Source organism: Larus michahellis, chromosome 19, assembly GCF_964199755.1.
Source record: "Larus michahellis chromosome 19, bLarMic1.1, whole genome shotgun sequence".
NCBI lineage: Eukaryota > Metazoa > Chordata > Aves > Charadriiformes > Laridae > Larus > Larus michahellis.
The window spans coordinates 3,625,977-3,697,608 of record NC_133914.1 but is presented as its reverse complement, the minus strand read 5'-3'; the positions used below and the strand labels follow the sequence as shown (position 1 = coordinate 3,697,608).

General features: G+C 48.3%; 1 protein-coding gene across 2 annotated transcripts; it reads right to left on the bottom strand.

Moving 5' to 3' along the window:
• Positions 1-27,076: 27,076 nt before the first annotated feature.
• On the bottom strand, positions 27,077-54,686 carry CLIC4 (chloride intracellular channel 4). 2 transcript variants are annotated; one of them, XM_074563170.1, is made up of 6 exons: positions 54,520-54,686; positions 36,567-36,676; positions 30,756-30,881; positions 30,233-30,339; positions 28,799-28,980; positions 27,077-28,013 (listed from the first exon to the last, which is right to left on the bottom strand). In XM_074563170.1, exons 1-6 carry the CDS (start codon positions 54,589-54,591, stop codon positions 27,849-27,851), a joined length of 762 nt encoding a protein of 253 aa, XP_074419271.1. In that variant the 5' UTR covers positions 54,592-54,686; the 3' UTR covers positions 27,077-27,848. The 2 variants fall into 2 exon arrangements, with proteins under 2 accessions (XP_074419271.1, XP_074419272.1); XM_074563171.1 differs by lacking the exon at positions 54,520-54,686 and adding an exon at positions 45,360-45,647.
• Between the last annotated feature and the right edge of the window lie 16,946 nt (positions 54,687-71,632).

The following is a 71,632-nucleotide window of genomic DNA, read 5'->3' as shown; positions in this document are numbered from 1 at the left end:
CTCTCCCTCCCGGCTCGGCCAGGCTCAGGCGAGCTCGGTACAATAATGCTCCGGTTGCCAAAACCACAAGGGAAACAAACAGCTGTTTAAAAAAAGAAAAAGGAGGGGAAACAAACCAACAAACAAAAAAAAAGGTCGCAGCGCTGTTCCTTTGGTGGGAGCCAAATCCCAGCCAGTGTCATCCCTGTGCTGGAAACCCACCTCAGGTCTGGACCAAGCAGGAGGAGGAAATTCCAGCCCCCTCCTTCTGTTTGCCACCACAGGGAGATGTTGAAGGTGCCTGGACAGACGTTGGTAAGGAATGTGCCGCGCAGAGGCTCGGCTGAGCAGGAGGGATGCATCCACACTGGGATGGCAGGGATGGCTCCGACCTTTTTGTCCATTTTTTTCTCCCCAAGGCTGCCCAAACGGCAGCCTTGGCCTCACTGGAACACATGGACGAACGCTGACAGGACCTGGACATCTGCGTCTGTCAGCTGGGATGCTGCTGAGGGATGGATGTGGCTCGTGGAGGCCCAAACGACCTTCCAGGAGGAGGAGGAGCATCCAAACCTCCCATGGGAGCGTGAGCAAAGCCGGCAGGGATGCAGAGTCGGGAGCAGGGACCCTCTCTGGACCACGGTGGCTTTGCTGGGGTCCCTTTGACTCCAGGGCCACCAGCCTCGCGGAGAAGCCGTTTCCCAGCGCGCAGAGACCCAGGACAGCTGGCGAGGGAGGGGATTACTCATCTCTGCAGGGTTTGGGGCTCCCGGGGGAGGAAGGCTGGTTTCCCTCCCTGGCCCCAGCCTTCCCTCCCACCAGGGACGGATTTTTGCCTCGCTGAGCCCAGCTGGGACCTGGCTGTGTCAGGCCCGGGGAGGGGACGCAGCCAGTTCCCGTGGCTTTGGCACGGAGGGAGCCGGCAGAGCACCGCTGTCGAAGAGAGCTTTGCTGAGGTGGGCAAGGGCTTGCCACGAGCCCACGGTGGGTCTTTCCCAGTGAGGCAGCACCAGCTTCGCTGAGCCATCGGCAGCTCCAGGCTGACGGGAATATCCACGTCTAAGTGAGGATCCTGACGGCGATGGGAGGCGGGACGAGCCGCTCGGTTGCAGGCACTGAGCTGACGCTGGGGATGCGGAGCCCACCCTGCGCGTCACCGTCCTCGGGGTGCTGCAGGGAGCCCAACATCTCCCCGTCGGTGCCCACCCATCCCCTCCCCGCAAAGGACAAGGACACGGGGCAGAGAGGGAGCACTCCTCGCCCCGCTCCAGCCCAGCAGGGGCAATTAACGGGAGACAAACGAGGCACCTGACTCACCCCTATTTCCCAAGAAGGGCCTAAAGCACTTGGCCACGGGGGCCAGAGAAAGCCCCGTTGCCCCGCAGCTCAGCAAAAGGACCTCGACTGCATCCCACCCACCTCGGGCACCTCTTCAATGGAGGTGACAAGGACGTGGCTTTCCCACCCACTTCAAAAGAGCATCACGGGATTCAATCAGCCCTTGCCTGACCCCTCTGGCGTCTGGAAAAAGCTGGTGGGACCTTCCCGGGATGCGCAGGGCTTGTACCCGCCGGCCCGGCTCCCGGGAGCGCAGGAGATGCTGGCCCCGAGCATCGAGAGCCGTCACGGTGCAGATGAAAGCACCCGAGAGCGTTTCGGAGCGATGGAGAAGACAAAGGGAGAGGATGAGCAGACACAAACCTGCCCCAAGTGCCGGGGTGAGGACGGGGAAGGTGCATGCTCGGAGCCGAGCTCTGCCCCAGATTTATGGAATGACCTCAGGCAACTGCTTTCATCTCGCTCCGTCTCTGCAAAACTGGGTTAAACGCTCCCCTCTTCCCTCCTTGTTTTTTAGACGGCAAAAGGGCTGGAGCACGGGCTGTCGCCCAGGTCCTCGTAGGGCCGGTGCCGAGGCTGAGCTGCTCCAGGTGCCGTTTGACTTGATAGCCACCAGGCTCGGGCATCCCAACACACCACATCCACTCACCCCACAGCTCTGGGAACGGCCCGAAAAAAACCCAGTTTCCTCTAAAAGAAAGAGGGTAGAAATACAGAATTGGTTCTGACCCTGGTTTTCAGGAGTGGGGGGAAATTTTGGCATGAAAGCGGAATTCCTTGTCTCTTTTGCTAACCATCAGCCCCTTCCTCGCCCCATCGCCACGGGACGGAGCATCAGTTGCAGAGTCATCCCCCCACCCGGGCGCGTCAGGGAGCAGGACAGGGAGCTGCGGGCAGCAGCGGTTCCCTTTGGGCCCCAAACCCCGGGGCTGGCACCTGGGGGGGGGTCACACTCACTCCCGGCTCTGCACCGGCCGTGCTTCGCCCATCCCCGTCTCCCGGCGCAGGGACCCATCCCACCCCCCAGCTGTGGATGGAGTGGGCAGAGAGTGGGCTGGACCCGGCTCTCCCCGACACCCCCCTGGGCTTTGCCAGGACAGGGGGAAAGCACAGCCCCTCACACCCCACGTCCCCCCCCGCAGCCTGGGCAGGGGACCCGGCTTATTAGCGCAGACACCGGAGGAGGGGAAAAAAAAAGAAAAAAGGAACTTGAACCAAACCCAGACGCTGCTGGTTTACGGGAATGGTTTGCATTGACCACAGGAAACAACACACGCGCCCGGGCAGCGCTGCCCTGCAGCCTCTGCGGGGCCATGACATGGGGCAGCGGCGCTGGGACGGGCAAGATGGGCAGAAGCCGTGGGGATCACAGCCCAGCCCGCGGCCAAGGACGAGGCACCGGTGGCACCGGTGAGGAAAGACGCAGGGGGAAGGCGGGAGGGATGCGCCGAGCCCAGCCCCACCACTTCGGGGGTGCTCCATGGGACCATCCCCATTCCCCGCTCCGAAAACACGACGGCGGAGCTGCCGAGGTGCTTTGGATTCCCCTCCGCGCGCACCAAAATTCAGCAAGGCTTTTTTGACCTGGAGAAGCCCCTACCCACTCCCAGCGTGGCTCTTTCCCAGCAAAGCCAGCGGGATTTGAGACCCATCGCGGTTTGAGACCCATCGCGGTTTGAGACCCACGGTGCAGCATCGCCTCTGGCTTGGGCAGAGCCGTCGCCAGCTGCCGGGGAGCAGCGTGGTCCCCAGCCGTCCCCGCTCACTGCCATCAGCCACACAGCCCGGCTCAGCCCTACAATCCAGTTTTCCTCTGCCGGACCCACCGTCCATGGGAGTGGGGAGCCGACGTGAGTCACCGAGCGGCTGCACCGTCCCCAAATCGCAGGGAAAGCGGGAGGCGAGAGCCGTGGCCGGCAGCGGGGGAGCGAGGGCCAAACTCCCCGTCCCGGGGCAGCGGGTTGTGCAATAACAGCCCGGTACCAGCCCAGCTTTGAAATGCAAAGGCAGAAAGCTCTGTTACGTTCAGGTAGTGCCGTTGTGGTCTAAGGCAAACAAAGTACACAATATAAATTGGCTGCAATTGCTAATCAACGAGCAGCTTCAGACCAAGAGGCATCTCGCATGTAAATCGGATTTACCGCTAATTAAATGCACAAAGAAGATTTTTCCAGGCATCCAAGGTTGCTTCGGCAGAGTCTGAACACCCACACGCGCACACACCCAGCACCTCTGCAAAATGATGATGACTTTTTTTTTCTTTTTTTTTTCTTTTTTTTTTTTTTTGCGCACAAGGCAGTTCATTTCCATGCGCGTGGATTGGGCAATGGCGCCGTTCACGCGGCCCCTTCCTTGCTCCCGCCACGGCCACGCATGCTCCCGGGCTGCACGGTGGCAGCGCCCCGACCCACCGCCGGCCCTTGGGTCTCCCAGGTTTCATCCCCGTGGCCATGTCGGGGCGTCTGGGTGGGAAACGCAGAGAGATGGGACAATTTCGGCCCCAGGTTTTGGTGGAGCTGGGTGAGGTCTTGAAGGTGGCAGGTTCCTGCAGGTTTGGGGAAAACGGCTGGTTTGAGGGGAGAGACCCAAGAGGTGCCATCTCCCGGAGGGGACACCAAGGTCCGGCCTCTGGCCAGCTGGTTGGCACAGGTACCACAAGGTGCTCGCGCCAACGGCCATAAGAGAAAGTCATCTGCAGGCGTGAGGACACGTCACCGGTGATGCTCCACGAGCCAGACTCTGGGGATCACTCTACGCTGACCCAGTCGGTGTTTGCCACACACCACGGCAAGTGCTGGAGGAGCGTTACGAGATCGGTGCTTTTTTCTTCCCAACTGACTTCAGGGCTGCCATGAGCTGCTGCCGGCCAGGAGCCGACCCAGCCCCAGCACCCTGCTCCCAGCACCCTGCTCCCAGCACGTGGCCGAGCCCCTCCATGCTCCGCACCCGAGGCCGCGTGTGAGCAAACCGGGATGATTTGGCAGAGGAAAGCTTGGGGTCAAGGAGCAATTCCCTGCGGTGTGCCAGCGGGAGGCAGGCAGCCAGCAGGACGGAGCGGCGAGTGCTGCCCTTAATGGGTGGTGAATATAAAACACCTGTTAAACTCACCTGAAACTACGACGACTTCAGCGCAAGGAGGAGGAGGAGATGGTGGTGAAACCAGGCTGGCCTTTTCCTAGATCTTCTCCTGGAGTGGTTTTAGCCACGGAGCCCCAGACTGGACAGGCAGGACGGTGCGGTCGAGCTGGAGAAGGCACGGAGAGACAGCACAACCCGGGACGTCACAGCCGGCTCGCCCCGGCCACACGTGCAGACCATGAACCCCGGTGCTCCCAGCGATGCTGAGCCGCTCGGGGCCACCCACACCCCAAAATCCCGCTGCCCCGGGGGTGCAGACTCCCGTTCCTTCAAGGTCGCCCCCGAGCATCACCCACGCTTGCAAGCAGGGCGTTAATCCCAGCTAGCTGGCGCGCTGCCAGCAGCCACCGCGCAGCAAGGACGTTGTCGTGTGTGTCCCTCATGGAGGCCACGTTCGGGATGCGTTATGGCGGGGGTGTCGGCGACAGGCAGCACAGCGAGGAACGCTTCGGGGCCCAGAGCCGTGGACAGAAATTCCTGCTGCTTCTGGACAGGGCAGAGCCCCATGGATGAGTCCTGTGCAATTAGGGGAACGGAGGAATCAGGAGGATGGAACTCCTGATCGAGAGCAGCGCTAACGCGCCAGAGGCTCCGGCAGCGAGTCTGCAAACCCCTGGACGGGGAGCTTTGCCATGGGGGGCAGTTAAATGGTGAAACCAGCGCCAGGGCTGGGGGTGGGAAGGTTCAGAGCGTGGCCAGGAAAGCTCCTGGGGACGCTGGCGGTGCCCGGGCTGCAGCCAGGGGCTGGCAGCTTCTTGTCCCCGCTGGTGGGGGACGCTGTGGCAAGGGGAGGGCTGAGCTAGACCCGCTGCCTCTCCTGCTCTGCCCTGATGGCCCGCTCTGGCCCCTGCCCGCAGGGGGGATGGCACAGGAGCAGCCCCCAAGCCCTACCGCGGCCTGTCCCCCCGGCACGGCTCACCCACAGCTCCTGCCTCCGCCATGGGGGCAGCCAAGGGGAGATGGCAGCACCTGCAAACCAGTCCCTTCCACCTCCTCCCAAGCGCACCCAGCCCCCGGCCGCTCCATCCCCCAAACCCCTTCGCAACTGCTCGCGGCCTTCCCGTACGGCACGGCCGCGGGATGCACCGGAGCTCCCACGGGCACGGGGGATGCGTGCGGAGGCCGCGGGCGGTTCTGAGGGCAGGCTCTGGAGAAGGGGCAGAGGGAAACGCAGCCCTTGCAGGGGGCTGCTGGCGGGATGGCTGCAGGACCCATCCCACCCCAGGCGGTGACGGCGAGGGGCAAGAGGCACCGTCCGGCAGGGAACAGGCGGGTTTGGGAGCCCACCCCGCCCAGGGGAGATGCCGGGGACGGGCAGGCGGCAGACGCCGCCGTGTTTCACAACTGCAAATGGCTCGCGCTCCCCCCCACCCCCACCCCCCGCCGCCACCCACATTTGGGGTGTGTTTGAAAGATCTAGATGTCGACTTTGTATCTCCTGCTCATCTCCAGTTTAAGCATTCCTTCTTGTTTACTGGTCCTCTCCCAGTCACAGGATCCCAGTCGAGGGAAGGAGCCTTCATTTCCTAGGGACATCTTGCATTCATTAGGACATGTTGTTATTGACTTACAAGGCTGCTAATTCTCAAGGTCCAATTTAGCCCTCAAAACCACTAACATGTGTGCTGGGGAGTTGCTACATCCCCGCGCTCAGCCAAGTGTGGTAGCCAACGCAGCCAAGCTGGGCACAGAGGAAGCCCCGATGTAAAGCCACCCTTCTCCATCACCTTGCGGGGGGTGGAGGTTTGGGTCCTCAGGAGCTTCAGCCCCCCAGGGCAGCTGCGTCTGGTGCGGCGATGGCTCTGCAGGAGACACGGCTGCGGATGAGCTCAGTATTTGCCCTCCGCAAGTGGAAACAAAAGTCAATGAAGAGCAGCTGCGATGCTGGGGGAGATGCCGTGGGGTGACGGGGACACCCGGTCCCCCACACCAGCACGGGAACAGCCCGCGGGGCTGCAGGACAGGGGAGACACGAGCAGCGCCCCCCACCCCAATTAGAAGCAGAGCGTGAAGCTGCGGGGTGGGAGGACAAACCCTGGCTCCCGGGACCCATCCGCCCCCGAGCTCTGCCCCATGAGACGGCCCCGTCAGACGCCGTCTTAAGAGCAAATTCAAGTGGTTTGAGAAGTTGCCTCAGCCACGGCTGAACTGCAACGACTGACCGCAGATGGGCTCCTTGTCTGGGCCCAGCATTAAGTAAAACAGGTTTGCTTAACTCCCCATCTTGGGGTATTTCTCCCGACTCCGGTACCCGGGGAGCCAACGGGGAGGGGCAGGTTCCTGAATTGCCTCCTCGCAGCCCCGCTGACTATATATAGTGAGCCCAAGCTCTTAACTTAAGCCCCTCGGGGCACTGACTCACCAACAGAGGTGGATTAAAGTGGGGTGGCTGGAGCAATTACAGCCCCCAGCTGCCTGCCCCACCCCGGCCGGGAAGCTGCAGCCCCCACAGCGGCCATGGCTGAACCACACATGAAGCAACGCCTGAACCACCGGGTGTTTACAGGCTGGTGAATGAAAGCGGCGCTGGGTTCCTCCGCCGAGCCAGCCCGGGAACCGCGGGATCCACAGGCTCCACGGTGCGATGGCTGGCTGATTGCGCCGGCGGCCGGCGGGGTTTGCAGCCCCCGGGTACCGCCGGCACGGCTGGTGGAGATGCAGCTGATGCACCTGCAGAAGAACCTCTCCTGGAAAAGCGCTCTCGAATGTACAAAGGGTGGTCACAGCCCTGGGATCAATTTTACCTTGGCCAACAAGAAGCCGAGACCCTATACAAAACTAAAGGAAAAAGCCACGAGACTGACCCTACAGCTTCTGGTCCAGCACTCACCACCTTCCCTTCCTTTCCCCAGGTTTTGCAGGTTTGGATGGCACCGTGGGGCAGGAGCCCCCATCTCTGGGTGTCCGTAGCCTGGTGTGGGAGCAGGAGCTGGGGCCTCCCAGCGTGGAGGTATGATGGTGGCTGAAAGCTCTTCAGAGGTGGACGGCAAACCCTCTTCTCCAAGATTGAGGTGCTGCAAAGGTCTCATTTGGGGCCACCCGGAGAAGGAGAGCCAGGAGCTGACCTCCCGAAATATCCCCACCTCTGCGGAGACGGTTTTTGGTCCCAGCTGGAGGAGTCCCCCGGGACTGTGGCTGGTGCGGGGCCAGTGGTAGCATCTCCCGTCATCCTGCTGCCGCTGGCTCCAACAGTCCCCATTTCCAAGCTGAGCCTGTCCCAGCACGCATCAGTCCAGCAAAACCCGTATGATTATCGCCGTCTTTCCAGGCAGTTCCTCGAGCGGAGCAGAGGAGTGATGGCAGCCAGGAATTGCATTAGACCCCCGAGGTGTTTACACAAGGCACGGAAGCAGGAACGCTGCCTGGCCCTGTAAATGTCTTCACACACACACACAGGAGCTGCTCAAGTCACTCGAGCGCAGAGATACCAGCTCCGCCATGGGCCCAGATCGCCACGTTAACGAGAGGAGTCATGGGATTTGCATCCTGAGCCCAAACTGCGATGCAAACTAGCGCTCCATCGGGAAACGAGCAGGATGGAGGCAAGCGCCTACCGGGGAACAGCAGAAGATCATTAGCACCGTTATTAGCGGGGTAACGTGTCCCCAGGGCATGGTGCAGAACCAGGAGGTGCTCTTGGCCTTCAAGAAGTCGAGGAGTTTTCATGTGCTGCTACACCCAAGCTAACCCACCCTTAGCCGTAGGTGATGTGACTCCATCGCTGCCGCAAGCGCTGCTTCAGGCAGCATGTCCGCAGGCAGGACCACCTTGTTCCAAGCACCCTGCGCCCTGGGGACAGGCTCCTTGGACAGCAAGGCTGATGGAAACTGCCGGGGTGCTGAGGTCCCTTTGGAAATCAGACTCCTCAAGGGCTTTGTGAAAGGCCCAGAGCAGCTCTAAGCACCCGTTTCCCAAGTCCTGGGAAAGGCAGCCTTGGGCTCCTTTGAAAAATTGATTCTCAGGACATGGCTAAGAGGGACTTAATTTCATTACCATATATTTAAAAAATGCAGATGGAGAGGAGCCTGGGCAGGACAGATAGACCTCGCTACAGGCAAGCATAAGGCAACCTGTAATTAAAGGGTTCAACTAATCCTTCTCGGGTTCAGGTCATCACCTAGAATGGCTAGAGATGGAAGGGACCTTAAAGCCCACCCAGTGGCACCCCCTGCCCTGGGCAGGGACACCTCCCACCAGCCCAGGTTGCTCCAAGCCCCGTCCAACCTGGCCTTGAACCCTCCAGGGATGGGGCAGCCACAGCTTCTCTGGGCAACCTGGGCCAGGGGCTCACCGCCCTCACAGCCAAGAATTTCTTCCTAAAATCTAACTTAAATTTACCATCTTCCAGTTTAAAACTGTTCCCCCTCATCCTTTCATTAATTTAACTGCCCGTCAGAGGGCCTTGTCCTCGGAAGAAGCTGACCCCGGCCACAGCTCCTGTGATGGCCATCCAGTCACAGGTGACATCGGACACAAACCACCTACTGATTAACGCCAGGAGGGCACATGCCGCCACTGGTGACCTTAGAGGATGGGATTCAGCCAAGTTGAATAACCGAAAAGGTCCATTTAGGCACTAAAAAAACCTACATCTCACGGTTGGAAAAAAAATCCCGGGAGTCTTCTGTGAGCAATATCTGCCTCCAAACGCAGGCGCCCGGCTGCACGCAGAGGCCGAGCTCTTCACGAAGTGATGCGCGTCTTCAGAAGGCCACAAGAGGCGGGAGATGGTCTGAGAGGTGGGAGATGATGGTCTTCCCAACACACAGCCGTCCCTGGAGAAGGACGAACAGCACCAAATTGTTTTAAGGTCTTTAAAACAGCAGCCGAAAAATCCAAGTGGATCGTTTCCTACTGGACGTATTTGGGAATGTATTTATTTTATATCGCGTGAAAAAATTCCAGGATGTAAGTGAGAAGCCAAGGAAGAAAAAAAAGAAAAAAAAAAAAGAAGAGAGGAGGGGGGGAAAGAAAGAAAACAAATTTGAACCGGGAATGTTTTACGTGCAGTATTAAATCTCCAGCACACAATGAATCATGCAGTTCTTGGTCTAACAAGGAGGACTCCAGAAAGTCTGTAGTATGAAGGAGTCACTGGAGACTCTAAGAAATATGGCAAGCTTGGTCCAAAGTGCACAAAAGAAGGGTGTTTGTTTTTTTTTTTTTTAGTAAAGGAAAAAGGAAAGAAAAGAAAAAACTAATGGTAATAAAAAAAAAAAAAAGCTCTGAAATTACAGTCCTACAACAGCTTCATTTGTATAATCCTGCTCGTACCCAGGAGCTGTTTTGCAGCGCTCAAGGAGACTAGAAATAGATGACAAAATGCAACAAAAGCAATGGGTATTTGAACTTTTGTTCCAGATCCAAAACGCGTGTTTACGGTGGGACGAGCGCTTCGGTGAGCGAGGAGCTGCGCACACAAATCGCCGAGAGAGAGAAACAGGGCTGGAGCCCAAGGAGCCGCCGAACCTGTTCCCTCGCCCAGGGCAGGCGGGTGTTTACACAAACATCTGTCTGCAGCGCTTCAACACGTCCTTCACCCCCCGTGGCGGCCGTTCCCCAGCCTGCCCAGGCAGTGGGAGATTTTATTTTTCCTAAAATCTAACCTGAATCTGCAGCTTTTGCTTCCTCTCCCCCCGACCCCGACAGCAGTTCCCCTCTGTCTGCGTGGGGAGACCTCTGCCTCTTCCCCATCCTCGTTCAGGTGATGGACCCTTTCCCTTCGTGCATCCCGCTCCCGCTCTCTCCTCTCTCCTGTGAAATTCCAGAAATAGCCACTTACCTCTGAGGTTTGACCTCGCAGCCTCCAGCCCTGCCTTCCCAGCTCGGGGCCGACGTGCAGAGGAGAGGACGGCACGAGGTGGTGCAGAAACACCCAGAGGAAGCCCCAAGGAAAACCTCGTCTCTCCCGAAGCTCTGCCACAGCCTCTCCCGTCTCTCCCTGTGCCCGGTTGGAGCTGGGCAAGGCAGGAGCCACGTTCCTCTCTTTAGGGCTGGAGATGGTAAGGGGATGGACGTGAAGGAAGATCTGGTATGGTTGTGAGATTGATTTGGGTCTGGAGAGAGGGTACGTGCGCTCAGCCAAAAGCTCCCCAGGGTGTGAGGTGCTTGAGAGCTCCAGCAGCGACTCTGGGTCCAGAGGAGGCCACAAAGATGATTGAAGGGCTGGAGCCCCTCTGCTGTGAGGACAGGCTGAGAGAGCTGGGGGGGGTTCAGCCTGGAGAAGAGAAGGCTCCGGGGAGACCTTCCAGCCACTTCCAGTCCCTGAAGGGGCTCCAGGAAAGCTGGGGAGGGGCTGTTTGCAAGGGCCTGTAGCGACAGGACGAGGGGCAATGGTTTAAACTAGAGCAGGGCAGGTTCAGATCAGACATGAGGAAGAAGTTCTGCACACTGAGGGTGGTGAGACACTGGCCCAGGTTGCCCAGAGAGGGGGTGGAGGCCCCATCCCTGGAGACATTCAAGGCCAGGCTGGATGAGGCTCTGAGCAGCCTGATCTAGTTACAGATGTCCCTGCTGACTGCAGGGGGTTGGACGAGATGGCCTTTAGAGGTCCCTTCCAACCCAACACGTTCTATGACTCTATGACGCTAAGCATGGACGAAGGCAGAGCTGCCTCCAGCACTGGCAAAGCCAGCAGAAGCCAGCCCAGAGGACAGCCCACCATGGCAGCAGCAGACCCAAGACCCTTGACCATGGTTCCACCAAGGCTCCCCACTGTCCTACAGAGATGTTGCTTTCTCCGCTGCCCAAACGCAGCCACTCCTGCCCTACGGCACAGCAACGCTTTCCCATTCCTGAGGCAGAAAGCAAAGAGTCATGTTTATCTGGGGTTAGACTAGATGACCTTTAAGGTCCCTTCCAACCTAAACTATTCCATCATTCTGTGATCTCCAAACCTGCCCAGACCACCGCCACCAAAGGACCTGGCTGTCCCTTTGGTCTCCAGAGCAAAACCATGGGATCTGCAACAGCAAGAGGCAGCCGCGCATCCTGCAGACAGAAATCCCTCCTGCCAGGGACCGCGTCGTGCCCAGGGGGGGCTCAGTCCCCTTCGTGCCCGAGACAAGAGGTGGCCAAACACCCCGAGGAGCTTGCCCACATGCGGACTGGCCGGGGTGAGCTCAAAACCTCTGGCTTCCCTTAGTCAAAAGCAGCAATATGTCAACAGAGGAATGTCTCGCCTTGCCCAGTCACACCGAGCTCCAACTGGAGCGATTAATCTTTATAACATGTGGAAGGAGGAATGCACAAGTCAGCAAGTGCACGGGGCAGGTGGAGGAGGCTCCGGGGAGGAGAAGGGGAGGGGCGGGGGGGCTGCCTTTTCCTTCTTTTTTTTTTTTTTTTTTTTTTTGGTAGAAGAACAAGGCTGCAGGAAGCCCAAGATGAACCTGCCAGCTTGGCTCGGCCCAGCCATCAGCCCGGGACTTCACAAGCGGTGAAACACTTTGTGGTTTCGCTCCATCACCACCGTGGCAGGGCCCTTCTGGGGAGCTCGCTCGCTTCTTGAAGCCACTTTGATGCAGGATGGATCCAATAAAATTAAAAAAAAAAAAAAAAAAAAAAAAACACCAAACCCAAAAAAACCTGGGGGAGGGGCAGAAAGCTTACCCCATGGGCATGCACAAGCACAGCAAACTCGTTCCTTGGCCTTTCATCTGCCTTAATAACACGCTTTCTGTGGCATCTATAGAAACCTGCTAATAGCAAAGAACCTGAGCTCGTCTAAAACGTGAATCCAACTTCTCCGCACATTAATGGCTGTGACGGAGCCCCGGGAGCACAAAGCGAGGACAGTTACCCAGCCGGGGAGCAGCAGCAAGTCTTGGAGCGTCTGCTGGGGTTACCAACAGCGTCGACATCGTTTAAGCTCTCCTTGCTCGATTAGGTGGGAAATGGGAAGAATTATTGCTTTGATAACACCCAAAGTGCCCAGCTCCAGGGAAACTCCTGGATCTTCACCAGGGGAATTTCCTACACAGCCCAGAGGAAAACCCGGTAACCCAAATCATCACCGGGCTTGGAGCGAAGGGCATTGGCAGCAACCTCTGCCGCATCGACCAGCAAGACGAGGACCTTCAACACCATCCTAAACCCAGCTCTTATCCCCCATGATATGGCACCAGAGGGCATCATCAACGTCCAGCATTGAACAACTCAGCAGAAAGGCCCGACAGACTCCTTGGCCTTGGTTTTTACCAAACTTACCACGTCAGATAATTCCGTATTGCCATAGGCAAGGCTCATCCAGCATTAAAAAAAAAAAAAAAAAAAAAGAAAAAAAAGAAAAATGTATTTCTGCATGGCAGAGGCTCCCACATGGCCCTTGTCAGGTGGAGGAGGCAGCAAGGGCTTGTGGTGCAGCACCAGGCACCAACTCCGGAAAGCTGGGTTTAATACCTGTCCCATCTCTTACCAGAAAAACAGGGACATGAGACCTTCAGATCTCACTGTTCCAGCCTTCCTGAAAGGGGTTGACAAGTGCTACGGGAGACATCAAGGAGTGAGATGTACTTTTCTTCTCCATCAGTTCTCCATTGCCCCTGAAGCCTCACTGCGCACCTGCAACGGGGACCTTCTTGGCTTCAGAGCTCCAGCAACCCAATTGCCCATAATGACCACAATCACTGTCATTAGTGACTAAAGCGGCATAAAATCCACATCCCGTGGGCAGGACAGGAGCCCAGCAGCAGAGGTCATTTCAGGAGCCTAAACTCAGCTCTGCTAATTAGCACTGGGCACTGTGCAGACAGCACGCAGCAAGAGGAACCACCCAAGTATCTAACCATGCTTCAGGATCCTCAGTGGGGATCCATCAGGGATGGGCCAAGGAAATGCCTTGTGGGAAAGAGATGGTCTTAAAATGCCGTAATAAGAGGCGCTTGTCCACTGGCCTGCTTGGTAGGATTTGGAGAGAAGCATCATGCAGCTCCCCAGGTCCTTCAAAAACTATCCCACCTCTAGAGCTGTGCTTTGTCCATGCTGCAGAGCTCTCGGAGGGGTTTGTAGCATTCCAAGAGTGGGGATTCCTACAACAGCAAACAAATGCCCATCAATTTCCAGTGCTCTTCACTCGCTGGATGAGGTGGGATCTGAAAAAAAAAAAAAAAACCAACACCAAAAGCACAGAAAAATACCAAGAAGAGTCCTGATAGCCATCTGTGGTCATCTCCGACCTGCACGCTCAGAAACACGAGACACGGGTCAACACATTGGAGATGCGGCACAGATCTTCTTAGGACATGGGGACAAACGTTTCTCTAAGGCAAGCCCGAACACACCCGCACTGTTAAAATGGGGTCAGAACCGAGTGTTCTGGTTGTTTCATTTCTTTCATTCTCTACCCCACAAGAAGTCAAACATTCCTCTCTGCATTCCCCCTCTGGACCATGAAGAAGGAGCAGCGGGATGTCACGGGAGGGTGGAGAGACCCACCAAACCCTGGGTGGGGGGAAAGGTGCAGCCCCATTGATGGCCATTGACCTGGGCAGGGTGTAGAGGGGCAGGAGCTGGGCCACCCTTCTGCTCCGGGGAGATTCCCTGAGCCGAGGCTGACCTCCACAGGCCAGCTGGATCATAACAGCCCTGCGCTGCTCCACCAGACCAGGAGCACCAGGGAAATATTCCCAAACTGTGCAAACAGGCCCCTTTCCCCACCAAAACCAACCCAAAACAGTGGGCACCTCTGGGATCTGGGACCGCCTGCCCATGTCCCAGCAAGGACAGGTCCGTAGGGGAGCTGCCAGCTCAGGACACGGGAGCTCCTGGGCTTGTTTCTCCTTTCCATCATCCCCATTCATCCAGGGCTTCTTCCTGCACATCTCCCTTACTGCTGCCTTCCCTTGTTCCAGAAATTAAGAGGTTATAAGAGACATGGATGCTAAGGACATGGATGCTGCAGAAATGGAAGATTCACAGCAATTCATTAAGCTTTTGGTCTAATGGGGCCTTTTCCAGGGCCCTGAGGACCCCCTTTTGCACCCAGGAGATAAAGCTTCAGGGCCAGGAGTCCCCATTCCCCAAGATCCACCTCATCTGCTCAGAAAACACAACGATAGACAAGGGTCGTTTGCACCTTCGCACTAACGCAATGCCCAGGGGGGGTCCGTCATGTCTCCAGTTAGTCAGTCGGGCAGCAAACACCGAGGATTTGGCTTTCAGCTGAAAAAGAAAAAAAAAAAAAAAACAGATCTCATCGGTGTAGCTGATATTGAGGCTTCTTTTTCCAAGACGGTCTGAGCAAGCAACGCGTACGCCCTGACAAAGAGCAAAGTCATCCCTGGAGGGCAACGGCAGCGCCGAAGCCTCCTGCCTTGCTGAGGTTTTCCCTAACAGCTGCTGATCCGAATTCCTAGACGCAGCGTTTGCCTCCTCAAAGCCTAGGGTTTGTCTGGGCGTTAGCGCCAAATCCAAGAGCTCGCCGGCATCCAAGCGCATATGCTTTGCCCCACCGGCGGCCACCAGCTTCCCCAGGGCACAGCATGTGACGGGAACGGAGAAGCGCGGCCCCGAGGAGCCGTGCGTGGCCGGAGCGGTGGGCAGCTTCCCCCCAGAAGGGCAGTTGTAAGCTGGCGATGCTGGGGAGGACTTCAGAGAGCCTCAGAGACTCATTGTAACGCCTGGAGGAGGAGAGCGAGCAGAGCAAAGCCAACGAAATGGCAGGATGGAGTGGTTCACAGGTCTGAGATGTTCGCACGAGGAAGTTGGCCAGACGTGGCGTGAGCTGCTCCATGTCCCCCCAACCCCCCGCCACTGCTTTCCCTCCCAGACCATCCCACGCCCTGACCAACCCCGTGGGGTCTCGCTGAGCCCCGTCGTCCCGCAGTGACGCCGTGACGTCGTGTCCCACCACAACGACCCAAAGTCGTTTCAGCGAGATGGTAACACCCTTCGGAGGGCTCAGGAGCAGCTGCATCCCCAGCACAACCGCCAGCACACCGAGAGGCAGGTTTTCTCTCGCTGCTATGGGTGGGAACTGCAGGAACAAGCGATACCGATGGGAAAACAGAGGGCAAAGACCTTCTGACCGTTGCGCCACGAGGCCACTGGCCCTCTCATGTGGGTAACTGGACTTTTTGCCCGGCGGACACCTGTCGCTTCTTCCTGGCCTGCTGCTGGAAAGAGGAAACTTGCTAGACTAGTGCTGTGAAGAAGACGTGAGAAAAAAAAAAGCCTCCCATGAAAAGAATCCTTCAGGAAGGCGCCTGGCGGACAATTTGATGTACCGACACATGCTGCAGAGCCAAGTGTTTACACTGAAGTGAACTCTGTACAGATACGCGCTCCAGGCTGGGCAGAGATCAGGATCACAGCAAGGGTGTAAATAAAATTATGAGTGTAACATTGATTCCAGTTTGCCCACTAACAACGTTCCCATTCACTCAAGGAATCATTCCCAGGAATGGCTCCTATTTGCTGTCTGGCAATTCGGGCTGCGTTTTTCTCCTCTGTTGAACCAACGCTGCCGATAAAGTGGGGAGCCTTCCGGCTACCACCTCAACGGGAAGATACAAAGAGACCTCGCCTTTCATCGCCTCTTCCAACCAGACGGCGTGGCCAAAGCAGGGATCCTGAGGAATCGGGACTCCTGGATTCCTTCCTGGCCCTTCCGCAGACTCTGGGGGAGGCACATGCAAAAGCGGGGGGGGGTCCTTCACATGTGCCCCCGCTGCACTGGAACGGGTGCATTTATAAACTCAGCTCCCCGCGGATGTGATAAGATCAACCCTTGGCAGCAGCGTAACCGCAGCAGGACAGCGCTGCAGCTGCGGGGGTTTGAGCCCACATCCAGCCCCCCCAGATAGTGTTTCACCCCTTGGGGTCAGGTCGGAGCTGGGGGATCCCTCCCGGGGCTGCGCTGCCCAGCGCAGACACACGCCGGGTGACTCACACCAGGGCACCCGGAGACCCGGCAGCAGAACCGGCTTCGGCGCCCGAAAGCGAGTAACCTGGAGGGACCCCCAACGAAGCTGTGAAGCTCAGCTATTCTGGGGAACCAAGTCCCAACTTGCCTCGGTTTCAAGGCCTTCTCTTATCTTTTGCAGCAACTTGGGCTCATTGTGAAATCTTACCGCTGGAGATGTTAACAGCCAGGATTTATGGCTTCTGTAGTTTCCCTTTAATAGCTTCAGCTGGGGAAGCGCTGGCGAAGGATGAAAGATGCTGGTACGGGATGGATGTCAGGAGAAGACTTCAAAGACTTCCAATACATTGAGTCGCGTTATGATACTCGGGATCCTTCTCTTACAACCATCCAACGCTTTCGGGAGCCTCTCCCTGCTTAAGCACGGGCTTAACCGTTTGGACCCAGCGTCAAGCACCTGCGTCTCAGCTCTACAGGCTCTCGATTCTGCCCCCAGGAGCCACCCTTCAGTTGCTCCCAGCAAGTTCCTCATCGCCTACAGCACATAACGCCACAATCCCTTTCTCCTTCCCCCAGACTCCCCCAAATCCTTCACTCCCAAAGACGCCACAAAATGCCAACTGGCTGGGACCAACGCAATAGCCACCGCAAAACCCAATCTGCAGCGGGCAGTTTCATGGGAAAGCTGAGCCAGTTCTGCTGCAACGAGTCAACTACCCAAGAAGGAAAGTCTCGGCTGGAGGGGAAGGACAGAGCCAGCCTGAGAAGGGATTTTGCACACTAATATCTATGGATCGCGGTGCCCGGCGGGTTAGTCATGCTGTGGGAAAGTTTGCTCATGTGCATCCTTCACCGGCCACTAGTACAAAGGGATCTCAGAGTAACTGAACTGGTCTGGCACTCTGTGCCTGGAGGGACGGCCGGGACACAGGGACAATCTCCATCCTGTGCAGTGCCTGCAAGTGTGCAAAATTTCTCTCCTCGCAGAACCTAGCGGAGAATAACTCCCCCCATGGTGAGAGCAGCGTTATTTCATGCTCCTTCCCACGGCAGGTTTTACTGCATGGCTGAGTCGGGCTCTCAAAGTCCACAAAACGCTCTGAAATTAGTTAGACCCCCGGTGAAGGGATCTCGCACCGAACACTTCAAACCCGCCAACCCCTTGCACGGTGCCTGCAGAAGGCGCGTGTGCTGCTGCATATCTGATCCTTCGCGAGTGGGTGCAGCGAGACAAAGAGCCAACCGCTGCCTTCAAAAATTAAAAAACACAAACTACAGGAACTCCCAGTCCCTATAAGAAATATTGCCTGAGGAAATTAAAACTAAGAAGTAGCTGAAGCAGCATATGCCTGCCTACACCTTAAACCCGCATACACAAGCAGGAGCCGTAAAAACTCTCAGCATTTCCCTACCCCATGTCCTTGCATGGTGCATCCTGGCTTCACACGCCTGTTTGTTTGTCACAGATAAATGTCACCCGGCACCCAAAGAGCCGTTTAAGTTGCCCGAGTGAGTGCCCTGAAGGACAAAAAGAAAAGCACGAGCTTCATCATTCGGGTTTGTTTCAAGCGTATCCACAGCAGGAGCCCGTGGATACAGATCAACCCATGCAGATCAAATGAAAAAATTCAGCTACAAGCCACAGGACGGGTATGAACGCTAAGGCAGCTTTGTTACCCTCATGTAACTTCATTCCCAGCGAGCCAGCAAAGCAGATAAAGAGAAATCATTGCGACCAGCAGAGCTAATAAAAGCCAGTTTCCCTAGGGCACATGCCCTTGTCCTCAAGCACCCCTTTCTCCGCTGCAGCAACCTCAGCTCCCCTCTTCACCCCAGGAGCCTCCCGACACCAGGCGAGGAGCAGCAGAGACTCCTCTGGAGCCACGCGCGTCCTTCATCCATCTCTGCCGCCAGACAGCAAGTACCTCGGCTGAGCCCTGCCCTCCCAAGGGTCTTCATTTAGATCTCAAAGGGAGATGATTGTCCGTGATGCTTTCTTCTCTAAGTTTCCTCTTTGGTAGGTACAGATGGAAAACACTCCCAAAATCTTTAAGAGGAAACAATTCCCCTTTTTAAGAAAGCAAATCTGAGACACTAACAAATGGAAACACAGGCAAAAAATGAACTCACAGCCCCGAGAGTCAAGTCCAGGGAACTCTTGTCTAGACCATCCTTCTTCCTCGTTAGACTCTTCCCAAGAAGGACATCACCCCAGGAACAATGTCCAAAGAGCTTTTAAGAAAGCAAAACTGAGACCCTACAAATGGAACCAGCTTGCCCAACACAGACAAGAAATGAACTCATGGCCCCGAGAGTCAAGTCCAGGGAACTCTTGTCTAGACCATCCTTCTTCCTCATTAGACTCTTCGCAACAAGAGCATCACCCCAGAAACAAGGTCCAAAGATCACGAAGCTACAGAGGAGCAGCTCTGTAGGCTGGTCAGAGGGCCCAGCTCTACTGCTTTAGGTTTAAAGGCAGTAAGTCTCTAACGAGACTTGAGCCTCAGACAGTAAATTGTTCAGGAAGTTGACCGGGGTCTTCATCTTTTGCCTGGCACCCCACAACGACTGCGGGAGCATCCAGGAGTTTAATCTCTCCGTGGAAAGTGGTGCACACACAGCACGACGTGCTCCGGGAGAAGGCTGCGTTGGTAGGTACCAGCACTGGGCTGACCGCAGCTGGCTGCCCTGCACGGAAAACACATCCAGGTTAAAGCATCACACGGCAAAGGCTGCAGCAGGTATCGAACCAAAGGAGAAAGAGGAGCAGAAGCTGTCAAGGATGGGAGATACTCCACGCTGGGAACGGGAATGGGAAGTCAAGACTGTAAGGTCCATCTGCCAGGCAAGAGTCTGATCGACAAGCTTCCCATTCCCAGCTCATGTCGCTCTTCAAACTTGATAGGAAAAGGAAAAAAAGGTTAAAATAATGGCTTTCTGCTCCCACTCCAGCCGTCAACTTCTTACAAGATACTAAGAAAACCCTTCTCTGCGACCCACAGTCCCACCTTCCTCATGGGAAGGACTGGAAGAGGAGGTTTGGAATGCACGTGGGACGAGAGAAGCCCCTCTGCTGCCGAGCTCTGCCTCGCAGCTGGCCGAGCTCCCTCTTCGGCACACTATCAAACCTGCTGCCTTGGACTGTTTCACTACTGACAGCAGCTTCTCACGACCAGCTTTTTAAACCATACATAATTTAAAATCTTGCCGCGTTGCACATCTAGAGCTCAGCACCGTAAACGCTTTCTCCTCTACCCTGCATTCGACCCTGCATTCATGGACAGCAAAGGCCACTTTAACGAGCATAACCTTCAAACTCATTAAGAGGAGCAGTATCACTTTAATCAGACTGTTTAAAATAAGAATTCCATGTGCAAACTGACAAAGTCATTCTCCTAGGTCCTGCCAAGCCCTTTGCCATAGGCAAAGGAGTTGAGACGTCCCTTAGCATCAATTTTGTTTGTTTATTTATAAAGTTCACATGTTTGATCTTTGTTTAGCAACTGTTTTCATCTCTCTGTCCAGTGGTAAGAACACAGCGGTTCTTCTCTTGAGTCAAAGAATCATGAGTTCTCTTTTTCCAGCTCTGGAAACCATCCAGCATCAGCTTTGAGAGCTCATCAGAAACTGAGCTGACGGAGCGGGGCAGGATGTGCTGGGAGAAGGGTTGCCTACCTCCAGGCTTTTCATTCCTCACACACGGTTAAAAGCTTGGCTCTTTAAGTTAACGCTCCTCAAAAGTTATCTCCTGCCACTCGCCTCATTTACCTCCCCCAGTCTCTGGTTACTTTTGAACGCTGCGATCGCGACCCCAAGCTGCTCAGCCACCGCACGCTTTTGGCAGTCTTGGAAAAATACTCACCCAGACTAAAGCGCTTTGTTATTTGCCAGCGTTTGCTGCATTGTTTTGGTTTTTTGTTTTTTGTTTTGTTTTGTTTTTTTTTTTTCATTTTCATTTTTTTCCATTCGAGATGAAACTGCTCGAAGCCTCCCCGCTATGCCTGCCGACCTCAGCAGACCACCGCAAACCCAGGCACGTGGGTGTGAACGAATCCCCAGTTCAAGGTGGATCTTGCTTTTGCAGGATGAATTCAGTGAAGGAAGTAAAGCCCTGGAGCGGCGGTTCCTGAACGTTTGTGATTAAAATGTCAGTCAAACTTCTCACGGACCACTCACCCTCCGTTACCACTATCCCCGGCTCCATACAAGCCCACCAAAGGCTCTCCTTGGCCTCCTGGACCACCTGCGATCCACCGAGAGGAGTTTGGGAACTAGAGTTAAACGTATTCTTGATTAATGAGTCACTACATCCACCCTTTCTCCTGGAGACTTTCAGAGACAGCAAAACTGTTTAGACATTCAGCTCGTACTCAGCCTTCATCGTAATGAGTGTCCAAAAGCCCTCAGGCAACCACGTCAAATGAGTTCCTTTTCCATCCCACTGAATACAAAGGTTTGTCCAGGTTTCTTCTTCCCTCCATAAAAATCTCGACTACCCTCTGACAAATTGGTTTATTCCTTACACCAGCAAGTACCTGAAAGAAATACTCACAGGGTCTCCTCGGCCTTTTAGCTACTCTATTTTGCTGTTTATAGGAAAACTGAGGAAGTAATTAGAATTCCACAGCACAATTAATATTACTGAAGCTTTTGGCAAATAGTATGTTTTAGCCTCTTTGGAGTAAGAAAACTGGAGCTCCTATAGAGCACGTTAGTTGCTAAAGACAAATCAATCTTCTGAAACGTGTGCAAAAGCAGCGTTCCATTTTTGACGGAGGGCTAACAAAATGCTAAGTGTATTTCTAGGAACTTCTTATTGAAATGTCACAAAAGTAAGTTGATGAGTATCTGAAACAGTATTTCCGAACAAGGTGCCAACACTTCCAGGCCAGTGCCATTAAGAACGCATCTCAAGGTGAACCAGGGCTCAAGATCCCTACGTCTCCCCTGGCTTGGTACCAGAGGCTGAGAGCAACTGCCAGACCACCCTTGGGCTCACTCAGAACAGGGCAGAGTACAAACGGAAAGAAAACGATCAATTAAATACAACCGGGGTCTAGCTAACGCATGTTGGTGTCGGGGGGTGGACAGGACACAGGAGAGGGGGGACACACTCCGCAGCAGTCACTGCAGCTCTCGGCCTGCCCTGCTCTGTCCTCACGGCCGAGGTGAACAGACACCGACTGCTTTCACAATTGCCACTTATCACAGTCTTGGTAGTCCAGATCCTAAACCACTGGAGCTCATTACAAATCTCCAGACTAGTTTTCCTTGGGAAGGTGGGAGCGTTTTTGGAGAGGTAAACCAGAGCTGTGAAACCTGGAGTCGAGCCAAGAACTATTTGGATCAGAGCCGTCCCTGAGAACAGGGAGAATGCAGTGGTCAGAACCAAGTATGAAACATTCAGCCTCGCCGAGCTCCCCTCAAGCTCTTACGTTCCTTCCATTGCTCACAGTCAGCAGCTACACAGAACAGTTTGGGAATGGGCTCCACAGCCTTCACTGAAGCCAAAAATCCATCTCTTTCTTGCTAGGACATCCAGGAGACACCTTCCACGCCAGCCTGGGCAGTCATCTGAGCTGTCTTAAAAACAAAATCCAGCAAAAAAATATAAAGGTTATTAGCTAGTTAAAAACAGCTCTTGAAGCAAATCATAATTATACAAAATATCCTAAGACTATTGCCTTTGCCGTGCAGGATGAGCACCACCTTCACAGCTCAACAGCCTTTCAGCCTGCTCTTCACATGAGGGTGTTACACTACCTTCTGGTCCATGGAATCATCGAACGGTTTGGGTTGGAAGGGACCTTAAAGCCCACCCAGTGGCACCCCCTGCCCTGGGCAGGGACACCTCCCACCAGCCCAGGTTGCTCCAAGCCCCGTCCAACCTGGCCTTGAACCCCTCCAGGGATGGGGCAGCCACAGCTTCTCTGGGCAACCTGGGCCAGGGGCTCACCCCCCTCACAGCCAAGAATTTCTTCCTCAGATCTCATCTAAATCTCCCCTCTTTCAGTTTAAAGCTGTTCCCCCTCATCCCTTGGCTCCCCTCCCTGGTCCAGAGTCCCTCCCCAGCTTTCCTGGAGCCCCTTTGGGGACTGGAAGGGGCTGGAAGGTCTCCCCGGAGCCTTCTCTTCTCCAGGCTGAACCCCCCCAGCTCTCTCAGCCTGTCCCCACAGCAGAGGGGCTCCAGCCCTCCCAGCATCTCCGAGGGGCTCCACTGGACCCACTCCAACAGCTCCGTGTCCTTCTTGTGCTGAGGGCTCCAGGGCTGGACACAGGACTCCAGGTGGGGTCTCCGCAGAGCGGAGCAGAGGGGCAGAATCCCCGCCCTCGCCCTGCTGGCCATACTTCTTTTGATGCAGCCCAGGATGCGGTTGGCTCTCCGGGCTGCAAGGATGCGACCAAACTCAAACAAGGTGACTGCAAATCTTATTGCAAAGCTGATCGCAGTAAGAGAATACAGCAATGCAAGTATGTAATCCTACACCAAGGGTTTAATTGCTGGATTTGCTACTACTACAAGCACGCCTGTTACTTTCCTGCACATGCTTAAACTCAGATGATGGCATCCCAGATTACAGGCTCCAGGAATGTCTTCTGGATTCCACAAATTTCCTTTCAAAAACACAAATCAGACCCCAGATGCACCTCAAACACTCACAAGGCAGACAAGAGATTGACATGATAACGCTTAGGAAGTTTTGAAGAAAACTTCCACTAGTGGCTGGTGGTCTTTGCTCTGAAGACCTAGTACCTAGTTAATGTGCTCCTAATAAAATAAAGGGCGTACGGTGTTTCCCACAGCTAGTCGAGACACATTTGAAAGCAAAAGACAGTAGGGAAACACGGCTGAAACCCAGGATAAGAGCACTGAGGCTGAAATCCATGAATTCTGTAGATGGGAGCAATTCAGTCTCAATTCAGTCTCAACTCTTGAGGTGGCTACTTAGTGGATTAGCTGGGTGGAAACAAGTTGAACCAAACATGAGAATTTTTTTGATGTCTTTTTTAATCAATTTTCACAGTTCAACTCCGAAAACCTAGCAATTCCACAGAAAAACAAGCTATCAACATTTATGTTCTGAAGAGTTTCCACTCAAAATCTAACACCACCACACCCCCCCAAAAAAGACCCAAACAAAAAACCCAACGCCACTTTTCATGATTTCCATGGGACAAGTCATTATTTCTCAACCTGTTCGTAATTTTGAGAGAGTTCTGAACTTTGTTAAGGGGCACAGCAGCGAGGTATAGAGTTAGAAACAACAGGTATCCTGCCTTAAATCACACCACCACCGAAAAAAAAACCCAAACAGCAGGCCAAAAATCACGACTATAGTTACTGCAAAGCTTTGTTCTATAGTTTAGCACACCACATTCAAGTCGTAGCTTACACAGGCGAGAACTGTAGTCTTCAGAAATAAGAGAAAGATCTGCTTGGTAGTGAAAATATAATTTTATTTTTAACAATAGCTGCCAGCAGTATACTGGTATATCTGTAAAAGATGTTCCAGAGAGTGAAAGACATAAGCAAACTACAACAAATTGTATCAACTCTTCAAGTATTTCTGCAAACAACGCTCCAATTCTTGATGTCCTGTCTGGGGAGTCTCGATATTCAATTCTGCTCCACTATTCTCCCATCCCTCCCACCCCCTCCAGGAACAAAATGTAATAGTTGGTGGCACAGGTTCTGAGGCAGATCAAATATTTTTCACTTGGGATAAAGCTTTCTTCTGAAAATATTAATTGGATGCGTTCAGATAGTACTGTAAGTGGCAAAGAGTGAAAAAAAAAAAGTTGACTGTACTTAGCCACTTTTTGTTCTACATCGAGATAGGCATCAGTGGGTTTGGCTCAAGCATCTTCAATTTATTCATGTCTGTGCTCCTTTGATACGAAATGCTAATTTGCTACTTTAGCATAAAAACTTGATTACATCTCTCTTCTTATCATGGAACTGCACGCAACTCTCAATCAGTTTAGACATGCCCATTGCGGAAAAAACACCAATTTTATGGGAAAATGCAAACGTACAAGCTGCATGGCTGTGACTGTCCGTAGGGGACACTTACACAGACCAGCAGGGAACAGTAGATGGACGGGAAAGCTCCGGAGTGCAGGAAATTGTTTCAGATTTCACATGCCTCTCATTCAACAGGCAGCTCTTACACAGAGGGAATCTCTTCAAGAAGGAGAGCTTCGTTAAGGGAAAAAAATAAAAATGAAATCATGCATATAGTATAATCTGTTCTCCCACACAAAACCAGGGTGAAGATGATGGATTTTCCCTTTATGTTCAGGAAATGCACAAGTCACCTGTTTTAATGGGAATTTAAGCATATTTCAGCTTGAGAATAAAGTAAGTTATTCAGCATGCTAATACATGCAACCAACTTGCAAACTGGAATGCCTACTTGAAAGGGTAACTGCTGTTTTTAAATTGTAGAAGGGGCTAGAAGCATCATTTTAAATTTAAACAGGGGGTAGATTAATTGCTGTTTGATGAAATTAAAAATGCATTTAAAGATCAGATTGTAAACAAGTTGACAGAAGTCAAGAATTTACATAGTTATGAAAGGGCTTTTTTAATTAATGTAGCGCTGGTGATTGGGGCCAGATGAAAGTGCTCTACCCACACCAGACGCCGAGCCTTTTACACACCAGCCCGGCTCTAACTCTGCTGCTCTGCAGGGATCACCGACGGAGGTGGAAGCTGCTCGCTCGCCACGAGATTCCTCTGCTGAAGGCAGCGAGAGGGTGGCCAGCTTCTGCCACAACTCGGCAATAGGAAGCCTGAAAGATACCGACTCCTTTCACGCAGGACAGCTGAGAGCTCTCATAGAGTAACCGCCTTTAGAATTGCTAACCTGGTCCTCATTTGAATCACACCTATAAGGGAAAGGCTCCGACGCTCAATACTCCATTGTACTGAGATAAGAAATACATTAGTTAGAGCAAAAGCTTTAACTCTGTTTACAAGCTTTCAGACACAATCATTATAATACTTAATGCTGAATACAACATATTACAATTTTTGAAGATTGCCTACAAAGGAGAGAGAATACATTATCTATAAAAGACAACAAGCCTGGTATTTTAACAAGTTGGGTGTTCGTGCGCATTGATATGCAGGCAGCGTGCATGCTAGAGAACTGCACCAAAGTGCTTTCATGCTCATACACACATAATTGCCTGCTGAAGTGTGCACGCAACGGCTAATTTGCTTTTAAAAGGAGTCAGGCCTGATTACTACAACCTCAGACAACTTCCAAGGGCCATCCTGATCTGGGTTTTAAAGTAGAGCGAAAAACTTAACAAAGCTATGCCCACAATCGCATCGCTTCCCCTATTTTTGTTTTTAAAGGTTAACTAACTATACGATGGCAAAGAGCACCACACCAATGAGTGTTGGGGTTTTCTTTATCCTGTGTGTCATTAAAAATGCTGCTATCTAACAAAAAAGGAAGTCAGTCCTTTTTCTAGATGTCACGTTGTAGCAAAGACTCAACCCCTACAGAGGGTTATTATGGCTGAGAAACTTTATTCAGGATGAGAACGTGACATTAGAATACAGTAATTATTAAAAGGCTACAGTTATGTTTTTCCTAACCAGGTCGCTCTGCAGAGTTTTCTTTCTGTGCCTAAACACCCCTGTAAAAAAATCACAATAGGGTTTAAGTGTATCTATGGTTGTCTTCGAAAGACATGCAACAGGATTGCTAACTGCCTTTATATTGGAATTCTAGCTCTAGAAAGGCAAGACAAGGCACCACAAGCCATGTATACAAATATGGATCTTGTACTCTACCTCTTCTATGTCAAACTAACTTCATGGGTATATAAAGTAGCAAAAGCAGGATGCTTAGAAAAGTCAGGCTGGTTTTCATAAAGCCAGTGCTTACCAAAAAAATTAGTGTATAAAAGTGTTTATGTGAGCATTTCCATGTTATTACAGAACGTTAAATATTCCAAGAACAACCTACCAGGAATAGCACTTTCCAGCTTCTAAAATCAGTTAAATATAAAAGTATCTTTACAAAAAAATAGGCATATAAGTCTAGCATTCTTTGGAGTTGTTTATGATGGTCTTTTAAAAATAACCTATCAGTTTATTTCATGCATCAAAATCATTAATTTTAAGCAAGAAAACTATTCCCTGGTTTAGAAATATTTGAAAATTGCTTTTAAAAAAATTGTAGTGCTATTCCTCAGTGTTGCTGTAAAAAGATCATGTATAGTAGTGCAATGATTATGATTATGCAAAATTGCAGTCCAGGTGCACAGACAAGCAATTAGGACAAATTCAATGTAAAGGACTGGATTTCACGCACCATTTCTTTACAAGAGTAATTAATAGATTCCCTCTCAGGAAAAAAAATGCATACTATGATTTAAGGCAAATGTTATCTTTAAAGGTCACTTTAGCTTTCTTCAGGAAAGAAATAGCTTTAAAAAGTTCCCAGAAAGACTCCCACGTTAACAGCTATCAGCGTTCGGTCTTGCATCACTAATCATTGCACTGCTATTCACCATATACAGTAGCTATTTATCAACTAGGACCCTAATGTTTACGTGTACTTTGTTTATGACAGCACAGATTTTGTAAGTAAGTATCACCAGAAAGACCTATACGAAACAAAGGCTCTTAACTACCAAAAAGAAAGCCACTTGCAATTTTTAAGGTGAACAGATGGCAAGCATCCAGTTCTTCTGGTTTCATGATGTTAAAGGGCATCCTGACAATTATTCATTTGCTGCAACTGAGAATTCGGGACCAACATAGGTTGCCAATTTAAAAAAAAAAAAAAAAAAAAAAGTGTTTTTTTAATCTCACCAAGATCTCAAAGACACAACTAAATACTAACTGGGAACTGTGAGCTTCCTGCTATAGTGCTCAAGCCTAGATTCAAATCTCCCTGATGTCTGAGGTCATTCAAATCCAAGTTTCACATCTGAGTCCATTCTCAACCAATACTGTGATTTCAAATACAAGAGAAACTATTTTTAAAAACATTTCCAAATATTCTGCAAATGGCTCTTTTGGATAATAAGTTCCCTTCTATATGTAAATCGGATAGACAGGCAGGTACAGTTCAACGTGTCACAGATATGACAATTGTGTATAGATGTTCTGGAAAAGCAGTAAATTCCAAAATACATAAATATTCCTTGTACCATATAGCAAGACAGTATCCTAAACCAATTTGTAGACAGGGACCGAACATTTCCAAAGAAAAGTAGTAGGGGCAAGATAACTCTTCATACTGAAGAATCCAGAGTTACCCCCGTGCAACATTAACATAACTGCATTAATGATATTCAAACTTGCTGTGAAAGGAGGTAAGGAAAAACAAGGCTATAATTAAGTCTGCAAACTTTAGGTAATTACTGTACCTGGTCTATCCACCATAACTTTGAATAACTGCAAGTTCATGCAAAAAAAATTGCTATCTTATATGAAAAGAGCAGTCTGTTAGAAGCATTGTTACGGAATATGCAAGAAGTCATTCATCTCTTTTGCAAGTGCTGGTTACTTAGTGAGTCTCTTGGCTACATCGCTGTAAGCTATTTCAATTTCTTTGTCTCCAGGACAGGTATTGGTGAATTCATCCCTGCTATAAGCATTCGTCAGGTATCTCCAAATCCCTGTCATTTCCTTGGGAATCTCAAAGTTGCGGTATTTTTTGGCCACCACCTAGAACAAAAGAATTAGATTATGAATTTACATCCTTCAATTTAAACCACTTTTCCATCCCTTGTCGCTCTCTCGTTAAGCTTTTCTTCCTACGCGTCCGCTCAGAGCCACTGCTAAAGTCAGCAGAGCCGGCCCCTCGGGCTGCCTGGCTCCGGCTGGGTTACTGTCCTCACCAAAAGAAACGCTTCTGCACCCAGGCAGAAAATTAATCTGTGGCTCCATCTGCAGTACAAAACTGACAAAGATCATAGGAGACAGTGCAAAGAAATGAAACCACGATTATACAGGCACATCTTCACTCCTATAGTTAGCCTAAGCAACCTCCTTCTAGAGGTTTTTTTTTTAATACAATCCTTGTATTTCACATTGTGTCATTTACTTTGTTGCTAATAGAGCAGTTTTCTCTACAGATGTGAGAAGACATCCGCTTCACACATTAACTGGTCACATGATGCTCATCTTCCTTCTTCTACCTCATTCTTTTAAGCATTGCAACTTCTTCCTGTGACCACATTGGTCAGTGCAGTACAAGGGGTTTTGGCTTGTGCCATTTTATCATCTGCCACCCAATTTGTCTAATGGTTCACACCTTCACTGAATTCAACTGCTCTATCCTTAAAACCCCTGTGAATTACCCAAATCTTACACAATTTCACGTATTGTTAATGCTGTAGTTAAACTTACATGGGAGCTTAAAAACGGTGGAAATTAGTTGGACCCCAGAATGTCATAAACCATAAGCATTTTGTCCTTCATTATCAAATAACAACACACAAGGCGCTTACCTTGACAATGTGCAGTTTGGGTAGCAGGTTGCAGTCTGCTAATGTCATTTCATTGCCATCCAAAAACTTGCGGGTAGAAACTGTAATATCCTCCATGCTGTTTTCATCTATTTCATCAGGGAGAGGAGAGTTCAGATACTCATCCAGCTTCTGAAGGGTTTTCAAGAGGCCACGTTCTAAGGCTACGGAGGAAGGAACAGTTTTAAGAACAAAAAAGAAAGCCAAACCAAACCACAGCACACAAATTTCAAAGCACATTATTGTTTAGAATATTGATATTAGTAGTAGCTCTGAAAAACAAAATCCACATACTGTACTACCCAGAACAGACCATATACTGAGGGATTTTTAAGACTTGTACAATTTCTATGGCAACACTACTGCTGGAGCTGCCTTCGTGGTCACTGAAACCAAGCTATAATCCCTTTAAATATCACACAGATGCAGGTTATTTAAAGGCTGGCTTATACATGAGTTTGCACTAATTTAAGATACTCTAAGATTGTCCACAAGCGTTTATTTTTGGTTTAAAAAGTGGCTTATGTCAGTTTCTTAAGACTACTCCTAACTGGCTTAAACTCATTAGAATTAAGCTATGCTAGAGTTTATATTCATTTAAACATAATCTGTTTAAAGTCACGTGCTCAGCTAACAGCCACAACTAAGCACAGAGAGTACCGAGGAGCTTTCTGGAACACAGCAGCAGAGGGCAGCACACCCCACAAAATTGAAAAGTATTTCCCACCGTTTACAAATATTTTGCCTATCTCCATTTGAAATAAAGCAGAAAGGCATTCTGATTCCCTGGCTTAAGTTTTGCCTCCAAGTACACCGAGGACAAAAGATTTGTACTAAAATATTTAAAGGTCTAATTGTGCATTCTTTATCTCTTATTGACCTCTCTCCTTCCATCTACTATGTTCGCTCTTCACAGAAAGGTCTTAATCCTTTAAAGAAAGCGACATGAACTGAGCTTAACTCAGAACTCCAAATGGGAGCCCTCAATCCCAGAAAGGTCAAATAACCAAGTGTGCAGAACGGCCTCGCAGCAAACGCGTGGAATGTCAACTGCTGGGGCACAACACACACTCTCCATGGAATTTCCTTCTGGATGTTAAAATCATTTCTACTTAGTTCAAGAGTTTTTGAGTGGCTGTTGTGTGGAGAAGTTTCAACGGCAGGGATATTTACAAACCATGCATACCCTACTCAAACTCTGATTGAACGCTGTTTAATTGAAGTTCCCTTTGGAAGTGTTGAAATTTTTGTCTCAGACCATTAACATTAAATAACCAAAGGTTTAATGAGAATCCCTCAAGCGCCAATCGACATGCAGCAAAATTTGTCAGAGAGACACTTCACTGTGAAGCTGCTCTGAAAAATACAAGACCATAAAACGACATGTGCACAGCTATCAGCCCCCACATAACCCACCTTCATTAGCTTCTGGTCTAGAATTTTTGATAAATGCAGAAAATTTGGCAAATATATCCATTCCAGCAGTGTTTGATTCTGGATGCTTTGGTGAAAGTTTTAGGTACCTAAAAAGCAGAAAGAAGTAGATCTACAGCACACTTATCAGAACGATGCTCATCGCATATTAACTAGCACAAAACGGCCCTTTTTTAAAAAAAAAAAAAGATTATACATATCTACATTTACCAATTTATCCATTTTCAGATTAACATGGAGGATTTGCTTCTTAAGTGTAATATCACACACTTCCATTTAAGTTAAGATTTTTAAACCCAACACTTTTTAATCACTTTTCAGAGGAATACCAAAGCACTTTCAATATACAGATGAGGGAGCTGGAGAGACAAGCAAGAACTCCAAGCTATTTTCAATGTCTAATCTTCAGTTTATTGATGCCGAAGAACATCTTAATTGGTGCAGAAAGCCCCTTTGAGAACACTCCATCTAATCTACGGTGAGAAATTATCATTTTAACGCTTACTTGGGTGGAGCCAAAACATCTTCCAGGAACTCTTCAATCTTATTCACGTCTGTTTTCACTTCACCGTTGTAGGTTATGAAGGGCGGATGAGTGCCTGGAGCCAAATTTTGAAGGTCTGCTGGTTTTCTAGGATGAAATACAAACCAATACAAAAGTAAGCACGGGACATCCATGACTCTAGCTTTCATTGCTGCAATCACAAAAGCACTGCCTGAGGCTTTCACATCCTTGCAGTTTCAAAAAGATGTCACCAGTTTTCTTTTTTAAAAGTGAGTTTACAGCTTAATTAGCATTTTGAATATATACTTGATAACAATTAATTTAAAATGCTTAAAAACAACTGCTTTGTCCTACCTCTGGCTATGCTTTTTCTCAAGTCAATATAATGTTGATGGGGGGGGATATATGTACACCACACACACTCACTCTCTCTTTCCCAAGACCTGCAGTACAGAGTTTATATATAGCATAATCTGCGATCAGTGATAATCCTCCCCTTCTACACAGAGCTTCTCTGGAAATAAGCAAGTCTGAGATAGAGCAGTATGTATAAACCACTTATTATGTGCACACAGAAACTGGTTCCAGTCAAGCTGAAGGATGCTTAAACATCACATTTAACAGTGATGCTTGAAGTTTTCTCCAGTGAAAAAACTGTTTACAAATAAAAGCAGCACACTTGGGCAAAGGGAGAAGAATCCCCCCTGTTAGTATGACCAGACACAAGAGAAACAGAGTGAAGCTAAAATACTCAGACATTTCTAAATCTTAAGTCAGTTTTGGCAATACCTCTTGCTATTCACTCCAGCTCCTTTCATACTAACCCGTATCAAGCTAAAACAGTTTATTTTATAAGCAATTGGCTTCTCTCTCTCCTCTAGCTGTGCCTTGATGCTATAGTGACAAGGAACAGCACTGCAGGCATTTATTTAGAAGCCTATATGTCAGCTGCACATATACATTCACCCCAAAATGCCTAACTAATGTAAAGCTCTTACGTCTGCCTTGTCAGCAGATTCAGATGCAAAGTTGAAGTCAGTAATGAGATGTGGATTCACTACAAGCTATAAATTCCAAAGCATCATCTAAAAAGCTGCAGCCAATTTTTTCCCCAGTAAATCACCACGGTATTAGTTAGTCCCAGGCTAGTGCAACCGTCTCAGTGCAAGCAGAAATAAAATTACTGTACCACTTGGCACTTCTTCAGTAGCAGCACTTAAAACTTCCCTCTGATGAAACTATTGACTACGGTCCAGGATGACTGCTCAGAAGGACGCAGTCTAACTTCTCTAGGAACCTCTCCACGTTTGAGAGGACAGTCTGCAACTCCTAGTTCCTCAGACCATCCCTGTGTACCAACACCCAACAGCACACGCTGTCTGGATGACGCATGACCGTAAAATTATAGTCAAGTTGAGCAGAGCACAGGCTACAGGATGCCCACCGCCTTCTGCTACCATTGTGCCAGGTGAGGAACAACAAACCGCACCTCGGCCAGCAGAAAGTTTGCCAAGATAAAGTTGCCCCTTTGTTACTGTTTGAACAAATCCAAACGGGACCCTAACCCCTTGAACTGGGTTTGTACTTTGTACAATGCGGCTGCGCTTCTGAGCCAGCACCAGGCATCCAGCAACTGGATTTACTGGATTCTGGTTCAAGAAAGTCTCCTGACAGCACTGGAGAGGGAAACTGGGTTAGTAATATACACAGCCATGGTCACTAAGGGTAGCACGAGGGACCAGCGTTTTCAGGGATAGCACTCAGACTCTGCAAACTAAGCACAGTTTTCAAGTTTATCCTCTAGAAACGCTGCTTTTCAAATGAAGAACTCCTGCCAGAATTTCACGTCCTGCCCCCTGCTGAGCCTTTGAAGCAGGGCAAACAGCAACAGTATATAGTGCCAAAGCACAATTACGTCAGATACAAGCACTTGGCACTATATGTAAAACTGAATAAGAAAACCCATTTTCATACTTAAGAACATTAAACACACTGCTTTTAGCCAGGTGACAGAACTCTTATTAATACAAGAATTTAACCATTTTCAGTTTTTAAGCTTCCAAGAAGTTATTTCTCACTAAATCCTGAGAGTAAGGGGACGACGGCAACTATTAAAGTCTGTCATCGGTTAATGCTTTAAGTAGCTTAACACTTCATTTAAATACAGCTTTGTAACCCACAACAATTACAGGAAGTCATTGTGGCTCACTTCCAATTTCACATGTTGGCTAGATAAAATTCCTCAAAAGGAATGTTATTTTAAAAACAAACAGGCAAGACCACCGGATTTGCAGCAATACTATTAAAGGAAAGATTTATTTCAGAAACAGACCACTCCAATGAACCAACAAAAGAAGTTTTCCAACGAATCAGAGTGCATCTCAAGGATCCTAGAGCATTTTATTAACCCCTCTTGCCACTCCAGCCAGACCACCTGTATCTTCCGAGAAAAAAGAAAGCACAGATTAACATCCCACAGCCAAAGCCCAAACATAATACAGGGTTTGACTTCCAGCTTGCTACTCTTGCCAGCAGATGATAAACAAACCCTGGTTTACCACATACAAGCCACAGCCTTTAGAGCACCACAAGTACACAGGAATATCCTTAAAAGTCTAAGAGTACAACTTCCCTTAATAGTCAAACAAGATGGCAATTAAAAATATTATAGTGAAGTTTACTTTGGAGATAAAACTGGATAACTTTTTCTTTAAATAAAAAAACAAAACAAAACAAAAACTTCTATAACCACTCAAAACAATTCCATGATAGCCAGTACCTGCCCCAAAGTTTACAGGGGTATTTAGAGGTAGGACCAAATCCTTAACTATCTGGCTATCACTAGCTAATGAAGTGGACAGGCTCTTTAACACCAGAGTTAAGGTATAAACATTTCATGGCTTTGCCACAAACCAGAATAGCAATTAGCACTCAAATAGTTTCTTGGAGATCAGACAAAAGTCAGCCCCCAAATGCAGTATGCTCTACAGTGATTTATAATTTATGCAAGTACTGCAATGAGTGTCTGAAGAGTACTGTGAAAAGAAAAAATGCCAGCAATAAAAATACCCCTGTCTCCAGCTCCTGAGCAGTATTTTACACTGCTGAAGTTGCATTCACCTCTGGGCAGTCTTTTAATATTTACTAATCTCTTTATTTAATCTTTGTCTGCCAACATAATTGTAAAACCACACAATAAAGACATTTAAAATAGGATTTCAAAACTTAACTGAATGCAAGCTGGCCCTGAATGTTGCTACAAGCCCAACAAACGGTTTATGTACTGCAACTCTGCTCCAGTCACCAGAACACGTCCAATCTCTGAGCACTGAAATGCCGCTTCTGAAAAGGGAAAGAATAAAGCCTCTGTCTGACTAAACAGAAGCCAGAAGTGCACGATTCCTTTGAAAGGGCGGTACGTCCCACTTCGTTTGCCTATGTGCATATTTTTGTGTTTTAAGAATAGAACTGAGAACTGCAAAATGTTCTTTTGTTAGCACAGTGTGATGTCCAATGCAATTAGGGAAGGGAAAAAAAGAAATACACGCCACAGCAGAGTCAGACAAATCAGACTCAGTTTTTCCTGTGTCCCAAGTTACTTGTGAACTTCTGTACCCAACCATGACCTTTTAAGCCTGACAAACAGAGCGAGCTCGCCTTTCTGTTGGGCAGAAATTACACTGTGAAGCAGCAGCATGGTTTGCAAGCAAACCCTTTTTCTTTCCTTGGCCAGCAAAATAAATTCAGGTGCTTAAAACCATTACTACCCAGCTCTTCAACAAGTCTGTGTCTTTAACAGGAACAAAAAGAAATTTGGCTTGAATACTTGTAAAAGCAGTTTCTTGTGACAGTATTAGAAGCACTGAGGCAACATCTAGCACCTATTATCATTCTGGCAATGCTAACAGGGGAAAAAACACCATCTGGTACAAAACATTTCCACTTGAGCAGTTAGCCGAACGTGACATTGCGCAGCTACACTACTCTACAACTAGGTATTAGACAATCCAGAACCTGAAATTTGTATTTATGAAGCTTTATATAAAGTATAAAAGGAATTAAGTTTGTTACCAACGCCTATTCAAATCTGAGTTTGCTTCAGTGGTCCTCTTCCTTTACCAGAAAATACATTCAGTGTACAACAGAAAAAGTAGAGTTCACTTAACCTACTCCCATGCATTTTTAATTTGCACTTATTTTATGTTTTGTCCTTCCCAATATGAAAAAAAAAAAAAAAAAACAAACCAAGTGAAAGAAAGCTTTCCTTCTGTAAGAAAGGACAGTTTTGAACATCTGCAAACAATTTATATTCTAAAAGTTAGTCTTATATCCCATTCCTCCATCCAATTAACTCAAAGTTGCCCAAGGGACACAAATAAAGCCAATTCATCAGGCATCTTCGGCATTTTAATGGTATCTCTCAGACTGGTTCGGCAGTAAAAACGCTTCCAAGTATAAAATATCTTTCAAACTTCTTCTCATCCCCACCCTCCATTCCAATTAACTGCAATAGGTTAAATAACACCATCAAGTCCAAAACTACAAATGGTACGCAAGAACAACTCCTGAGGTTTCCACGAACCACACGCAGTGCTAAAGGGAAGATATGATATATTTGGTTCCTGTGTGCTGGCAGCAACAATTACATTTGCAGTAAAATCCTGAATTAGCCAGAAAAAGTCTCTGAGCTGCTACAAATGCACACCCAGTTGACAAAAGTTGCTTTCTCCCCCTCGGTTTGAGTGTTTGAGGGTAAGGTCTGCCTCAGCCTTACTACACATGGAAATATTTAACACGAGTTGCCAGCGCTGAAGCAGCAACTTCAGTGATTTTTTAAAAATCAAACAAGTCACCTCCTTCAAAAAAAAAATTACAAGAGGGGGTTAAGTCTAGCAGGGTGATTTCTTTCTTACACATTTTACACTTTTCTCATTGGAGAACGCTGTATATTTCTATTGGCTTTATTTCTGAAAATATGGTCTGTAAGCACTGGCAGTCTCTCCTCTCTCCAGAGAGCTCAGTGACTAACATCGCATTACATTACTGCTGTGAAAACACTACTTCACACCAAAAACAAACACAAGGCCTCTGCTGAATGTAGCATTACCACTTCTAAAGTACACCGAACCTTAGAAAATCACAACTCCTGGATTCACATATCGCCCTTCTTACCCACTAAGCTATTAATTTCCTAGATGGAGAAGTTGCAATTTAGGTGACACGCACCATCATGATATATTTGGCTAACACTATACAAAGGCAGAGTATTTTACATTTTATTCCTACCCACTTCATTTCTATTTCACTCATATTTACCTCATGGGCAGATAATTTTACAATGTTTTTATTCTTATTGCATAATAAGCAGTATTATCTTGAAATCTTTAAAAAGAAGAGTAGGTTGCACATTATCTGTGACAGTTATCCCATAATCATTGGAGATTTGATCAAAGATTGGTTGATATAAAATACCCATCCAGCAGTCTTCACTTGCACGGTCTCAATATGAAGTTAGTAAGATTCAGTATTCCGTTATAAGAGACTTCATGTCAGCTATTAGTTTTATAGAAGTGCATCATTTAACAAATTCAAGAGAATTTATCAAACCAATTCTTCTTGATTACAGATACTTACAAATAACTATCAATGAATGCACCATTTACATCAAGGGTAACTCTTAGTATTTATGAGGACAGATTTCCTTTTTAATTTCAGAAGATAAGCCATGCAAGATCTAGAAGTCCCAAGCAAACATTTGTTACAGCAAATGTACTGTACTCTCGCTTATCAGATAAACCAAGTATTTCTTACCTCTTCAGGTCAACTGTTGTGACGCTAAACACCACTCCCTTCAGCCAAAGAATCATGAACAGCCTCTGCGAAAAAGGACAGTTTCCTATGCTTTCGCCATCACTGCCAGCCTGCAGAAGAGAACAGATCATTAATCAGAAGGTAGGACTACGTCACCTACACAATTCACAAAAGACCTTTAAATAAAGACAGACTCAGTAACAGTTCACGGGTTTTGTTGCCTGTACAGTCTTCACATCACCAACTCTACCAAGGCCCTAACAAGCTCACAGTCAAACCCAGTATCATCTTGCAGGAACTCTCCTTTTCTTTCAAAATCCAGCTGACACATCTGGAACAGATATCCTCAAGGCATCTCCATATAACGCACAAAGACGAGCACCCTCCTTTTTAATACTCACACCTTCCAATGATTTTTTTGCTGCAGACATAACCAGGATTTTATTACAGTGAGATTTGCGTATTCGCGAAGTCAGCTAACCTATTTACTCGTCATGTCCTCTAACAGTTGCTCACAAAATCTATCAAAGCAAGATTTCAGACAACAAAATAAGTCACCTTTCACACTTAAGGTGATCCAACTGCTCTTAGCAGTGAAGAAAAGGCAGCTAATCATATTCGTCTGAGCAGCTGCACCTTTTGATGGCAGTATTCCAATGTCAATATTGTTCTTTGTTCTTTATTATTCTTTTTCCTTCTTCTACAAGACATAGCTAATTAACTGCAGTCATCTTCCAGTTTATTGCTTATCTCTCTCACTGTGTGTAGTGCTACAGCAAGCCAACTGCAACCAGGAACTATGAATCTATCACATTGCAGGTGTTGTAGGGAAAGACATAACTGTAAGTACATAGAGACTTCACTGACAATAAAGTAATATTCCAAAGCCATTTTTTATAGGCAATTTATCAATAACTCTTTGTCCTACCACAACAAAGGTCTATCACATAGCAACAGTAAGCCACTCCAGGGCAGCCAGTGATGGCATGCATCTCATGATTGCTCTGACAATGAAGTTATGTATTGCTGAGTTGGAAAATTTTAGTTTTTAGTGGGCTAGAATTAGACACACGAAACCTTGAATCTTATTATAAAATTCAATCCTCTGAAAAGAAAACTGGTTCAGTAGTTAAAAAAGCCATGTATGTCAGATTATCTTGACACGTACTTTACATCAGACAAGTTTCAAAGGATTTTGCTTTTATTATTAGTGATTATTAGTGAACTTCAAATAATAATTTTAATCAGTACAATTCTCAAAACCTGGCTAGTTCTTTCATCATTGCTATTACCGTTCCCTGAGCCGTTTTAAAACGTACTGTAGGATATGTTGGCTGTACCCTTCAGAGAAATGACAGAAAACAACTACATTCACTAAGCCCAGGCTATTCAGAAGCCGAGCTGCACAAGTGGAAGGGCTGAACACAAGGCCTGAGCATTGACTGGTGGAAATCCAGCATTTTAAAAAAAGAAGGGGCGAGAGGGGCTCGGTAAGAGAAGAAAAGCCAACAAAAAGTATCATCACAGGAGAACTAAGCTTTAGGACCAGAACTGACTACAGAAAGGTTTAGACACTCAGGCAAAGGAACTGCTTTTTCTTCAATTCTCTGCCAGTTCCCAGCCATGCACTGAGTGGGGGCCACAGGGGGGAGAATGAAGAAAGACGAAGAAAAACTTTGCTAGTTAAGAAGAGTAACAGGATTTTCTAGCAGCAGGATTTTCAAAGATCAGGAAAATAAAAAGCTTTTCAGTGAAACCGTCTTAAATTCAGAAAGCTATTTTATTTTTTAAAAACTTATGGTGGCTTTGCAGATAAGGCTGAGACTCCTTTAATAGTTGTCGACAAATACCAGGACATGAGGATTCATAAACTTACGTTCTCATTTCTACAAGCATCCCTCCTGTCAGAGCTGACTATCCTTCTGAATACTTTGTTGTGGACAATACCTAGAGCCATTTTTCTTCAAACTTTTAGCCATGTCATTAATGAAGATTTGAAAGAAAAAGTTGGTTTTCTGCTATAAATTACAAATTCTCTCTTTTATCTTTGGAAAGTAAAGTAAAACTTGCAGCAGATTAACGATACTAGATTGTCTTAAAAGTTGGCATGTGACTTCTCAGTGTTCAGGAGACTAAATTCTAAAAGCATCTACAAAAAGGACAAAACAGTCAGTTTGGTTACTCTGGGCATTCTGCTTCATACTAGCTCAATCCGCAATTTTCTGCTGTACGTGTACCTGCTGTGAGGATTCCAGCTACTGTACGGAAGAATGTTCCTACCTCCCGGGATGCTTACATGTGGAAAGACTTCACCCTGCACTCTATTTACAATAGCTATATGGTTTTATGGATGTTAATATTTAACCGCAGTGCCATCCCTCCAGATAGCAGCGTATATTTCAGAATTTTCCACCACTGTTACATTACTGTGTTTACACTGGAACAGACATTTCCTGCAGGTAAATTACAACAATGTAGATTTATACTCATCTACCTTTTTTTTTTTTCTTTTCGCCCCGCATGCAAGATCTTACCTACCTTTGAAAAACAATATAGAAAAAGACTGCACTTCATCCCGTCTAGGGAAAATATGGTTTGTACTGCCCAGGCTAATTCACACTTTGAAGTAGACTGAGCTCAGTCTTCAAGTTTTATGGCAACTTCCACAACACTGTTTAAACCAAAGCACCTGAGTTATGCTGCAGTAACAGCACAGGCCTGCATGCCCCCATCCAATTAAGCTTTACCTCGCTTCCTCTGATGGAAAAGCTACCAGACGTTTACTAGAAAGTGAAAGGAGGAATGTGGACATCTACCAGCATCAAGCCATACCTCGAGGAACTGTTCACTCTGCTGCTCTCAAATGACTCTGGATCTGCCACCGGCTGCCGAGCTCAGAGGGTCCTCAGCCTGTTTGGCTCACCCGAGTGCTCTCACCTAGTTGGGATAAGCTCTCCTCACTCCTCATCTTTTATTTAGCACTTCTGACCTCAAAACCAGAGACCAGAGCTGGTGCAATATGACATACGTTGCCTGAGAACTCATCTGATATGGACTAAGGAAACCTTTGAATAGAAAAAATAAAGGCATGTAACCAAAAGAGGAATCACTGGGATGTAACTGCCTGCCACCAACGTACAGATGATGCTCAGCACCAAATGAAGTGCAGAGGCTTGGCTTCAGTACCGCAACATCAACAAATGCAAGTGAGGCATTTCCTGAGGGGAATATTAAATAAGCACTAGTCAGCTCCCCTAATTTCAAACCAATATTTGAAAATGCATGACCAGTGTCCTAATGGACAATGGGCAAGCACCTAGAAGCCAACTAGTTTTTCCAAGTCACTTTGTTAATTTGTGAATTGCAAAACATGACTTTAAAAAAACCTCACTGCAGAGGTCTGATTAAGAGCTTTAAAGATTTATGATCCATCACCAGATGCAGAAAATAACTTACTCAGAAGCCGAGAAAAAAAAACTTTTGGCAAAAGATTTATATGAAAAAGCAAAATGGTTCCCCTATGCACAAAACAGACTCTTTTTGCCGACAGAGCCAAATATGAAAATTTGATATTACAAAACTTCAGGGCTTCTCCTGAGCTCAGGAGTTAGTTATACCATCAACCAAGTCTTTGGCTGCCCAGGTTTTGCTGCCTGTCAACGTGATAGGGAATAGCAGTGATGCTCCATTAGCAAAATAAAAGTTCCAAGGGGGGGGGGGGGGGGCGCGTTGTTTAATGACAGAGATGTTAAATTCCTAAGTCTGTCTACTATAAAAACGTTTATCAGATACAACAACAAAACAGTTTGAAAAAAATCTAGGGTATTGGATTAAATCCTATGCCCTCTTTCATATGATATAATTCCACCATGGGGCTTTATTATTTCTAGTAGAAGATTTACAAATTGCAACTGAAATAAACCAAACTCAAATTCAGAAGGCAGTTTTGTTTATTGTACTAAGAAAAGAAATCTTGGCCCATCTGGAACCCAAAGCAAAGCTACTTTTAAGTCATAGAACTGAACAAAAAATGGTTTAAAATGTAAGGCATAGCACTGAACTGTGCCTTCATTAAGGTCCATTTTCCTAAGCCAAAACCAATACCAAAACCAAAGCGACAAATGAGGACCAAAAAAGGTCAAATGAATTTACGCTGTAATGCCAACTTGTACCGAAACTTTTCTTCTCTCCTAACACAAGCGTAACATTCAAAATGAACAAACAACGAATAACATCTGCTTTTGTTTAAGCAAGATAGGCTTTTTGGATTATTTGAATCGGAAAAAAGAATTATAGCCCGCTAACATACACTGCTTTGAACAAAACCTAATGCATTTTCAAAGCTGCAGCTGAACAGCTAAACTCAGCGTAGACTTTTATGTCTACATTCAAACGTTTGTCCCACTTCTGCTCCAAAAAGTTCCAAGTTATTCTGAGCACATACTGGAAAAAGAATGCAGTCAGAATGCCAAGAAACTTTTGGCTTCAGTGCTCTTGAGCCAAGGAATTCTGCTATGTAACTGTTTGCCCGAGAGGCCCGTTTTCTATCTTCTCGTATTTGATGCACCGAGAGCTACAGCCCAGCTCTGTTAACACCCAGTCACCAAGAGCAGCACCACGCTGGCGATGCAACACGTTATTCTTCTTCAGTCACGTAAGGTGTTTTTTTCCAGACAGAGACATGTTTGGTAGATGTTTCCATGAAAGGCAGTTTTGACTCTGATTTTCTCTACTTGAATAGAGCTGTGCTGGCAGTAACTGTAAACCCTTAAATATTGCAAGAATATTCTGAAATTCTACATAATTATCGTGCAGGGGGTTAATGATAAAACAATTGTTGCTTAAGCCCACTAGCAGAAGCCAGAAACTTGTCCTTGTCTTGTCTTTGCATTCAGGCCATAATATTCCAGGATATCTTCGGTGTCTAATCCTCATCAGCACCACAGTAAAGAAAATACTAAATGTTGACTTCTCTATACTAACATCAGCCTAGATTATTTGTTTATTCAACAAGATTATACTCATTGTATACCAAGAAGCTTTGAGTCTTTATTTCAAATTCTTTCTAAAACCAGTCTAAAAATCTTTATTACTAAATAATGCCAACCTTCCTACAATTAGGACCAATTTCCAGTTATCACTAAAACATCAAGCTACCGTTATCCACTGAAGGACATGTACTCAAGAACATCATCATACATCTGTGTTTCACTGAATGCCAGGTTTTTACTTTTATGGATTAGGACCAGACAGAAAAAAAGGGCATCACCACACACAGCAAGGAAACATGGTATTTTTCACTTGTAAATATTTTGCTTAATGATTATACCAATTGAGAACTAGCTCTGAAGAGCCTGGCTTTTATTTACGCTGCCAAACACAGTGTTTAACTTGACCATGACCCACGGCCAACTCCCGCCATGCTAGAGATGCCACCACACAGTATGAAAAGCTAACAGCTACCATAGAGGGTTTATCGCAGTAAGAAAAAACTACAGATATCCAGTTGCCTTGAACAAAGTTGTGTTAACCTCCACAAACTGACTGTAATTAAAAAACTTCTGAAAAGGTGGCAAAACAGACCTTGTTAATTGTAAGATGTGACAAGGAGAAACAGCTGGGCGTGCACACAGCACAGCACTCACCCTACAGTATTATACGAAAAACAAACAGGGCTGCTTTTTAAAGAAACCTAAATATGAAGGTAAGTGCAAATAAGAATGAAGGAGTTACAAGGCAGTAAAACAAATCAGTATGCTGAGAAGTCAACCTGGTTTATCATAGCCACAGTAAAACTACTGGCAACTCCCAATGCCAAGTAGCTCAGCCCATGCAAGACTGCCAGCTACTTGGAAAAAAAAAAAAAAACCACCCCAACCAAAATCTACTTATCCCACTGTCTGGAAGATAGAGCTTTGCTAATCCAGCCAGTGCGGAAGCCACCTCCTCCCTTTCTCTTCCCCTGAAGCAGTGATTTCATTCAAATGAGATTGTTTTTCCCAAAAAAAACCTCAGAGAGTATAAGTAATCATACATCTGTTTAAGCGGCTAAACAAGCTAAGGGGGAAAAAAAAAATATTTAATTGTGAGATGTTTGTCTTTCCAGCTGCATAAAAATTAGTTTACTCCTAACACAAGAACCCGCATGTATTTACCAAGGTAGTGCTGAAGTTTACTGAAAGACTAACAAGAAAAACAGACAAGCAAAGAAACACTTAAAAGGACACAAAGCCCTTATTATATAGCACAGATCCGAAAGACTCAGGAGTAAAACACAATTCTAGAAATCTTTGGTCCCAGAGGCCTGCAAAATTGTTTCAAACGGCAACCAGTTAAAAGGAGCGCACCACAAGTTTCTCAAACTCAAATGCCTGCAGAAGTAATAGTAAAGTCAAAGTGCAACTGATGAGAAACATAACACAGTTCAGTCTCTGCCTACACAAATACAACAAAAGAAAAGGGCAGAACACTAGAAGACCATTTCCTAATTTATCCAAAACTATGAAGGGAATTCTCTCCCAGATTTGACATACCAGGAACAGGAAAAGATAAAAGTTTGCATGAAGAGGGGAAAAATGCATTTTAGAAATATCTCACAGAAGACCTTTCACCGAAGACAACTACTGGAGCCATTTGACTATACCATCAAGGAAGTCTGCACTCCCTCGAATAAGAAATCTGCAATCTGCAAAGTCTAGAAGATTAATGTTCCAACAAATAAACAGATCGGGGAAAAAAGAAAATTAGAGGGTATGTTCAAATTTTGAACTCAGCAATGTTGAGTTCCAACAACAACAACAAAAAAAAAAATCTGTTGGGGGAACTACATGAGAAAACCAACATGATGCATGCCCACTACCTTAAAGCAGCACATAACAATCACTCTTGCATGTTTCATGCAGAGTAAGCTCATTCAAAAAATGCGTAAATTAATAACAATCCCATATGGACTACTGTTTTGAGAGGAGATGGTTTAAGGTAAACTAACAAAGTAATTCAAGTGAAAAACATGCAGCAATTCAAAACTCCTGAGATGAAAGAAAACAGAAAGGAGTGGTTTAATGTTCTACACATGAATACCGAAAGTGGTCTAGTAATATCAGTCTAAATCCTTGCAGCATCTACTCTGACCTTTATCTTGCCAAGCTGGATAAACAGAATTCCATGCTGTTTATTGGGCGGTGTTTTCAGATAAGATGTAAAGAATTATTTCCATGAAAGGACTATAACCATATTTGATGTAACACCAATCAAACGCCTCCTCCACGTGGTGCCACTACACCAACTGCTTTGTGTTTCTGCTCGGGCAGTAGATGGATGAGCTTCGAGGATGTTATATGTAAGCCCTCACCCTGCAAGCCAGAACACATCTTAAAGGCTCCCAATGTCTCAAATATTAACAAAGCGTCATTCAAAAGAAGAAAGCAGGTGACAAGGTAGGAAGCTGCAGAGATCAGGACTGAAAACGTGTTGTCTACAACACGCAATGTTCAATTCCTTCTCCTGCTTTCAGACTAGCGAGTTTGAGCAGGGAGTTGTTTTGTGGTTTTATGGGAGGAACAGGTCAGGGAGCAAACTCCAGTCAAGCCCTGAACTCTGAGGCTAACTAAATCTGGTTCAACCAGATTTAATCCGAGGGATGACAAGACGAAAGGGATGCTTCCGCCTGTCAGTTCACCTTTTATCTTCCCTCTCTAGCACAGCGGATAGCTGGTGCCCCAACTTACCCGTGAGAGCTTTTGTCTCTGTGTGGTGTCTTTTCTTAACAGATAAAAAAAAAACCTGTTGCACGTTTAAAGATCCATGTCAACCTCTTAAAAAGAGTCAGGAGCAAAGGCAAGTCTCAAGAGAGCTTCAGGCTGCTGGTATCTTAAGTACCAAGGCACAGGTCCTGTGTATTCCAGCTCACACCACAGAACAGCTTCTTAACAAACCTGTCTAATGTATTTTGAAACTTATCCCACTTACTTACTGCTAACATAAGTTAAAAAGTCACTCAAGATTCAGTCTAAGACCAAAATAAGCTTGCAGCAACCCTTAAGAAGATTTATTCACACTATTAAATGTCTCTAGCAAGCAGGCTAACTCCTGGAATTCTTTCACAACGCTAAGTAGATTCTAAATAAAACATCCAGCATCATTCTCATCACCTCAGAGGTCAGCAGTTTGGCACCTTATAACTTCCCTTACTATTACTTTGTTCCCCTTTGTTCACCACGTTGTGTGCTGTCAGTAGCTGAGCCCACAGCATCGCATACACTGCAAGAAGGGCACTACCACTATGTCTTTTCTACGTCACCTTGTTCTCTAATGCCATTATTAATTAACCTCAATCATAAGTTTTCCCAATACCTTTCAACTGCTTTTGAACTCCAAAGGTAGCTTTTTTTTCCCACAAAGGAAGTGACAAGATAAGCACATATCTCATTATGGGCCACCTAAAAATAAGAAATTATCTTCCAGGAAACAAATGTACATTCATTTCCAAACTGAAGACAGCTGACCTCAGAAAGCAGCAAATTAAGCTTATAGCATCTGTAACACAGTCTTATCTTCATATGAACAAAACTGATTAGTGTAACCCCTTTATTTGACCTTTATAGGGGAATTTTAAAAAAGCTTGGTAACACCGTATCAAGTTGGACTTAAACTCTCAAATCACAACCACCACACACCCCCCAATTTTAGTTCTACAGAACAATTCAGGTAATCACTGCTCTCTTAAACAGACAGTTCTTTAAAAAAAACACAGGAAAAATAGAAAACAAAAACCTGTAAGGCCAGTGCTCATACCTGGAATTAACTGCAAATACAAAAAGCCCGAGATGATTAGTCTATATTTTCTATATGCTGATCGACATCTACCCCTCCCAGGGAAAAAGCAACCTTAGTTACCACTGCCTCTTGACAAGCTGTATCATCTTTGCTTAATTCGCAATCAATCCATCTTCCACACCAGCTGAAATTCCTGTAAACTCAAAAAGCTAAAAAAAAAAAAAAAAAAAAAAAACAAACTCCCTGCATTTACTTGAGATCTGACTATTAAACCAGAGAAAGGAATGTTTATCAGCCCATTCAAGCAGCCTCTTAAATCATTACCTTTCCGATAAGCCACCGTTGTGTTCCACATTTGACTGACCATTTTAGGATGATGCTATTTTGAGCTCTGTGATGCTATTCCCAACAAAATAATTAGCAGACTTGTCTTCTACACCTTCCCGCACATCTTGTATACACTGCTAGCCAATTCTCACTGTAAAGCTTTTGGAAAAAAGCTATGGGATCTTCATGATGTATCAAAGTAACTTCACAATTCAGTGGAAATTAATTAAGCACTTCTAGTTCTTTGGAGAAAAGAAATTATCCCATGTTCATCCTTTGGGAGAATTAGCTGAAGAGGCAGAACGAAAACCTGCATTAAATACTTACTACCATTTTCTTCAGTGAAGAAATTAGCTTAATGTTATGAATACATAAACTTGGTATTATTGTGCACAGCCACGCACATGACCACCTCCTAGCCTGAGACAGGAGAATTAAATTATTCATTAATGGCAGAAGCCTGGCATCCCTTCTCTTCTGTCCCTCTTACTCCAGTGGCAATACCTTTAACAAAGTGATCCAGTCGTAACAAACCTCAAGAAGATAAACAGCGACAAACTGACTAAAATTTGCTGTGTAACAGCTTGACAAATTCTTGTAATATTCCAGTAGGAAACCGTAAGAAGGCAATTAACTATACAGTATTAAGGGTTTCTTTTATAGTGCTTGAAACTTGCCTTTGGGTACCTAGCATATAAACTTGGAATAGGCATTGTATACGACAATGATTCTCTCCCCCCATTCTTAATAAATTTGTTAACAAAGTACAGTGTGTGCTTTGGCTGCAGCCCAAGAGATCCATTTCCAGAACTATATATATTTACCCATCTATAAAATCTATAAAAATTATAGGAAAGAACTGCAAACCTTGTCACTGGGGCTCCGACAGCCAAGTAAAATTTTTATCTTTGGCATTTAAGCGTTCCTCAAATAAACCCCTGAACATGCATCACTGCTGCAGGACAGAAAAACAAAGACCTGTTTATGGTATTTCATAACCTAATTTACAGAGCAAAGATGAGCAGCGAGTTGGACAGATGAGCAGAGAGGAACTTCCCCCCACGTACTGCTCCTTCTCTACTAACAGCCACGTCACCAAGTCCCCAGGATGGCATCGACTGAACCCTCCCAGGAAAAGAGCCCACGGCAAATGCCCAAACGAGTTTCACGTCAAAAAGCTACCCCAACAACAATCACCCGGGAGCGTCAAAATTCTAACAAAATAAGGAATACAGCTAGAACTACAACTGCCTCCAAATCAGAATATAAACCGCAATGGCCACAGAAGAATGTGCCAATGAATGGAATGTTGCTCAAATTCTCAAATCTCACCGAAAGACAGCTGCAGTTTTGAACCTGTACCCCCTGCTAACAGCATATTCAAAGGTTCCAGCAAGGAAAAATGTTATCTTAGACTGAAAGTGGCGTTGGAATTTTTATTTTACAGCAGCTAAAGCACAAAGGTTTCGAGGAAGGCTTGCTCTCTGTTACTTCAGGTTCCAAGGCAAGCAGCATGCAACTCGGTTACTAAAAGGCACCTCTATGAATGTGTTCTACACCCCTCGGGAGATGGTATCCAAGTTCTTCAGTTGCAGAGTAGAACTTCCTCCTTCAGGACATTTTGCCTTATCTCATTACGTTCCAGTACAGCATGTCTCACTAGGGAGGCTAATACATCACTTTGAAAGACTAAAGAAATACACTTCTGCTTGCTTTGATTTTATTTTTAGACAAAACCACGTAAAAAGCTATTTCCTTTATTTAAGAAAAGCAGCTCTCCAAAGTACAGAGCACCAAGCTCTAGCCAAAATAGTAATGCTTTAACAGAGCCAGAAAACTCTGAAGCTGATCCAGTAGCACTGACTGATCTCATTAGCCCTTCTCATGAAAATATACAGATATGACTTCACTCCTGGATTACACGCTATATTTAGTTTATACCTAATATGGATATGCAGTGTACAGAAGTAAGTCATTTCCTTTCCTCGTGTAAAGTTCCTTGCCCTTTGTCTAGCCAACAATACAAGGAATAAGTTTGAACTCTCAGAGAACTCGCACACAAAGACATTTGTAATTAGGAGCACTTTAGCTTATGTTTTTCACTTCAGCATAAACAAACACGGCATTCAGAGCCCTAAAAATCAGATTGTGCCAGAAAAGTATGTTTGACCTGAATTTAAAAAAACCAAACAACTCAAAAGCTTTTAAAAAATTAACTATTATCTTTTTTAGGAAAAAATATTCTAAATAAAGGATTTCAAGCTCCTGAAGTCAAAGCTCTACTTAAACTCATATCTAGGCAGCATAATGATTTGGGGCTTGGGGGTTTTAACTGTTAAGATGTTCACAAACTCTTAATACAACAAATGAGCACAGAGTGAATACATAGCATCTATTTTAGGAGTGAAACTATATCATTCCGAAGTGAAGAATATGCAAGGTAAAAAAACAACCCCCTTGATTAGGACAGCAAGTCATTTGTTATAGGCTATTTACAAAGAACTTTGAAGACAAAAATCAAAATAGATGGATAACAGGTACAGATGTAAACTTTTTACACAGTCAACTCACAACAAACCACCATATTAACTACAGTTTGTGTCTTAGACAAACTAAGTGTCTACACTGGCAGACAAAACCACCTTACTTTCTCCCACGCTGTTCAGTTAAGGTTTTATAGAATTGCACTGCTCAGCCAATTATCAGTCGCAGGGCAAAAGAGAACATTTACCAAAGAAAAAGACAACAAATCCAATTACTGCCAAGTACAGTTATCCAGTCTTAAAAGTAGTTCTTGTGGATTTCTAAGTGGTACGTCCAGCCCAGCCAGAACTTGGAACTGATGTAGCCACTGTTATAAACATGTGTAGGCCTTGTGTTAGTCTCATCACAATAAATTTAAAAGAGGATCTGAACATGCTCACACTAGTGAGAAAATAACGACAGCCCAGGGTTCTTTTTGTCCCTTTTAACTAATGTACACTTTTAAAAATAAAACTTGCAATCTCAGAGCACAAAAGTCATTTTCAAAGTACATAGGTTACTATTTAGCCAGAAGTTCAATGAATTGCCCAACTAGACTCTTCCAAACACAAATTTTTGTTAAGAGACAACATAGCCTTCAAAAACCCACAAGTTGAGGTACAGAACCAACTGCTTCTCTGCTCACCCTGTTCACGTTAGGACAGAGAGTAATACTCTTTAAACAAAGAACTCCCTCTTTCCTCATTGCTTCCTTCCACAAGATTAGGTCAGGATAACCAGTGTGAGACTAGACAGTGACACTGAGTCACTTCAGGCCGTGAGGGTAATGATTACTAATTTCCTAGGATGCCAATACTGTCATGGTGCTGCCCACTGAAAGATTATCAGACCCTCCCACTCACTTCCTAACAGCGAAACCGAGTTTACACAAACATTCCTCATACCTACATGTTACGTCTAAACATTCCACCATCACTACCTACAGACAAGACATCACTTTTAAGAGGATCTTCATTCTCTTCAAATATTTTCACATGAACTTTGGTATTGTGTCAAGTATACTCTTCCCTGCTTCTGTGAATTCCTTACATACACCCATCGACTGACATACAAAAGCATCAAGAACAAGACTCAGAGTGCTCACATCCTTGATGTGCATTTACCCCTGACTTTTGGTAGCTTCCAGGCCCTCAAGTGTGCCCCACAATACGTGTTCCAATACACAGGCTTCTCTTTCCCCTTCAATACACAGCCTGAGACATTTCCCATCTGGGAAAACTGAGGACAGATCTGTCTTTTACAGCAGTATCCATGCTCAAAGAATGCATCCATGACATACAGCACTTGTCCACACCATGGAGAAAATGATTCAGAAGCTCCGCGGCAGATGATGGTCCAATCCCCGCCAGCAGATGAGCAGCCTGAGAAGGGCAATGAGTTGAAATTCAGGAACTCGGCCAGTTCTCAGACCACTTTGTGGGGAAGGGGGGAAAAGTGCACGAGTGTCAGACATCTTTCAACTGCAAAGTAAAACACAAGTTTTCTTGAAAATCTAAGTGCGCTGTCTAGATGTTAATCATTGGAAAGGGTAGGATAGACGCCAGTGAATAAAACCATTACTGCCAAAGTGCATTCAGGAGCATTTTGACTGAGGAAAAGCTAACTCATCTGTGTAATCCCTTTGCAAATGATTGCTAGGAGTTAAACTTACTTTCCAGCGTTTTGCAAAAAATGTAACATTTACACTTGAGACCAGCTCTGTATTTGTAAGCAATACTGTACCAAGTGCACGAGTTTCTGTATTAGCAATCAGATTCAAATCAAAAAGCTGAGGAGCTTTCTGGCAACAATAACTTTCCCAAGCAGAACTTAAGGGAATATAGTTTGCCGGCCAAAGGAGGAAAAGGCCTGATTTATAACAACTAAGCACAAGATATAACAAAGACGGTTATGCCTCAGTTTATAAAGGGGTCCTTTACAATACCCCAGTATTTGCTCACAAGAAATAAGCCACCCATGAAATTTTGCTAGCTATATCAAACACGTATCAAAGGCAGACTGAGAAAGTTCTCGGATGCTGAGGTTATTACATCAAAACCTCCAAAGGATGACACTGTACGTAAGGAGGAGACTTATCTAATAAGATTATCAAGTGACAAGCCTGCCCCTGACGAGACCATCTCCGAGAAGCCACACTGCATGTCTCTAGTCTTGTTATTTCCTTATACTGGTGTTCCTTTTAATTTTACAGATACGTTGCAGTTGCCAACCCCACCCCACCACCCTAAGGACGACAAACAAGACCATGGGATGGTTTGTTATAAACCAATATACAGCAGCCACACTACTCCAGAATGACACATCAGAGCTTACGTAAGGATACTCACAGGTAACAAAAACTGCAAGACAAAGGCAGACCTGAACACATGCAATTCAGACAAATCACACTCCTCCTCCTCCTCCTCTCACCCAGCCCTGAGCTAGTATCAAGTCTGCTGCTGGAGATGCAGATGCACACACCTTTCCTGCCACGGGCTCCAACATTTAACTGAACAAAACGGACCTAGATCTCAAATAGTTCACCTACCAAACTGCTGTTTAATTCAGATATACAAAAATGTAGACAAGCTTCTGTTACACTCATTGGGAGTGTTTTAGAGTAGGGTATTTATTAAATGTGAAATCACAGGTTTTTTTCTACTGACAGTACAATTCACGGGTAAACAGACAGCAGACACTATCTGATTTTCAAAACAGGTGCCCAATTTCGCAATGACGTCTTATTTGAAAGCTGCCAGAAATCCAAGGTCTAATTAATTTGCAAGTATACACACGTTACACAGTTGAAGAAGAGAGCACCTTCCTTAATAGTTACCTACATCTACTATAACCTGTCTCATGGCAACAGATATATGACTATGAAATTCTTGTTTGTTGAGTTTGTTGGGTTTTTTCTTTAACACTGAACTTGTTGATCATCTGCGTCTTCACCTTGCTATTACAAGAGGAATGCAATCACTCAGTGCCCTCTAGAATCCAAGGGCTGAGCTTTGAGCAGCTTCCATCCCCATCTCCTTCGTACACTGTCATAAAGAAACTGCACAAGTAGTTTTGTAAGCTCTGCCCTGTGGTTTCCACAGATGAGTGGATCTATTTGACCAAGTCAGTCCACCACACTGTTTATTTACAATAAAAATCCACACACAATCAACTAAATTAGAGTTATTGCAAGTGGCGTATATGAGCTGTATTCAGATCACAACGCTGGAGTTTCTGCATGCACATTCATTACAATGCAGCCTTCACTACTCTAAAATGCCACTAGGGCATATAAAAATATTCTTGTTAGACAATGGAAGCGGGCCTCCCTCATTAATAAAACATGTGAACACATGAGGAAACCAAACGAAATCAGATACATCACTAGTTTCTCCTAATCAGCCCTCAGAGGAAAGACTTGAAAAATATTTACACATCGTTTAAAAGAGACTGCAGGCAGCCCACCAGCACTGTAATGAAAAAGCTGATAAAGTGACTCATTATATGAGACCAAGAAACAGATTATTCACCTCAGTTTCAGAACTGTAACCCATTTTCTTACCGAAGTATCCTAATTCTGCACAGACGTTATCATATGAAAATACAAGTTACAGCAGACTGATACACTGTCTCCTTGAATAAATCAAAGCAATTTGCTGGTGACAAACAGCCCTATATAGTTATTCATAATTGAAACCTAACCATGTGTGCACTCCTCCCCATGCTGTGCCCATCCTATTTTGTTACTGATCACAATTTAATAAGATTCAAACCCAACATTTTGGGGCATGAAGCCAAACGGTTTCTCCTGCTTCACAGGTTTATTTCTCAAGCTTTAATCCCTACCTTTGTTTCATCTTAGTCTGGCTGCTACAATCCTTTGTACGCAGGTCATACAGTTACCGCCCTTCAGCCGCAGGCATTTGGCAGAGATTTCTTTTTTGGTCAAGAAGTCTTTCCACTACCTCTATCTTAAGAGCTTTGCTAGCTAACAGTGCACAGGTAGAACCAAGACCCTGTATACTGTTTGAAAAGCGATTATCTACATTGTGAAATCTTGTTCTGACGTTCACTCCATAACTTTAGACTTTTTCTAGATTGCACCCGTAACCAGGCGAAAACTGTGCAACAGACAAAGGCAGACACTGAGCTTCCCATTTTCAGGGGGGAAAAAAGAAGACTAAACCAAAATGTAGTGCTCTTCTACACAGCCACTATTAGTTTTATTAAATATTCTGCTTGCATTTTATGAAGTGACCATCTTAATGAGACAAGTAGCAAACAAGACTTTACAAAGCTTTACATTAGCTTTACAAAAACACTGTTCCGATAATACTTAACAGCTTCAATAAAGCGTGGGACAGGCAGCAACACCCAATGAAACAACTGTTTTGGTCTGTCTGCTGGGGTGGGGGCTGTTCTTCCTCTGCAGGATTTTACAGGGAAATAACCTTTACCTGAAGATCATGAAGGCAGACAAGAATAACACCTTTTTTAACCTGAACTCCATCCTAAAGGCAGACGGTATACAGATTGCAGCAGTCATTCATAACACTGGGAAAAGGCTTCCTTGAGGGAGCTACTACTCACTGATAATCCCGAATATAGCCTTCTTAAATCCATGCCAATAAGGAAGTTTCAATTGAAACGGACAGAAAAATTCCCTTTCATATAGTCTTTTTCTTAGTCTTTTCTTAGTCATATAGCCCTTTTTCCCTTTCACATAGTCTGACGTCTTTATAGGCGCAACACTGATTTAATCAGAATCAATACATTTTTCTCACAACCAATTTTACACTTTCTTGCATGTTATTCCTCATGCATGAAACATCCTCTTTAAACCAACCCACAAAGCCTATTCCCCCTCCCCCCAAATCCTTCTGCCATCAATCACTGTTCTAATTTGTTTAGAAATAAGAAAAATCGTCCAACAAACTTTAGGACAGATGAAGATAAGTTAGCATGTTATATTAAAGAAGTACTGCTATAAATAATTCAAAGTAATCTGTAACTTAATTGCTGTACTAGTAAAGTTCTAACCTCTACACTAAGAACCTAAATTCTGACTAAAATCAGGTCTGGAATCCTCCGCTGCAATGCTCTCTCTGTGTCCCGTTATGGCCTCTTGAGACTACTAAAAAATCCAAAACAGGGAAAATTCAATACTTTTAGAGGATTGTTTAATAAATAAAATCTATATTTAATAACTTATTTGCAAAGCTCTACCTAGCTTGCCGGAAATATTCACCTTTGTCATCATGGCTTTTATACTAAGCAATTCCCAAGATTTCAGACAGAGGCTTTCCATTACTTTCTCACTGCAACCTAAAGAAACTTCATCTGAAAAGAAAAATAAAATACTTTGTTTCCAGCGAGGCTTTCTTCAAAGTAAGCTTAAGCACAGAAAGATCAGCACCATTTATTCCGAAGTAAAAGGAAGATGCTGCATCACTAGAGCCCCAGAAGATGAAAATATTGCATCATACTGCGATACGTGAATGCAAAACATGTGGAGATACCATATGGTGGATCTCTGCCAGATAAGGGCAGCGCAACACAGGCTCATTCTTCCAGTTTGGAAGAGAAACAGGCGATGCGTTTAGACGTTCAGTTTCTCACACAAAAGCAGAACTTCTCGGGCAGGGGACTGAGCGAAAAGTAACTCGTGTTTGTACGGCCTCGGTGGGCGCACAATGCGGAGCGAAGGGCGAGGGCCGTGTACTGCGGTGCAGGGAGCGAGTGACCCCCCCTCCGCCCCCGCCGCCCCCCGCCCCGCCGGGCCCCCGCCGCCCCGTTTGCTCCCGGGAGAGAATTTTCCAGCAGCCGCAGGCGGCCGCGCTTTTCCCGAGGGACTTCTCCGCGGGTCCGCGTTATCGCCCGGCTCCATCTGCTCACACTGACTCAGCCCCGGCTCCCCGCACTCCTCCTCCCTCCTTCCCTCTCTCCCCGCCCAAAGGGCCCTTTTGTACGCGGCGGCCCCGCACCGCCGCCACCCGCGGGGCGTCGCCGCCGGCCCGGGCCGGGGCCGCCCTGAGGAGAATCCCGCCGCTCCCGGGGCAGGACGGAGCTCCCCGGGCCCAGCACGGTGGGGGGAGCCCGGGCAGCGGGCGAGGGGACACAGGGGATGCCGGAGGCGGCGGTGCCGTTCCCCCCGCCTCAATCCTCAGCAACTCCCTGAGGGAAACTTGGAGCCCCCACACACCCCAGGGGCGGGAAAACGGCGGCTGGGGGGAGGGGGCGCCCAACGGTCTGTGCGCGCGCGGCGCCGAGACGGGACGCCCCCCCCTTCACACACACACAGACACACACCCTCCCCTCCGCCCTTTACCTTGACAAAGAGCTCGATGACGGGCTCCTTGTCGCCGTCCTTCAGCCCGTTGACCGGCACCGACAGCGCCATGCTTCCCGCCCGCCTTCTCGCCGCTACCAGCCGGGACGGCGACCCCGCTCCGCTCCGCGCCGCGCCGCGCGCCCCACCCGCCCTGCGCGCGACTGCGCCCCGCCCCGCCCCGCCGGGGCCGCCGAGGGGGCGGGACCAGCGCCGAGGGGGCGGGGCCTCACCGGAGGGGGCGTGGCCCGCGCTGAGGGGGCAACGGTTTCCATGGCGGGGCCGCTGAGGGGAAAAGGGGGGGACCCCGACGGGCAGGGCCCGGGGTGGCGGAGAGACGGCTCCCCGGGTGGCGGGGGGATACCCCCGCGGCGGCGGGGGACACCCCCGGGGTGCGGCGGGCTGCTGGTGCGGTGCCCGATGACCTAACGTCTGGGAGCGGCCTGCTTGGGCCGGGCCTTGGCGCAGGCCGCGGCCCTGTGGGCGCCGCCGGGCCCGGGGAGGGGGTGTCGTGTGTCGTCCCCCCCGGCGCCGCCATCGCCTCAGCCCCGGGGCTGCAGCCCGCATCGCATGCGGGGAAAAGCTTCAAAACTTAAAACTTCCTCCTCGCGGACCCGCCATACCGTGGATCGGAGCACCAGAAATAGCTTCTTTCCTGGCTGGGGGAAAAATCTATTTGGAGTGGTAAGGAGGAGTGTTTCCAGCCTAGTTTCTCCCTCGCTATTAAGGTCAGGGACTGAGGAGCTGGACAGAATTGGGCGAAACGTCAGAACGAAATGAAACCGTTTGCCCTTTTTTCCAGTCTTCTCACCAAAATAGCACAAGGCAGCACACAGCCTGCGATCACATTTTCCCCATGCGACTTCAGGCCTGCGGAGCCCAAGCCGCTGCGAACAGAGCGGCTTTTATGCCTCGGCAGCACCCGCCCTGGCTCCCAGTCCTGCTGTTTTTTCAGGAGCTCAGACTCTATTTTTAATAGTCTGAGTTCAGCTGCACCTGAATGTCTCGGCAGAGCCGTTCCCAGGGTAGGATGCACTGGGGCTGTGGGATACCCCGAGGTGGCATTGAATGACTTGCAGACGCAGCTCTTAACTGCTTTTATGCTGTCTGTGACCCGGCACTGGGACGAACCTCCCTGTAATTTGTACTCAAATGCATCCGTGCAGCCAGAAATGGCTCCGGATGAAATGGTTACCAACAGAGCCTTCACTGGTAATAACAAAGCCTCATATCTCTCCAGGCGTTTTACTACCCTCAGTTCTGCATAACCGGATGTCTTTAAGCAAATTTCATCTTTGAATGCCCTTGAATTGTTCATCTAGAGCAGGAAAAACGGCTGTCAGCCCCTCTCCCGGTGCTGATAGGGCTGGGCAATCGATGTGACAAAGTCCTTTTCATTCCCTTTCCTACAGCTTCTGCACAGCCCTCCTCAGCTCAGCCCCCTGGGTGGAAGATTCGTTTCTGTTTTTGCAGAAAGTCCAAGGAATCTCGCTGATTCATGGGGTGGGACAGTCTTAAATTGGAAATCGGTGTGTCACTGTAACCAAACCGATCTGGGAGCAAGGCAGGACCGTGCAGTCCAGCCCTGTCCCGGAACCTCCCTGAATAATCGCCCTTAAATTAATTGCAGCCTGTACCACAAAGGACATCGTCGTTAGAGCGTGGGTGGGATAGATGGGAGGGAAAAACATTTCCCTTAAATGGGAAAGTCACAGAGACCTTCCAGAAGCATCAGGTTTGGGGCTTTACATGCATTTTTTCCACACGGCAAAGTAAGATATTTGCACCAATTGGGCCCAATGTCCCCGGTAGATTCGGGAACTGCGAACGGAGGGGCTTTTATTACAAGTTTGCCATTGTAGCACGCTGGCAGGGGAAAGCTGTTATCCTCTGTCAGCTGGGAAAGACAAGAGCTGAGTCCTCTGAACCGGGGCTGAGCAGTGCCAGGATAAGGAATGCTGAGACAGATACTCCCCGCTCAGCCGAGGAGCAAGCCTTCGTCTCTGGGCTTCACCATCCTCCTCCACAAAAAAGTTTCAAAATCACAGGGTTTTGTAAAACTTGAAATACTTTATAAACCTCCCCAAAGCAAAGAACCACCTACTTTTGAAAAGGCAGTGTTTTTAGTACAATAGCTCTCCCACGACACCACTAAAGGTACGTGTGGAGCAACAAATTTGAGGTCTGTGAGGCACTTTGTGCTTTTTTATGTTTTACCAGCCGTACAAAGGAGCTGCCAGGGACGTGTTTTTTTCCTCACTACCACTGAATTTCTTCTCCAACAAAAGAGCTCGCATGCTGTTATCTTGCAGAGCTGCTAATAGCTAGCTTATTTCATTTATATCCAGCTGCACTAGTCGCGTCTGTTGCTTAATATCTTTTCAGTTATTTTACTTTTAGATGACATTTTCCTGGTTTCCAGCTGGCACCTACTAAACCCCTCATCCTCCCCATTCAAATGAAACCTCTTTCTCTAATGATGCTCAGAATGGTTTTGAACGTTAAAAGCTCTCGATTCTTTCCTAGTTCTGTAATTGCTGCTTATGTTATTCCAGAAGATTTATTATTTTTTTTCGCAATAATACTTAGAATTAATTTGCCCCAGCTTTACAAAATAAATAACCAGTCCTCCTAACAATCCATAGGGAAGGGAGCGTTACCCACCTTTTACAGCTGTGAGGAATGAGTCAGAAAAGTTAAGTGACTTATTCAAAGCTAAATTTGCACCGAGTCAGGGAGTCAGAACAAAGCGATTTTGGCCCCCCCACCTATGCTTAGATCAGTAGGTCACTCCCTCTATATTATTTTATGCCGTATTGAGAAGGCTCATTTCCATTTGGCAGAGCAGCAAAACAGCATATTATTGTTTCACTTCTCTAGCACTTTTGGCCTTTATGCAGCGATTTTCCATCTCAAACTTTCCAAGTGCTTTTGAAACTGGAGGCATCAGATGTTAAAGATATCAAAGTCAAGCGCTCTCCTGCCCCGGCCCTCGCTGTGCACATTCAGCCGGCGGAATTCGCTGCCGCTGTGACCCTGGGGTTCAGAAATGGCTCTTTATGTCTACAGGGAGTTTTTCGGGTGCTGGAGGAGCTCAGCATGCTGGTCACGGTGCTGCTGAGCAGGACCCCATGCCGTATGAACATCCCGGCTTTTAATGAAACTGCTTCGAGGAGGAAGGGTGCTGAGGAAGGGTTGGAAGGCAGAATGGCCCATCTGTTGCTGGCTGCGGCTGGAAGCGAAAGCCCAGCCTGAGAGTCGGCTTCATTAGAGCTCTTTAAAGCAATGGTGGATGAAGCTGCGAGAAGAACCTGCCCACGGACACCTATTAAAAGAAAGGCAGAAACGACACGCCCTGGTTTAAAAATACCAGTGTTCTCATTCCGATGCTAATTCGGGTTCCTGGGCTTGTCTGCAGGCTGGGATGCTGTGAAGTCCTTCCCTGGAGACTTGAAGCGGAAGAGCAGTGACCACAGGCCCGGAGACCACGTGTCCCAGATGCTCCGCCGCAACAGTACCCCTTTAGCGGAGTAACCCCATACACTCCAACTTCCTTCAGCCTCCCATCCAGATGCCAAGCGATATTTTTTGGGCTCCATCCATCACTTGCCACCTAGGACGGAGTATTCTGTTCCGCTGATATTGCTCATTCGTATTTTATTACCCCCGTGTTGAGCAGCGTTTGTTTTTGAAGCTGATGGGAGGCTGTTAGCCCGCCAGATTCACAGGGAGTGCGGGGGAAATCAAACTTCTGCTTGTGTCAGACTGTTTGCAGTTTGCTGTAGCTCCCAACCAGCTGTCCCTCGATAGCTCATTTTCATCCGGAGCGGATGCCAAATTTTAGCATTAACTGCAGGCTGACGGAGCTGGTCTCACAAGGCGCTGAAGCGAGCAGCTGAGGAGCCGCAGCACTGCGTGGAACCGGACCCGGGGTTAACGTCTGCCACTGGTGAAAAATACAGTGGAAAACAGCTCTCTGCTGCGGGTTGAGGCAGAATTACAGGAGCTGAGGACACATCCCGTATCATTATGTGGGAAGGTGACTTCATCCCACAATTTCTGGGTCACTCCTCTTTTTTGCATGGTCCAAGTTAACACTGCTCCAAGCAGAGAGGTTGGAGGACTAAATGTTTCTAGGAAATGTTAATCAAGAACTTTTAGTGGCAGTAATTGCAGCTTGGAGTCATTTAACAATCGATGTACTTTCCATGCAATAGCATGCGCTTTTTTTCTGGTTACTGGCATATGGTCCTTACCCCGGGGAACTGGACGGTAATTAATGCATTTTGTGGTTAAATGTTTGGACTCAGCATCTCACGGCGCCCGAGGAGAAGGGAGGTAGACAAAGCAGGCATTGTCTGCAGGTCTCCCTGGGCTGCCGTAGGTCCCCTACATTGGGGCACAGTGGGGGCAGGTTTAGGGGAATGCTGACGCGGGCAGAGTTTTCACCTCACTTCTTTTAGTGCCGCCGAAACACTGGGAAAGTTAAACTGCTTGGCACCTCCCCATGTTTGGAGGTGATATCCAAGGAGGGGAAAAGGAAAGCTGGCTCTCAGGACCACACATGCAACAGGAGTAATTGAATGCCCGACTCTCCTCTTTCAGCAGGAGGCTGTTGCCATGCCTCTTGTCTCCTCTTCCTGTATTTCTCACTGCCCTACTTTTAAAATTCAGATATTGGCCTTTTCTCTACCGTGAGCATCAAGAAACAAAGATTTCAACTTTGCCCTTTTGTAGAAAGGGACCTGGAAAGGACCGAGCGGCAGAGTTCGAGCCTCAGTTAAGCGTGAAGGGAACTGGGAGCCGAGTCCAGGCGCTGGGAAACCTCCCGGGACGCATCCCTACAGCGGCACAGCGCAGACGCACACGCACCAGGGCACCTGGGGTTTCTTCAAGAAAATCCCCAAATCTATTGCACTTCTGGTTTTAAAAGTTATTTGGGGAAAAAAAAAGACACTGTTACCTGTGCATGCTTAAATAAAATCTGTATTTCCCCACCCATATGTATACAAGTCGCCTGAAAGTAAATAAATTAAGGTCATTGCTGTTTTCTTTTAAGGTTAGTCTCCGGGTGATTCAGAGAGCTGGACTGATAGCGTGGTTTGGTTAAAGAAAAAAAAACCACTAAACAACCTGCTTCTTTCAAAATAAAAATACCGAGTTTGCCTGGCTTTGGTTGATTAGGGGGTTAAATCAGCCACACTACCCTGAAGACAGCAATCCAACGCCACCACCTAGGTTTTCCTCCCGCGTTTCCATCAGCTGAAAAACCTGAAAGTTGCTGGTAGCTGGGGACTCCCCTAATGAACTCTCCCCATTACAGCCCAGCAGCTCCCAGGTGGGTTTCAACACCGCGGACTGGCTTCTGTCATGGAGCTTAAATGGAAGAAATGCTGTTTGATGTGGCTTTTTAATGGTCTGCAAGTTCTGTAAAAGACCCCGGGGGAAGACGTGGTGTCGAAAGGCAGCGCGGCACCGGCAGCCTCTCGTGTCCTGCGTGTGCCATTGTGTGTGAGCGGAGCAGAGGCACCCGCCCCTTCCCCAGCTTTCATCAGCCCCCAAACGGCATCTGCAGAGGATCAGTCCAATTAAAGTAATGACACCATGCCAGTGCATTTTCTCTCTGGGGTGCAGGCTAACATCAGAGGGAAAAAAATAATAAATCCAACACCAAAACCTCTTCATCCCCAGGCTTGCTTGATCCAAACCCGTGCTATCAGTGTAGGCACCTGATAATGATTCTGAGATAATCCGTCCCATTCTATGAGATTGGAAACCATTCTATGATAATCCAACCCAATTTATTGCAAGCCTTTAAAAATACAGACCACTCTATGTGTTTTCTTCTCAGCAAAGGTACTGCTGATGTTCTTTGTTCCTCAGCAAAGCTTCAAGCAGGGGAGAAACCCTTGAAGGCGAGCAGGGGGCTACATTCTGCTCGTGAGCAGATGAAGGTGCGCGGTGCTACCCACCGCCGGGGCTTGGAGCCAGCAAGGGAGGGAGAGGACAAACCAAACGCCTCCTCCGAGGCCTCAGCAAGGACCCCGGCTCATTTCGCTGGGATATGTGCTAAGACTCAACTCGCACCCAGGGTCTGAAATCTCTTTATTTCCATATCTGCACACCTGGAATGACATGGGCCCTGCCCCGACCTGGCAGAGTCTTCTACTGACCTGGCTGGTGTGTCAGCGGCGATCGCAGTCAGCTTGCTTCAGAGGGGCCATCAAAACAAAACAATGCAATTAATCCCTCCTCCTCGGGGAACGGCTGGATGAGGTTAAGTGATTTGCCCCAGGATCGCCTGCAGAGCAGCAGATCATTCAGCAGTGCAGGTAGAAACCAGTCAGCATCGGCAGTTCTACGTCGCTGCTAGCTCCCACGGCCGTTCCACCCATGACGACGAGCATCGGCCCTCCAGGCTCACTCTCTTTCCTTCCCAGGTGCCGGTGTCCAGCCCCATTTTGCTCCCCATGAACACCAGCCCATCCTTGGCACAGCCCCACTGACCTCAGCCGTTTGTTCTTCTGGAGTTTAAGATGGTCTAAACGGACCTACACCAAGAAGGCGGGGCTGGGCTTGGTGTAGCCCTAGGGTGGGTGGCCAGGAGATACGGTCCCTGCCAGACCCTCGTGCATGAGGGAGGATTTTCCACCTCCCCCTCGCTGCCCTGAGCACTTACCTGTTCCTCCATCACACGCAAGAGGGAGGCGGGTCCTTGCTCCAGCCTGGGTGGAGATGTGTCCCCATCACTCGTGTCCTGCCCCAGGTAAGGAAAACACCAGTGCCCTCCTCTTCCCCCTGGGAAGAGCACTGGGGACTGGGGTACCCGCCCTCACGCCACAGCCACAAAAGCCCTTCGTGGTGCGATACTGCTTTGGCAGCCACCTCTCCCCATCTTTTCCCCGGGCAGCAGACTCGGGCTGTTCCCGCAGCGCTAAGCCCTGAACGTCAGACAAGCGCCGTCCAAATCCCTCAGCGGATCAGGCAGCTATCGGAAGCAGCGAGGAACCCAAATTGTCTCCCTGGGTTCATTTGCCCCTCCAGGCCTGGCAGGCAGCAAGGGACTGATGAGACTGTTTAATTGTTTTTTTTTATCACGTAAGGACAGCTGGATTACTGGAGGCCAGCAAAGGGCTGCTTGGGGGCTATAAATCACAGCCCAAGCCCGCGGTGACAGGGACAGCGCTGCGTATGGGCTGGGGACTCGCAGGGAGCACCAGACGTGGTCACCGAGCGGGTACGTGACGTTACTCCCCCAGAAACACGAGTCCCTTGCAGGCTGCTGCTCTCCCAGCTCAGCCCCACGTCTCCACGGAGGGACCTCCTGGCGCTGGGGTGAAGCCGTGCGCCGCGGAGGAGGCATCCGAATTCCCCCGAGCCTTCCAGGCGGTTCTTTGGGCAAAGTCCACGTCTAAGATTAATTACATTCATAACAAGGAACAAAGCAAACACCCATCACGGAGCCAACCTGCTCCAGACTGATGGCGTAAGTGCCGATCTGACTCCAGCGGTGACATGATGAATGTGGATTTTATTTCCTCCTATCTGAGTCACGGTGGAAGGAGCCAGATTTTTTTCAAAGGGCTCGAGAAAGAAAAGGAAACACGGTCGGGACAAGAAGCCAAGATCTCGCAGTTCTACCAGGACTTAGAAATATAATCTTTTTTTGATAAATTTATTTGTATTGCAGCAGCACGTAGAATGCTAGCAGCTCTCTAAACACGGTGACAGAAACTCCTCCACCTTCTTTAAACCTTGCAGCCTGCGGTGGCACAGCGGTGCCAAGGGAATGACGTCCCAACGCCCCGATGTGCCGACAGCAGGACGGAGACCTGAACAGAAACCTCCTGAGTCACGGCTTAAAAACTCGCAGAAGCGGCTGCGGTCCTCGTCGAAGCCGTGTCGGCCCTGCAGGTGGGGAGAAGAACAATCCTGCAGGGCAGAACCAGAGCAAAGATTTCCCAAATCTTCCCATTCCAGAGCCGGTTATCCGCAGCACGCGCTCTACCTGCTCAGGCTGAAATTCTGGTATTTCTGAACACCGGGTATTTGATTTTGCAATTTTAATAATCACCTCTTTAGGCCAGTGGTTTTTCTGTGTAACGATCGCTATAAGACACTCTTCAGGCTCCGACTAAGTTACGATAAGAGCCATTTAGAGCCAACAGTTTGGGCACAAAACGGGGACAGATATTTGAGGGCTGGAGCCATCCCTCTGCCTGCAGCCCAAGGGCCACCCGAGCAGACCCAGGCCCTGCACGGCATCTCTCCGATCGCCAGCGCTGCCGAGATTTTCCCCTTTTAAATCCTTTTCATCTGTCCCAGCCATGAACCGCAGGATTTCTAGGCGACCTGCATCACTTCCCTGGCCGCAGCGAGGTGAGCAACGGGATGGAAACGGAGCCGGCAGCAGGCGAACGTTGGCTCCAGGGTGGGTAAAACACGAGCTGCTTTTCTCCAGCCCTCCCAAGGAGACGCACACGGGATTCCTGGGATTCGGGTTTCTTTTACTGATTTAACACTTGCCCCGGGTAAGCAAACGAGCAATTAGCAAGGCTGCATCTGTGATGTCATTTAAATTCAAATGACACCCTGGCTGCTCATTAATCGCGGGGATGTGCCGTTCCAGACAATAAACCCAAACCCTCTGCTGGCAGCGGGCAGAAATCCCACTCTCCGCACACCCCTTGTCCCGGGAGGACAGGGCCAGGCGTGCAGCCCCACACCGGGCTGGCTTCAGGGGACTCACCCCCGGGGCAGACAGATTTCAGACTCCCTGAACATCCTGGCAGCCCCCCCGGTGCTTTGTACGGGAAGGTCCCCGCTGCCCCCGCCCTGTGCCCCACCATCTGCCTGGGCATTGTACCGCTAATCCGCTCGTCACGTCGGAAGACGCCTTGCTTCGCATCGATGGGCACGATCTGGGGGAAAACTCAACGTGCACAACTGCTCGGGCGTCAGCCCAGCAGGGCGAGTCCCTGTTTCTAGCGCAACAAACCCACGCGAGGCTTGGTTACGTCCAGACCCGCCTAAATCCCCCCTCTCGGCACTCCCAAAAGGGCCCCGTCCCACCCAGGACAAGGCTCCAAGGGGTTATTTCCTTGCGAGCTCCATCTCAGCTCCTGCACACCACGGAAAACCGGAGCATCAAGCCCACCCCAAGGCAGGGCGGTGGCAGCTCACCCATCCTCGGTCCCCTCACCCAAGGTCCAACACGTGGCACGTCACCACGGGGGCCACCACAGCTGGTGCTGGCAAATTCTGCTCCTTGCTTTTTGTATCCTCGACATCTCCATCTCCAGGGACCACGCAGGCAGGGAGAGGACGGTGGCCGCCATGGGGACACTGATGGGCCACGGTGGCAACACACGGCCCAGAGGCCACCATGGGAGGAGTTGGAGAAGGTGCTGGTGCCACCTGGGCTCCGCAGGCACATGCCCACCTGCAGTCGGCCAAGATAAACCAGCGCTGCTGGGTGCATCCAAACTCCACCTCGGTTCCTCCTTGATACGGAGGAGACCCACGCGGCACCATGCCAGGATCCACCCAACTGCTCTCCCAGCTGGAAAACTGGTGTCCAGCACAGGCAGAAGGGGGGTCCCAGAGCTCCGAGCCCCCCCAGAACTCCCGCTGCATCACTGGAAAACCTCTCGGGCATGATGGCAAAGCACAGGGGGAAAATTGCTGCAGAAAAAAAGGGGCTGATGCGGGCAGGGGCTTAAGGGCATTTTTTCCTTCCTGCGGGGGCCTCCCTTCCAGCAATAGATGCTGATTTCTTTTGACAAAAATCAGAATGTTTGTGGTTGATACCGGGTGGTGTAACACTTCCACGGCAAAGCAGAGCCCTGGGGATGGCAGCAGGTGCGGGAAGGAGTGGGGGGGACCTGGACCTTTAATAACCCGGAGATCAGACATTTCCCTTCAGGGCGGGAGAAAGTGGTGGCGCTTGTGGCCGGAGCACCGGGGCTCAGAGGCGGCAGGACTCGGCATCCGTGTCTTGTCCCGGGAATCTCCCACCGCAGCCGTTCAACCTGCAGCATCGTTACAACTCACCCAAGAGCTGGGGGGAGCCGAGGCCCCTTCCGAGCAAGAGCCCAGCGGCCGCGGGGCTCACAATAGCAGCACTTAGAGCCACAGTCCTGCCGCAGTGACACGGGGAATGTCCCGACGGAGCCCGGTGCCAAAGCAAGGCCAAGCCGGGCAAAGGGAGCGGTGAAGGACCGCGGTGACGGCCGGGAGCTGCAGCCACTCCGGCCCAAGCCTGTCCCGCACGCTTTCTGCGGGGGGAGAATGGCACAGACAGGAGGGCGTTTCTTTTGCCGCTTGCTCGTATCCCTGCGACTGTAAATCTTCGTTCCTCTCCTCTGTTTTCCCCCGACTTTGAACTTTATCCAGGTTTGGGATCCGGCCATGGGGGACCCCAGCACCAGGTGCCCCGGGGGGCTTTAGGAAGAGTGTTACAGGAGTGAACGCATCCCAGAGCCATGGGGTATCCCTGCCACGGCACTCACGGGTTCTGCTCCTTGGTCCCCCTGCAATGAAGTTGCCTCTTTAGCTGCCAGAAGTCTCAGTTATCAGAAAACGATGTTAATCGCATGAGCATCCCCCAGCATTTTATCAATATGAATCTTCATTACGCCACCAGGGAATGCTAAACCCACTGTGCTGCTGGGGAAACTGAGGCAGGAGGGAGGGATCCCATGAGCTGCCCAGCTTTACACGGAGCCAGCATCCCCAGCTCCGCACCCGCCTCATCTCCCTCCTCCTCCTCCCCCAGCAAAAAGCACCCAGAAAAGGGCACTGAGCAGTAAATCAGATCGACGTTTGCTGCGGTTTCTCCTCGCTGTGGCGCAGGCAGTGGAAGGCGCTGAGGGCCGGGAGGAAGGAAGCAGCAGCTGGAGAAAGGCCAAGTCCCCCGTGGCAACACGGCGACCTTGAGACAAGGTGCTCTGGGCACGCAGCGGCCGTCGGGCGAGTGATGGAGCAGAGCCCAGGCGATGGAGAGCAGCGCTTTCGGCTGGGGCTGACGCCTGGAGCAACCCCGTCAGCCCCATCCCGAGCCGGAAGGAGACGCCGGGGTGACTTAGCTCATGGGATGCTCCGGCTGAAATAGTCTCATCACCCTCAGGAGGGTGAAAGGCTTTTTTTTTTTTCCAGCGGTGAGATTTACCTTGGGGTGGCCCAGGGAACCCAGAGACCACTGACATGAGCCCTGTGCCGGCAGAGACGGCTTCCTCCTGGAAAATGCCCTGTTTTCCCACAAAACATGCGAATTACTCTCTTTTCTCCCAGATATTTTCACTTATCTCTGTCCCGCATCGTGGCCAGGTGTCCACTTTCCTCGTCTGGAAAGAAGAGTCGGAGCTGAAAGCGGAGTCTGTCTCGTCCCGAAGCTGTGGGAGCCGCTGCCTTTATCCTCCCGCATCAATAATAGAAGGATTCATTCACAGGCTTGTAATAGATTAAAAATAAATAAATAAGAAAGAGCTCAGTTTTGTTTTGCCAGTCATGCACCTAACGCAATTTTCCCTCCTCATCCCCTCGCGCCCGTGCGTGTGGACTCCCAAAGATTTTAATAAGCTGGAAAGGCGCCAAACCATTTCCGTCTCATTAAAAAAATATCATCGCACTGACAAAGGCAATTTTTTTCACCTCAGTGGCCAAATCCGCTTGCGGAATGAAAATCCAGCTGACAGAGAGACTATCAATTTTTAATGGGAGGTTTCCCCCCTCCAGGAGAGAGGAGGCATTGGAGGGGGGGGGCGTTATTCACAAAAGGGATTGACATTTTTCGCAACGGCTCCACGGGCTTCAGTTTCACGTGAAGCGCGGAGCCAATTATTTTTGAAACCTGAATGAGGAATTACAAAACGCCGCTGCTTCACCCTGGCATGAGCTTTCCAAGCAGCGCCGGGAGCCCGGCACAGCCCGTCCCACCGGGATCGTTCCCTTCTCCCACCGCCCGCTGCCGGGTCAGGGCAGGGACACCACGATGGCAGCGGAGGTTTGTGCTCCCGGGGCCGACCCCGCGCGGGACACGGCGGCAGCAGAGGTCCAGGGTGAGGAGAAAACTCAAAGGAAGGTGTGGGCGAGCAGATGAGTGCTGCAGGTGCCGGGGGAGGCTGGTGGCAGGAGCTGAAGCGCGTCCCCGGGGGGCCATCCCCGGACTGACCTCGGCAGCCAAAACGCCGTTTATTTTAGTTTAACCACAACAATTTACACAAGCTGCAGCTCTGCCCCTGGATGTAACACAAAGCTTTTGCGGAGGAATTGAACAATTCTTTCCCCCCATCTCCCCCGGAGCTGCTTTCCCAAGATAGCCGTTTTCCGTGTTTTCTTTTAAGTAAAACAGAAGGATTCGGAGCTTCCCAGGCTGGGGACCGGGAGCGTCGCCCAGCCCAGCGCGGGACCGGCAGAGGTGGCTCCTGTCCAGGGACCAGCCCCTCTCCCGCAGCTGGAAAGAGCGACCTCAGCACCCGAGCATCTGTCGCACAACATCCCTCTCCGTTTCATTTAAAAACACGAGCCACAACGTGCTTCCCGTGAGGTTCGAGCAGCAAACAGGTATTGCGTGGGGCCAGCCCAAGTGTCCCGGGGAGGGGAAATGCTGATTTTAATTAAATAAGGTAATAAATGCTGGATTTATTACCTTAATGCAGTGACAAGAGCTGTCTCCCAAGGGGCTGCGCCACGCTCCCTTGTCGCTGTCGGGTGCCGCGGCCCTCGGGGACTCCAGCTCCCGTCTCGTCTCCCTTCTCCCGCGGGACGACCGCTCTTCCCGACGCACGCTGCCGTGCTCAGCGCCGCGCACGAAGGCGGCATCGGTTTCGTGAGCGATGGCCACCGAGGGGCAACGGCATCCTGCCTTTGTGTAGGAGGAAGGAGGCAGCCGGACCCCGCGTCCCTTCTGCTCTTTGAGGCCTTAACGCCGTGCCCAGGCTGGGAAACAGATGTGGGGAGTTAAAAACAATTCCTGTCCCCTCCCCGGGGCTTTGCAGCCTCCCCCCGTCCCTGCTCGTGGCCGCGAGGTCAGATCCCGCTCCACTGTGCGAACCCGGTGTGATCCCGGATGAGAAAAACACACCATTCTTGAGGAGTCTGCCACAATACGAACTCCAAAGTTAATTACTTCATGATTAAAACACCTGGCACTAAAGGCTCAGAGTCTGCGGCAAACCCTGTCCCGGAGCTGCGCTCCCAGCTCCGACACCGGTCCCGGTTTGGGAGCAATTTACCGCAGCGCTGATTTTTTGGATTTTTCAGATTTTTCCAGATCAATGTCAGCAGAAAACAAAAGCAAAACGTGGCCGAAGAAGCCGGTGCGTATGGCACGCGGTGGCTGCTGTCCCCGTGAGTCACTGTGTGCTCTAATCCCGGTTTCACCCGGCCGGATCAAGGCGTCAAACCCTGACTAACCTCCCCGGGAGTCGGCCACGTCTCATTGTAAAATCCGACACTCCCAGCTAAGGAAGGGTTTTCGCAGCATTTCCCTTCCCCGGGACGCTGAGGCTGGCTCTGCACAAATCCTCTTTGCTGCTCCAACCTCACGGGAAGCAGGTTGTGCCTCGTGTTTTTAAATGAAAGACTCGGGAGGGGGAAAAAAAGAAAGGGAAAAACCCCACCTCCTTTCCAGCAGCACTTTGAGCTCCGCGACGGACGGGCTGCGACCCTTCTCCAGTACGGAACGGCTTTCGGTTCAGCCCCAGGCTGGTGAAATACAGGCAAACCCGCCCGCCGATGAGAAGCGAAGATACAAAAATCTAATTAATGGGCCTAGTTTGCTGCTCCAGCCGCACAAATTCCCCCGACGGACGGGGCCGTCCCCATCTGGGCCACTCTCTGACCTCCGGCGTCGGCCGAGGAGCCACCGGGCTCCGCTCCCGAGGAGCCGAGAGCTCCCGCCTTCGCCCGGCTCCAGAAGGGCGCGGGGGCACCACAGTTTCCTATCAGCCTGCTGGAACTCATTGCAATCACGAATGTTCATCCTGGTTTAAAGTAGCATCTTTTCAACTCGTCTCTTCTTATCCTATTTTGCATTTGTAGTTCCATTTTTCTGAAGGAAGGTGATTGGTACAGCCTTTAAGGCTGGGATTTACACTTCCACAGCCTCTTAACTCTAAATTTAAGGCTATTTTTTGTAAACTCGATGCACCACCCCGTACACTTTTACACTTTTAAGCTGTTACCGCACGTAGTTGACACACGCGTGTTCAGATTTTGTTAAATACATCCTTTTCTTTTATTTTTTTTTGGTGACCACAACTCCAATTTTTACTCATCGTTTTCCCCAGCTGTATTCAGGTGAAAGTTCATTACAACAAAACGTGAGAACATTTTTTTTTTCCCCCCAGTTGTTTTGCAGCGACTGATGATCTTAACAGCCATTTTCCTCTTCAAAAGCTGAACAATTGAACAATCCCCAGCCCGTTTCGGGCGGTTTGTGGACAAGCCCAGCCCAGCAGCTTCTGCGCCGCCCGCAACTGAGTCCGTTTGAGGAATTCCGCTTTTTTTGCCCTTTTTTGCTCTTCATTCCAAGTTCCAGACGGCCCAGACAGAGCTTAGACCAGTTTTGTTAAAGTTTGGTGTATGTTCTGTATTTTTTTCCTTTGGAAAAATGTTTATGGCTCTGCCAGGCCGCGCGTCTGTTCTTCGTTAATGGTCAGCAGCAGCTGATGCTTTAACGAGCAGGGCGATGAGTCCAGCACCGTTTCCTTCCCACTCCTACTTAAAGACTATTTTACAACCTTAGTAACGCTTTTCTCCCACCAAAACACCCAAATCTTTGGGCCACAGACTCCAGTTCTGCACTGACGTTCTTAAAAAATGAGGCTTCGTGCCCAACTTCCAGCGTCCTTTTCTGGAAGTTTCTACACAGAGTAACTTTGCAATAGGTAACGCTAAATTGGGCTTTAACAGATGTAAATTTAAGCAGTCATTCTTCCTGAAAGAGGCTTCAATCTAATTTCGCTCGGAACGGCGGAATCCCGCTCCGGAGGCGGTCCTGCCCTCCTGCTCCCAGCCCCACCGGGGAAGGGCACTGGCAGCGCATCCCATCCCGGCCCGGCCGAGCGCGGCTCCCGTCTCCGCTTCTTCAAGGGCAGCCCAAAAGCCGCAGCCCCGCAATAACCTAAGGCAGCCTGCGCCTAAGGCAAAACACCCAAATACCTTCCTTTAAAGGCAAAAACACAGGGATCCCCTAAGCCGAATCCCTCTTCTCGTAGGCGCCTTCAGCTGCTAAATCCGTGGAGCGCACGCAGCATCCGAGCTCCCTCCGGCACTCTGCCCTCGGCAGCCCCTGTGAAACAGCCAAACGCGTTAATAAATTTACAGTGGTGAATTGAGGACACCCCCCTGAACAAAATCGGATCAGCTCCAGCTGGGCATCGGGGGTTCTACTATTTTAAGGCCAATTAAATTACATCCCACTCTTCCCAGCCACCTTCCCAAGGTTTAATTCGGGCACACAAAAAACTTGCCCACATGTCTGCAGGCTGGTCGGCCTCCAGGCAACAAACGCGGACTATCACAAGCGGGCTGTGAGATTTTCTGAAGCCTGAGGGATGGCAGCTGAGCTTCACTCTTAGCAGAAGGAAACGCCACTGAGTCAAGCCAGAATTAAACCCGAACCAGAGAAAGCGCAAATCAAACTGCCCCTTCCAACAAAAACCGAGCTTGGAACAAAGCCGGGGTTACAGGAGACAGTTTCTGTCGGTTCTGCATTCGAGAGCGTCACACAGCGGGGAAGAGGCAACGTTCTTGCTGTGCTTTAAGCAGCTGATTATCTGATTTCGGAGACGGAAAGAGCGCAGATAAGAGCGTGAGAGGAGACCGTCTACCCCCGGCCAGCAGGGTGCAGAGTCATCGCTCCCTTCTCCCTTCCTGCCGCAGCTGAAGGGGCTGGAGCAGTTTCCACCTCCCTGGGCTCATTCTGGGAGAGCTGCAGGAAAGTTCCAAAGTCAAAGTCTTGAGTAGAGTCTGGAAACACACAACTGCCCACGCCGTTGTTCTCAGATTTAATAATCTTTTTATTATCCTTAAACAGATATAGTACCTCCACAGTAATTTATTACAACGAGTGAGACCTGATCAAGAAAAACAAGTAATTCCACTGGAAAGTTCTGTGAAGGACAGGGGAGAATAAAAAAATTGTACAAGAGGGAAACCGAGTCGCTGCTCAGGAAGCGAAGGGAGCTGGAAAGCCAGGTGGGAAGGGAACACCTCGGAGCAGCCGCTCTCCCTCCCCTGCCAAAGCCTCTCCTACCGATTTGGAGCCGGCCGAGCAGCGAGTGGGGTGTCGCGGGTGCTGCGACTGCCCTGCCGGGTGCTTACGCGACACGGAACAATTTTATGAGCAGATGATCCCATACTAAAACGTAAGTTATCGCGTGCGACAACTGAAACGAAACTCAACCAAAATACGGTTCAACGCCCTCCCGAAAGCCACTCTCCCAACAGTGCTACTCTATATCCAAACAGACGCATCCGAAGGTTTGATGTCGGAGGAATAGAGAGCAAACGCACACGATGTTTAAGCCGCTCCTCCCCGTGAGGGCAGCCCCACCACGGCCTGCACGAGCCAGTCCTGGCCTCTGCTGGGAAGATTAATTTGCGTCAGACGACGTGGAGCTGAGCAAGGCTGAGCTTTACCGTGCAAAGTTTTACAGTAAAACTGTAAAAGGCTCTGCCGTACCGCTGTTATCGATCATTCAGATTACATCAGCTTTCAGGCAGTGCTAGACATTTTCCAAAGCAGCAGCAGAACGGGTTTTGTCCTGAACTTTAAGGTGATTCCTAAATTAGTTTCAGAGCGTAAACCCGCGGTCGTGAAGCTCAGGAAGCTGATCCACACAGAACTCCCGACGCAAACTCCCAAAGTCACACAGTGGAAAAATTTAATAATCCAACCCTGAGCTTCTACAAACTCCAAACTACTGCACACACACCTGCCCTTGTCCATCTGTTGGCATGACAAATACATCTTTGTTACGAACTACAGACCTTGACCTGCCAGTGACTCACTTCATCCTTACGTCCACTCCTGTGGACTCACTGTCATCTGAATTACACAGACAAATTAAACACACATTTTTAATATTTTGTGCGCAGTTAGATA

Coding starts and splice junctions, on each gene's coding strand:
- CLIC4 (XM_074563170.1), bottom strand. CDS start 54,591: ATGGCGCTGTCGGTGCCGGTCAACGGGCTGAAGGACGGCGACAAGGAG. Junction 28,981..30,232: donor TAGACCAGAAGCTAATGAAG/GTGGGTTATGTG, acceptor CTTCCTCCGTAG/CCTTAGAACGTGGCCTCTTG. Junction 28,014..28,798: donor CCAAACTGCACATTGTCAAG/GTAAGCGCCTTG, acceptor CTTTTGTTCTAG/GTGGTGGCCAAAAAATACCG.